The following is a 72,089-nucleotide window of genomic DNA, read 5'->3' on the forward strand; positions in this document are numbered from 1 at the left end:
AAAAGTGATGGTGAGAATAGGAACATTTTTACTTATTTGGATGGTTAAGTAGGTGAGAAAAACTCTCACCAAAGCTGTTTTTTGTTTCTCACCAAAAGTAATGAGATTTGGAAGAAATTCTATTTCCACATACTTACTTATTTTTGTGCACATTATTTCTCAGTACACACACTTACTAATTTTGTTTTGATTATTTTTCACATTTCACACATTTGATATTCCAATTATACCCTAACTCATGTCCTTTGTACACACCATCTAAATCCTTCTTCTACACACTTTTACCCCTTTTACCCATCCTCCTCCTCCGCTTCCTCCTCCTCATCCTTCTTCTCAATAATCTCAACTTGTTTACTACCAGAGGGTTCTCAAACTAATTAATGCCTTCAATGGGTATGCCAAACAGCCCCTAAACTTCTCCACCATCAAGAATCTTTGTTTCACCATGAGCTCTTTCACCGCCAAGACCGATCTCTATTAATATGAGAATAACCAATACCTACCATTCAATAAATTAATATGAGAATTGGTTATTGGATATTGGATGTTGGATATTGGCTATATATATATATATATATATTTAGGAGGTGGTTGCTGGCAATGGGAGGTAATGGCCGAAAGTGGTTGTCGCCGGTAAGAGGCGGTTGGCAGCGACTAGAGGTGGTTATTGGCCACAAAAAAGTGTTGGTCGAAACTGATTGTCAACGATCGGATATGATGGTCGATCAACCGCCTAAAATGTTATTTGAAAGTGATTTTTATAAAAAGTGGTGCCCAAAGAAGGTTAGCGCCAATAAGAGGTCGTTGGTGGCAATGGAAGGTGGTTGGCGGTTGAGGGATGTGGTGGCCGAATGTGGTTGATGGATAAGGTCATAGTTGGTGATGTTAGCCGATAGCGATAAGATGGAATGGCAATGAGGCGAGTTTGAAGCAGATTTTTGGTACTCCAGCCCCATCCCTATATCATAACATCAAGGGCAGGCATAGGTTAGTTTTTTAGCTTTAAACATAAAGGGTAATGGTATGATAAATAAATGAGTGAAAATGAATATCAAGTATAATATTTTAATATTTTAGTTTTATTATATTAAAAAATTAAATTACAAATATTATATATATATAAGTATATTTAACAAATAAAATTGAGGCAGGACAGGGTATATTGGTATGAGAGAGCAATGGGTGGTAGTTGGAAAGAGTGGGAGAAAGAAAAAGAAATGAAAAAAAAAAAATTAACAGAAAATGAAACCAATTTTTTTCTATTAAACAGTTTACCACTTTTTAAAAACAAAAACAAATATCAAACGAGATTTTGTTTAAAATTTTCACAAAATTTATAAGTATAAACAGAAGATAGTAAACATAAATATTATCAAATAGACCTTAAATGAACGTGTAGACAAATAAGTATGCATATCTTTTAAGCTATTATCAACTTTATAAATTAAAAATATAGAATTTAAGGCAATTATTCTAAAAATTTCAAATTTAGAGGATTGGCCCTATATTATGTTCGAAACAAGATCTTTGACCATTGACCATTGACCATTGACCATTGACCAAGGAGAGATTATGGGTGATGACAGTGGGTTGTATGGTTGGAAAAAACAAACTGTGGAAGAAAGAACATCTACCCCACCCCCATAAAAATAAGATAAAAAAGGTAACCTGTAGCTCAAGCACGCCAGCCAGGGGCGGAGGCAGCATGTGACCAGGGGTCACGTGCCCCTGAATTTTGGAATTTTTTATTTTTTTTTATTTTTGTAAACATAAAAAAAAAATTTAAATAAAAAATTACAAAAATATTATTAGAGTGAAATTTCAATGATATTTTAAAAATTATAAAAATAATAATGATTGTTTTGATTGAAAATGAAAAGACTATTATAAATAAACTATATTAGTTATGAAATTTTTTGAATGTAACGACGATATCATTATTAGTGATATGCAAGTATAAGTAATTTCACTATAAAGATATGAAGTTTATTAGATTGTTAGTTACATTTGATATGTGAGGTTCATTTTTTATGCATTTATTTACTATTAGTGGGTGATATTACATACCAATGATGACATGGTATTACCATTATATTGAATTTTTAATTAAATTTTGTATCAAAAAATAATTTATCATTATATAATTTATTTTAAGGCTTACATCCGTATTTTTTTTTTTGTATTGTCCATGATACACTAGTAATAAATAATATTTTTTTTGATGCTTCTTGAAATCAATCGTAAAAAATTTACGTGAAATATTTTTTATAAAAATTATTATAATTAGTAAGTGCTCTCTCTAAATTAAATTTCTGGCTCCGCCAGTGACGCCAGCCCTCCCACTCTAATCACGTTTTAGATTTGGAGGACCTTCAATTATCTACTCCACTTTCAATTACTTTACTTCCCTTTTCAGCTTCATGTTTTTTCTATGGTAAAGATCAAAACAGTTTTGTTAAAATTATTTTTAGGGGCTTATTATAATGCACAATTTTTATTTATTTTTTTTAAGAAAAAGATTAAAAAAAATAAAATTGGCAACTATATCACTTAGTTTACATGCTGTTTTGACACAACCAATAAATTCTCATATTAATTTTTGGCTACTGGATATATATATTTATGGCAATAACCAATACCTACCATTCAATAATTTTTTTTGTTTTTTGTTTTTTTGGGGGGACACATTCAATGTGCTGGTTTAAGATAGAGAAATTATTGATGTTTGTCGGTCTGATATGTCACTATTTTGTGGAAAAAGATAACCCCAAATATCATGAAATTTTAACTGAAAATGGAATTTGTATGTATCCATGTTTTGAATATATATATATATATATATATATATATATATTTTTTTTTTAATATATAGCACTGTTGCTATTTTATTTTCTATAATTATGTCAATTATATAAGTTAGATATGTTCGTGGCATTTTTTTTTTTTTTTTTTGTTATAATGCATGTCAATTACAATAATGCAGCATACTTGGAAAGACTTATCATACCATATTAAAATCATATAATAACCCTCCGTTTGGCAACAGCTATAAAAGACATAATGGCTTTATTTAGTTACAATTCTTAGAAACTATTTTTAAATAGATTTTGGTTTATTTTTATTGATTTTTTTTTTATTTTGGTAAAAAAAAAATATTTTGTAAATATATCAAAATTAGATACATCTAAAGAGTAAAAAATCTAGCTAAAATATTTGTAAAAAATATCATTAAAATAAACAAAAATCCGAACAAAAATGCACACAGATTTTTGTTCAAAATTTCATCAATTTTAACTGATTTTTAAAAATATTTTAGTCTTTTTTTTTTTTTTTTTTTTACTTTTTCGATACATCTTCATTAGATACATCTAAAAAGTATAAGGAATTTATTAAAATATAAAAAATTACTAAAAATAAACGGAAATTCATTTTAAAATAATTTTTGAAAAATCAAATCAAACTTATTTTGAACTTTTTTGTCTGCAATGTCCCCCCCCCCCCCCCAAAGGATCTACAAAGTATATGTATATATATAATAAATAAATAAATAAAAAGTTTGCTAAAACAAAAAAAATTAAGCTAAAAAAAACTACTCTCTGAGGTTATTTTTAGTGGATTTTTTTTCAACTTTTATTGTCAATTTTTATTTTTATTTGTCAGGTCTGACTAATCTATTAAAATACAAAAATGTAAAGTACTATAATTTTATTTTATTTTTAGTTTTTTTTTCAAATAGTTCAATAACAAAGAAAAAGGGTAAATTATAAATACGCCTCATGAGCCTTACTTAAAATACAAATTGCTCTTTGTGGTTTAGAAAAGTATAAACACCTCACTGTTAGAATTTTTCATTCAACAGAATTAGTTAAAAAAATAAAATTCATAATTGTTCTCATATGCAATAACAAAATTATATAAATTATTAATTGAAACATATATCTAATCTCATTAAAAATTGTTAACTGACTTGATGATTTGTTAATGAAATGGACGATTTGTTTTGAAATTAGAAATCGCAGGGGGTGGAATGTAATTTTCAAAATCACAGAGGACAATTTGTTTTTTAATCAAATCTCAAGAATATATATGTAATTTATCCAAGAAAAAAAGTTTCACAAAAACTTCTAAAAGTGCAATTGCCAAACCCCTCAGTAAGAGATCTTGATAAACAAAAATACTACAAATCCAAATTTAGGGTAAATAATTAAAAGATCTTAATAGTTTGACTTATTCCTATCAAGTCTGATTGAAAATAAATCCAAGTAAAATCGTTGCTAAAAATAATTTTTTATAATGATTTTTTTGCATATGTCGCTAAAAATTGATAATTAATGATTTTTTTGGTCACAATTTTTATAAATTATAGCTAAAACTCACAATTATTGATTTTTTCTGTGATAATTTTTTCAAACTATCACTAAAAGTTAAAAATTAGTGACGTTTTTTATGACGATTTTTTAAACAGTCACTAAAACTTATAATTAGTGACATTTTTAGTGACAATTTTTAAACTGTCATTAAAAATTAACAATTAATTATATTTTTTAATAGTGTTTGATGAAAAACGCTATTAATTATCATAGGATCTATTGGATACTAAGTCTACCTATTAGAACCTACACGTAAGTCTTCTCAAATTTAACTACACAATAATTACTCAGAATTATTATCTTACGACATAAATTTATTCTACACATAAACTCTACACTGTACAAATTCAATCTCAACCACACATCATCATTTGGAGTAAATTTCGAGTAGATAAGTGTTGGTCTATATACTTGTTCTTCGTCCAAATTATGTGCTAATCAATTATTCAAAAGTTTAATAAAGGCTGAAATTTTTAAAATTAAAAGCACAGCTAGCAAGAAACTGACTAAAGTGATGTGGCATGTATGGTCATACAATTTTTGAATCAAAGGGATAGGCAAAGCAAAAGCAAAGGCAAAGGCAAATGTAAATGCAAAAATCGAGATGGACTCAGAATCGCGTGAATTTAGTGGGTCAATGAAAAGCGTGATTTTAAAAAGGATCCATGGTTATGGCCCCAACGGATTTTGGGCAAATTCAATCCTTTCGGAGGTCAACTTCACAAATTTGTCATTTTCGAAAAGATTTGAAACGTCAATTACTCTTAGCACAGGTCTCAGAATCCGATTCTGAAAAATTTGCCATAATCGTGGAAGCATATATTAGTAGTTTTTTCTATTTTATTTTATTGTAATATTTTCATTTTTGATAATTTTTGTTATATTTCCTTATTTCTGTATTGTATTATGATTTTTGCAAATACCAATTGTTTCCTAATTAAGTTAAGTCTGTCTTTTACTTATAAATAATGGATGTAAGCCTTAGGGCTCTTCAGTTTTGAGAATTAATATATTTTGATTTTTATACTCGTTTGTTCCAACTTTGGGTATTCTTTATGAATCAACCATTGTTGAGCCTTTATTATCGGCATTCTTTGTGAATCAACGAGTTTAAAGAAAAATCTTATTTATGGTATTCTTATTGAATTAACAAATTTTAAGATTGTTACTATTTTTCGTTTTGTGCTCCATTTGTACACGGCAAAAATTGAATGGAAAAACGACGCCAAATAAGATAAACACACTGCATCATCCAAGAGTGTAAATCATAAAGCATTATAAATTAACGCAACGGATAAAAATATTTCGGATCATACCTTAATGACACAACCTCGTGGATGAATCACGTGCTTCCAAAATCTGATCAGTCAACGAACCCAGCAGTGGAGTGATACTACAAAATGAGTATCACTCACACAAGTCACAGTGCAAAAATGGCTTGATCGTTATTTTCTGGGAGAGAGTCAGAGAGAGAGTCTGGGAAAAAAGGTTATGGGTAAAAACCACATAACGTATATCTGATATACGTATATCTTTAAATTAACCATATAATCTGATATATAACCAATATCTATCTATCCATCTATCCATATCTATTGATGATAGATATAGATATCTTGAATGGTTATCCAAATAAGTTTGAATTCAAATTCAAACTTACATGGATAAAGTTCAAAAGGTTCAGGTTCAAAAGGTTCTAAGGGTCATGCCACATGGGCGCCCAATTTCTAACAAAGAGGAATCTTCTTCTTTCATAAAATCCTCAGCTCCTCAATGTGAAAGAAAATCATCGATGGAGAACCAAGTAAAGTTTCAATTTTACTTACACCAATGAGAAAAATTACTTCAACTGTTTGTGTTCCAACAAGGCAGAAACATGATGTCGATTGAAAATTGCATCATCCCTTGTAAGCTGTAGATTCTAACAAACACATGCAAACTAGCCTTAGTTCTTATTAATGTCCTCTTTCATTAAATACTCAATTTTGTTTTTAAAAAACTAAACCCATCCAGACCCGGAGCCTTATGACTTGCGTGACTCCATATGGCATTCTTAATTTCAACTTGGGTAGAAACAGATTCCAACCTTAACACTCCATTTAAATGGATAAATTTGTGAGAAAAGAAAAGTAATGGTGAGAATATGAACATTTTTACTTATTTGGATGGTTAAGTAGGTGAGAAAAACTCTGACCAAAGCTGTTTTTTGTTTCTCACCAAAAGTAATGAGATTTGGTGACAAAAGAAATGGGTTTAATGAAACTTTTCTTAAATACGAAAATTACCCTATGGTGAAGGAAACTAGAAAAATAGCTTATTGATATGGAATGTTATTTGGTAAAATGAAATAAAATGTTTTTTTTTCCTCTCTTATTTACTCTATCCAAACAAAATATGTGAGAAATTACATTCTCTTATCTTTAATTCATCCAAACACAATGGTAAAAAATCATAATCATTTTCTTTATTTTCTCACCTAGGTGAGAAAATACAATAATTTCTTCTTCTTTTTTTCTTACCTTACAATCCAAACAGAAGTAAAAATTGAGTGTAATGGTGATACTAATGACGTGGTATCACTAACAAACAATAAATCCTAAATGGGAGAGAGAATCCATACTTTCTAAGTACCACAGATACATTGGATAGTGAATGATGTGATAAGATACCTAGCATAAACTCTAACATCAGTTGTAGCTCCAGCAACCCATCTAGCAGTTCATCCTCATTATCCGTCCTGCAGTTGCGATCACAGAATCAGCTCCAGGCTATAGTTAGTTAGGAATCTGTTATAGTGTTTGTTAGTGTATACATGTAGCAGATTAGTTATGGATTAGTTGTAACTATGTTGTAACTGTCTTAGAGCTATATAACCATTATGTACTCAACAGAAAATATTATGGAAGTAATGAATTGAATATTTCTTCATGGTATCAGAGCTTTGAGCTCCTACGAGCACAGAGATCCATGGCTTCTCTATCCACCATTGTTACACCTCTACATTTTTCCATTCCTTTTGCTTATCTCCAATTTATCCTCATTTGTTACAGTTAAACTTGATGCATCCAATTTTGTCATTTGGAAAACTCAATAGTAGAACATTCTGAGAGCTACAAATCTTCTTGATTATGTTGAAGATACAATCTCTTGTCCACCATTAACAGTAAGTGATGATTCGGGAAAGACTGTTCCCAATCCTGATCGACTACAATGGAATCTTATTGATGTACACCTGTTGAGTTGTATGACCGCAACTCTTTCTCCTTCTATCTACTCTACTGTATTACATTTTCTTCATTGCTCTAAAGTGTGGTCTGCTTTACACAAGCAGTACACTTGCTTCTCTCGATCTCACGTTCATCAGTTGAAGAATCAATTGAACAGTGTTTCTAAGAAAACTGATTCCATGACTGAATATCTTGCTAAGATCAGAGGAATTGTTGGTTAATTAGCTCTTCTTTCAGTGTTGATTGAAGACGAGGATTTTGTGTTAATCACTCTAAATGGATTACCAGACGAATATGATGCATTTGCTACCTCCATTCGCGCTTGGTCAGGGTTTGTCACTATGGAAGAAGTTTTATCTCTTCTTTGTTCCAAAGAAATCCATATGGAGTCTAAACTCAAGAAGTCCTTTTCTGATCCTACAGTTGCTTTTGCTTCTATTGAAGGAAATTCTCAGTCTCGAGGGTCTAATCATGGCCATATCAGGGGCAGAAAATCGAGGTACTAGATGAGGCAGATTTCAGTTTAGAGGGTATTATAACAATAGTAGAGGTGCTTTCAGAGGTAGAGGCAAATCTTCTTCTTCCCCACCTCAATGCCAAATCTGTGGTGGTTTTGGTCACCTAGCTCTTAATTGTTGGTATCGAATGGACACTCAGTTTTAATCTTCATCTAGTGCTTCTTCACAGTCTCCTCAACACTCCAAAGCATTTGTGGCATCTTCTGGTTCTGCTATCTTTGGTTCATCTTCATCACCAGTGCCTTGGTATCTTGACTCTAGCTATAGATCATCTCACCAATGACATAAGTGATTTAAGTTGTTATCAACCATATCAAGGTACTGATCAAATCACTATTGGCAATGGTAATTCTATACCAATTCAACACACTGGTAAGGGAATATTACCTACTCTTCATCGCTCTTTCAAATTATACAATCTTCTTCATACTTCATCCATTTCTTCCAATCTACTTTCTGTTCACAAATTAGCAAGAGATAACAATTGTTTCATAACATTTGATGATGCTAATTTTGTTATCCAGGACAAGCATGCGAAGAGAGTGATTCACAAAGGAACTAATGTCAATGGACTTTACCATTTACTTCCATCTTCATCTGCTAAATTCTTCCCATAATCACAAGCACATCTTAGTGCTAAGATTGGTACTTCTTCAGCCTCTGTATTTGAAGACATCTGGCACAATAGGCTTTGGTCATTCAAGTTTATTAAAGTTTTCTCATCTTAAGAAACATTTGTCTTTTGTTTCTAGTAAATCAGCATCTCCAACTTGTATTGATTATTGTGTTGCTAAAAGCCATAGGCTTCCATTTCACTTGTCTAATTCTACTAGCAATCAACCACTTTCTCATAATTCATAGTGATGTATGGGGCCCTTTTCAGTCTACTTCTTCTTACAAATTTTATGTTCTTTTTATGGATGATTTTACTAAATTCACTTGGCTTTATCCTTTGTCATACAAAAGTGAAGTTTGCATCAAATTTATTGAGTTTAAAGCATATGTGGAAAAACAATTTCAAACTTCTTTAAATGGTGGTACTGAGTTTTTTAATAATAAAATGATTCAATTTCTTGCTTCTGGGGGCATTGTTCATCAGCATTCTTGTCCTTTTATACCCTCTCAAAGTGGTGTTGCCAAACAAAAGCATAGGCACATAGTTGACACAACTATTGCTTTATTGCATCATACTTCTGTTCCTATCAAGTATTGGTTTGATGCTATTGTTGTGGCTACCTTTTTGATCAATAGACTGCCCTCTTCTCAATTAGCTCATAAGTCTCCTTATGAATTATTGTTCAAATCTATTCCTAATTACTCTCAGCTAAGGGTTTTTGGCTGTCAGTGTTTTCCTTGGTTAAAGCCTTATGTTTCTCATAAACTTCAAACCAGATCTCTCCCTTGTGTGTTTTTAGGCTATCATCCATTTGCCAAAGGGTACAGGTGTTTAGACCCTCTTACAGGTATGGTGTATTTGTCTAGGCATGTTCATTTCAATGAAACTTGTTTTCCATTTCACACTCCTTCTGCACCTCCCGCTGTCTCTTCTTCTAATCTATCTTCTTTACATAATTTTTTCTGGTCCACTCCTACTCTCTTTTCTAGACAATCTACTCATATATCTCTGTCGCATACTGCTTCTTTACAGCCTAGCTGTGCTCAGATCAGTCCTCCTTCTATACAGCCCAGTCATGCTCCTCTGCAACCTAGTTTTGCAGCCCTGCAGCCTAGCCCTGTTGTTCCTAGTTCTGCCTCTCTGCCTTGTCCTACAGTTCATAGTTCTGTTCTACTGCACCTTGGTCCTTTTTTGCAGTCTAGTTCTGTCCCTCTACAGTCTCCTTCTGATCTTGCTGTCTCCTCTCCTATTCCTATCCAGTCTATTTCCATACAGCTTCCTGTGTTACCTCCTCCTCTTCCTATTAACACTCATCTTATGCTCACTCGATCTGAAACTTGTTTATCTGCTGCTAAGTCTTCCTCTCCTTAGATGTTTGCTGACTCTGAACCTCCCTCTTATAAGGAAGTTCTTTTGTCTCCTATTTTGCTCCAAGTTATGCAAGAGGAGATTAATGCATTACATGCTCAACACACTTGGACTCTTGTCTCTCTTCCTCCTCAGAAACAGGCCATCGATTGCAAATGGGTGTTCAAAGTTAAAAGAAATTCCAATGGTAGTATTGCAAGACACAAAGCCAAATTGGTGGCTAAGGGTTATCCTCAATAACATGGGATTGATTTTCAAGAAACATTCAATCCAATAGCCAAACAACTTACTATTCGCATCCTTTTGTGTCTTGCTCTTCACTACCAATGGCCCTTGAAACAGTTGGATATTTCAAATGCTTTTCTTCATGGTTTGCTTGAAGAAGAGGTCTTTATTGTTGGGATCTGGGATCCCGCCCAAGACCTTATAGAAATCATTGCAAGCAGAAAAACACACCCACACACAAGGAGACACAATATTTTACGTGGTTCGGCCCAATGCCTACGTCCACGGGAGAGTAACCGGTTATCACTATACCAATGAGGAGATTACAGAAAGATTACAATAGAGGAGGAGCTCACACTCTCCTCACTCAGCCACTCACCCGTCTCCCTCGCTCACACCGAGGGAGACGGTCTCTCCGCCTCACATCTCTCGCACTCTTTGGTTCACGGTTTTCTTCCTCTCTTACTTACTCACACTTTGCTCTCTCCTCTCAACCTCCATTTATAGGTGAGGGAGTAGGTGGGAGAGCCTTTGGGCAGCCTCCATCCTTGACTCTTCAAGATGGTTGGTGGCCGCCAAGGTGGACTTTGGTTGGTTGTCTTCCCATTGTTGCCAACCAAACTTGACTTGGATGATCACCCCTTTCACACATGGGTGAATTCAACATTTATGCTCTAGCCACCAGGCTTTATGTCTTCCTCTTCTACTCAGGTGTGTAAGCTTCACAAGGCCTTATATGGCTTAAAACAGGCCCCTCGTGCTTGGTATTCCACGTTCTCCGCCTTCCTCTTCTCTCAAGGGTTTATCAATAGTAAATGTGACTCTTCCTTATTCATTCAACGGATTGCCATTAATATCACTATTCTTCTAGTCTATGTATATGATATCTTGCTCACGGGCAATAACTCTACTCATCTTTAGCATTTGATTACAAAGATGCACCTGTTTTTTCCATGAAAGAATTGAGCGATATCTCCTATTTCCTTGGGATTTCTATCAAGGGCACCCATGCTTCAGGCTATTTTTTGTCTCAACATAAATATGCTCAGGATATTCTTACTAAGGTTGGCTTGTTTGATTGCAAACCTTGTTCTTCCCCTATAGTTGTTGAACCTTCTTCTGTTCCTCATTCTAATGAACCTCATCCACATCCCACTCTATATTGCAATTTAGTGGGTGTTTCGCAGTATCTTACTATTACTCACTCGGATGTATCTCTTGTTGTCAATCAATGTTGTCAGCACATGCATGCTCCCACCCTTGGCCATTTCTCTGCTGTTAAGTGGCTTCCTCACTTGTCAAGTGTACTCTTCATCATGGTCTTCAATTTTCTCCCAGTACCTTTGATATTCATGCTTTTTTAGACTCCAATTGGGCAGGAGATGTTCTTGACCGGAAGTCCACTTTTAGTTATTGTATTTTCTTAGGTTCCAATCTTATTTCTTGGTCCGCCAAGAAACAGGCTATGGTTTCTCGTAGTTCTACTGAAGTTGAATATTGAGCTCTTGCTCACACTACTGCTGAACTCTCTTGGCTTCTTATGCTTCTTCATGATCTTGGCATTTCTCCTCCTACTCTTCTTATTCTTTGGTGTGATCATGTCTTCGTCATTGCTCTTGCTTCCAATCTTGTTTTCCACTCTCAGTCTAAGCATATCGAAGTGGGTTGTCACTTTATTCATGACAAAGTCCTTGCTAAGCAATTCAGTTTGCAATACATCCTACAATGGACCAGTTGGCTGATATCTTTACTAAACGTTTATCTGTTGGTTGTTTTTTTTATCTCAAGTCTAAGCTTATGGAGTTCAATCACCCCATCAGCTTGTAGGGGCCTTCTAAGATACCTAGCATAAACTCTAACATCAGCTGTAGCTCCAACAACCCATAGTTCATCCTCATTATCTGTCCTACAGTTGCAGTTAAAGAATTAGCTCCAGGCTATAGTTAGTTAGGAATCTATTACAGTGTTTGTTAGTGTATACGTGTAGCAGATTAGTTATGGATTAGTTGTAACTGTGTTGCAACTGCCTTAGAGTTATATAACCATTACGTACTCAACATAAAATATTATGGAAGTAATGAATTGAATATTTCTTCAGAAACTATTGGATGGTAATACCAATGATGTGCTATCACTATTGCATTAAAGATTTTTTCATCCAAACCGAGTGTAAGCACTAGACTCTTGCAACTTAAGAAAGACTTCGATATCGATTCGATAATAGATAAGTTCTAAAATTTTCCATGTATTTAGTTTAATAGTTACTGAAAATTCTATTCTAATGTCTACCACTGATGGAAGAATTATTTAGGCTATCTTCTAAGGGGTTGTTTGGCATGATGGGTATAAGTGCACTTATTTGGGTCATATCACATCTCTACTTTTTTGTACATCTTTTCGTAAAAAGTCAAAAGTATACTTATTTTGAATTAGTCATAATTAATTAATTAAATATTTAATTACGTAAAAGAGTCTAATAAAACATAAATATAAAAGTAATACTATAATGATCATATTTATATAATATATTTAATTTATCCTACAATGTGTCATTATTATATTAATTACAGATATGAGTATTAAGGCCCATTCAATTAATATAATTATGAAAAATGAAATGGATTACTCCACATACAAATATGACAAGAAAAACAAAAAATATCAAAATCTCCTTTATGGCTATGGGACACCCTTTGCCTTGGAAAGATGGGTATTCAACAAGTTGATGCTTTTTGTCTACATTCTATCTGTTAATGAATTCTATAATTTATGGATGAAAACAAATAAATAAATTGACTACAATAAGCACAAGAATTTTCAATGATAGTTGTGAACCAATTCAAATGGCTAACAAAAGATGACACATCAATGACAACTAAGGGTGTCCGTGGTTCGGATTGGGACGGTTTGTTGTTCGATTTTGACCCGCCCGCATCTATGCGGTTTGGAAAAAAGTCAACCCGCAACCGCCTGCAGTGCGATTTGCGATTTGTGCAGATAGGGTTCGCGGATGTGCGAGCGATTTGCGGATTGGACTTTTTTTAAAAAATTTATTTTAGAGTCTTTATTTTCCCATTTTGTCAATAACAGATTTAATTCCAATAACATAGATTCAATTCCAACTCTCACATTTAACACAGATTCAATCACAGATTGAATAACAGATTTAATTCCAATAACAAATTCAATTAATGTCCAATATATTCAATAAACAGAATCTGATTGCATAAAAAAAATTCGAATTGCTTACAAAAAAAAAAAAAAAAAAAAAAACAGAATCTGATTGAAAAAAAAAATTACAAAAATATATATATATATAAATCACTATTGAAACAGAATCTTAGTCACACAAACAGAAATAAACAAATAAACTCAGAGATCTATTGCTACACATCTGATTGCATAAAAAAAAATCAGAGACTGGAGTGAGAGAGAGATAGACAGATTTGATTGCCTTTAAAAAAAAAAAAAGATCGGGGAGAGAAAGAGACAAAGACAGAGAGGTTTACTTGTGAGTTGCAGAGCAGAGTCGATCTTGCGAAGGTCAATCGGTCTCTTCGCCGATCGACACACACAGAGAGAGAGAGAGAGAGAGAGAGAGAGAGAGAGAGAGAGATGGAAGAACACAGAGAGACACAAAGGTTGCACACAGAAGAGAGACATAGATCTGAATGCCCACAAAAAAATCAGAGATCGGGAAGAGAGACAGAGACAGAGAGACACTTACCTAAGAGTTGCCGGAAAGAGAGTCGATCTTGCGAGGTCAATTGGTGTGATAAGAAGAGAATTGTGAGTAGATGAAAAACGAGAGACTGATGAGATGAGAGGAAAGAACGCAGCTACGCAAATGTGTTTGTGAGAGATTAGGGTTTTTTTTTTACTTTTATTTGTTTGGGTATAGATGAAGATGAACGGTCCAGATTTTACATATATATATAAATAAATAAATAATTGTTAATGCGGGCGGGTTAGACGGGTGCGGTTCAAACCCGCAACCTGCCTGCAACTCGAAAATCAGCCAGAATCCAAACCTCACCTGACAAATGATACAAATTCCAAATTCCAAATGATCCAACCTGCCTGCAACTCGAAAATCAGCCTGCAACTAGAACAAATGATACAAATTCCAAATTTCCATGAAAGTTATTGAACAAAATGCCACTGTTTAACACTACATTCAAATGCATATGTAAAAATTTGTGGGACAATTACTATTCAGTTTAATTTTTTTAAAGGTATACATTAAAAATTAAAGTCTATTTTTCATAAATTTGTAATTATTTTGTAAACATTGAGTTGTAATTTCTCCTAACTTTATATCCGAAAACAGTAATAATATGATAATCTTCTATATTTTACATATAGTAATGATATGTATAGTTATATTTTACTTGTTATTGATGTTGGCCGAAAGGTACCATATTGAGACTACTTAAGTTGTAATTTATAGTTCTTGAAGTACGGTTATTTGGTAGAGATGATATGTATCGTGTACTTATGCAGGTTTGGTGAATATACAATTTCCGGCAAAAAAGTGGCACACCAACAGGTTCTCCGCTCAAGCAATATTGGAAATTTGCCACCTGCTAGCCTATTGCATGTGCGGCCAAATGACACCACATGTGTGTCCCACTACTGCTCGAGCGGCCAACTTGGGCCCCCAAGCTGCAGCCAACCTTGGGAAACATGTGTAGAAATTTCAGTGCAATTTTTTTAGAATAAAAGGAAGAAAAATAAACTTTCCTAGGATTCTAAATTTTTGGAGACTGCACTAGAGAAGCTACAAAACTAAGGTAAGCAACTTTTGATCATCCATAGAGGCTACCATAGCTACCATCATCATCTCATCTCCTCCCACCTACATGAGTGGCTGAGCATCTCTTTTAGGGTTTCTATGAAACCCTAGCCAAGTAACTAGAATTGTAGTATTTGATTTTGTAATGTTTTAAGTGAGATTTTTTGTAAAACTTTTGAATTTTAATTCAATATTATTCTATCTTTATTTTTCATTCAATTTCTATGATTGAGAATGAATGTTTTACTTTGTTTTCATTGTGTTGTATTTGAAACCCAAGACGAGCTTTACTATGACCATACGGATTGTGCCACGAACCCTAGTTTAGAGTGGACAATCTGTGCAGTGCGTGCTCGCGCTTCGAACACAACTTTATCTTTCTCTCCAATTTTCAACCTATAGTTGAGGAATTGACTCATTTCACTCATTCATTGCATAAATCAAGTTTACAATTCCAGGTACAAAACTAGTGATGGATGCGAACCCTTAAGTTCCCAATCTTAATTAATTCATTATCATATTATTGTTTTGGGCAAATTACACTAACAGTCCCTATAGTTTGGGAGTCGTGTCACTTTGGTCCCTGACTTTTCAATTGTGACACATTTGACCCTGAATTTTGAATCTTGTTCTAAATAAGGACAATTGAAGATACCATTGTCTAATTTCAAGGGCAAAATCGTCAATTTAATAAAATATAAACTAATTTGACAAAAATAAATGTCAAAAAAATATTTTTAATTTTTTAAAAATTATTTTTATCTACCGACGATAAAAATTATGTAAAATTGATAAAAATTAATAAAAATTACATGATTAATTTTTAAAAATTAATTTTACATGATCATCATCCCCACACATAATAAAAATTAATTTGGTAAAAAAATAAATAAATGTCTAAAAGATTTATCAATTTTATATAATTTTATTTTTAGTGGGTAGAAATAACTTTTAAAAATTCAAAAATATTTGTTTGAAATTTATTTTTGTCAAATTAGTTTATATTTTATCAAATTGACAATTTTACCCTTGAAAAATCTAATGATATCTTTAATTGTCCTTATTTGGAACAAGATTTAAAATTCAGGATCAAATGTGTCACAATTGAAAAGTCAGGGATCAAAGTGACACAAGCCCCAAGCTATAGGGACTATTAGTGTAATTCACCTTATTATTTTTTCAATTAGGGTTTTATAATTACTTTTTGAGAACAAAAATCAACTATCAACTAAACTAATTGAGAAATTAATAATTAAAATAGTTTTTAAATACACATTAGTTCATGTGGATACGATACCCATACTTGCTATCTATACTAATTTAATAGAGTTTGGGAAGATTGGTTCACGACATATCAGATATTTTTTGTTTATAATCTTATAAATTTTATCGATCATATTTATTATCAATAAAGTGCTAATACTTTGGATGGAAAACAAAATATGAGCACTTGTAAATTATTGATTAGAAAATGAGATACAAACAAAAAAATTGTATAAAATTTCATACCAAAATGATGTGACAATGGTCTATTTCTAAAAATATAAATTATTTTTATAGGTTTTTACTTTTAAAATGATAAAATCCAAGACAACCACATCATTTTGGACAAAAATTATTAGGACAAATTTTATTTTACCCTTATAGGCACATTGTTTGGCCGACTTGGATACCTTTACGGTGCTCCCAATAACTAGATAAAAAATTATCATCTTTCTATGTCCGAAAAAAGATGGCTTTGCTTGAAGGAGATTACCCCTTTTCAACCTATTTTTGCCTCCCCAAAATCTCAAAACCCCACTTTCAAGTTTTCACCCATAAAAACTCAAAAAAAAAAAAAAACAAAAAACAAAAAACAAAAAACAAAAAACAAAAAACAAATAGATCATTATCCCCGCAATCAATCACTGTGCATTCTGCGGTATTGATAACGAATCTGCTTTGCATTTGCTCTTGCATTGTAATTTCGCTTGGAAGGTTTGGGCTGAAATTATTTGTTGGTGGGGCTCCCAATGGGTTTCCCCTAGTTCCTTACAAGACTTGCTTTTATGGTGGTATGGTCAAAAGTACAAAAACCTGGGTAAACTCATCTGGGAAGTAATTCCATTGGCTGTGGTTTGGAGTTTATGGATTGCAAGAAACAACATGGTTTTTAACTCTAAAGTTCCTGTTTGGAGAAATATTGTGGATAGTATCAAGATCAAAGTGGCCACATGGGTGAAGCTTTCTAGTCATTTGCCTAATTACACAATCCATGATTTCATGCACTGTTTGGATGGATTGAAGGGCCATAAATTGTAGCTTCTAGCAGGATGTAGTCCTCTGTTGTTTTATTTTTTCATTTCCAGATTTGGTTGAGGTCTCATCAACCTTTGTATCGGCCTTGGCTTGCATATGATTGGGCTCAATTATAGGTGCCAACCTAGTTGGGATGTATTTTTGAGCTATGATGCAATTCAGTCAAGTCCTTCTTTTCTATCTATTTTTCAATAATATTCTTTCTTTGCTGATCAAAAAAAAAAAAAAAACAAATAGATCGTGGTGCATTTTTGTGTGATAACATAAAACAAATAGATTCATAGGGAACAAACAATTGGAATTTCATAAACAAGAACATGGTAGAATTTACAGAAATTCATAAAAAAATAAAACTACAAAACTGAAGCAAACTGAAGCCTGCACTAGACAGTGTCCTTGAAATAGATCCGTCGCCTCTCTGGTTGGCTATTGGAGGTTGTTCGACGTCTGTCTCCCAAGATACGACGGTTGGACCAGCTACGCAATGCACCGACTGAATAACTTTTGCGAACAGAACATTGCAGCACTTTCTCATAAGAAGAATATAATATAAAACTAAAGTAAACTTTTGACAAGAAGAGTAACCAATTTTCTGGTGTTGAAAAATGAAGGAGGGGGTCTCCTTTTATACACATAGAAGGAGAGAGGAAAAGGCTCTTGCAACAAATGTAAGAGTTTAATTTTGCAAAACTCTTAGTTGATGGCAATTCCATCGATCATCATTATATTTTCCAAAACTCTCAATTGATGGCAATTCAATCCATCATCATTATAGAGGAGTTACACCCATTTTATACACGTGTAATGTGTATAATTCTGCAGTCACCTTTTCCAACACCTCTTTCATGAGGCCAACTTAATAGGTCAATTTCTCATTCAAATCTTAATGGTTTTTGGTCATTCTTTTTGTGGTGTAAAGATTTCATTACAAAGAATCTAAACCCACTTTACTCCACCTTAATTAAGGATTGGCACCCACTTTAATATTGCATTAAAGTCACCAAAAAATTATTATTTTTCCAACAATCCCCAACATGAATAAAAATTGACCGAATAACGACAAACAGACAACGCTTAACAACAAAGACTCAGAGAGAGTGTAACTAAATAACCCCATCATCGGAAAAGGTAGCTTTTGGCTTTGAACCCCTCCTAGTGAAGTCTATCGGATTTAATGGCTGTCCAGTGAACACGAAGTCTTGAACTGTTCCGCCGTTTATGTAAACCAAGACAATAGACCTCACAGAGGAATTACTCCAACCATCGTTCTGTTCTCACTGTTGTGTCCAGTTTGGCCTTGGAATACTAGCCTGGTTCAGTGATTGTTTTAAAGAATTAATCATTGTCAATTCTTATAGAAACGACCCCACTTCACACTCACATAGGTGACTCTACTTGAGTATCTTGCTATACTCAGCTCAACAGCTTAACACACTAGAGTCATTAAAAGCTCAGCTTAACCTCTATACTTGCAGGTATCACTGATAAAAGGAATGGTTGGAGATTTACCCTCCTTAGTGACATACCACTGTTACACCTAATTAGGTTGTCCCATTAAATATAGATCTTAGGATCTCCAATCAACTAGGTTGGGTTTCCATTCCGGTAATACCTTACACTAAAGGCCTTAATCCCATTCCTTCTAACGACTTCTCTACTAACACTCGATTTAACTCTTTGGTTAGCAGATCCGAAATGTTGTCCTGAGACTTTACCTAGTCTAAAGTGACAACTCCATTCAAGAGTAGTTGTCGTATGGAATTATGTTTACAACGAATATGTCTAGACTTTCCATTATACATATTACTATGTGCCCGTCTAATCGCCGATTGGCTGTCCTAATGAATATAGATGGTTGGCACAGGTCTCGACCAACGTGGAATATCCTCAATCAACTGGTGAAGCTATTTAGTTTCTTCAGTTGCTTTATCCAAAGCAATAAACTCATATTTCATCGTTGATGTCAATATACACGTTTATTTGGAAGATTTCCAAAACACGGCTACCCCTCAAAGGGTAAACACATAACCACAAGTGGATTTGGAGTCTTTTATATCAGATATCCAATTAGCATCACTATACCCTTCTAGTACCGCTGGGTACCTAGTATAATGCAGCCTATAATCCCCGGGTGTAGTGTAGATAACCGAACACCCGCATAAGGCCCTTCCAACGAGTAGCATTCGGATTACTCGTGTATTTACTAAGCCTGCTAATAGAGTAGGCTATATCCGGCCTTGTACAGCTCATCAGATATATCAAACTTCCAATGACCCTAGAATATTCTAGCTGAGAGACACTCTTACCATTATTCTTTGTCAAGTGTAGACTCAAGTCTACTGGTGTCGTAGACACATTTGTATCTGATTTATCAAATTTTTTAAGTATTTTCTCAACATAGTGAAATTGAGAAAGTACAATACCATCAGATGTTCTGGTAATCTTAATACCTAGAATCACATCTGTAAGGCCCGTATCTTTCATGTCAAACTTAGAGTTTACCAATCTCTTGGTAGTTCTAATCATCTCATCATTACTACAAACAATGAGTATGTCATCGATTTATAGACACAAAATGACATAACCTCTATCAGTGTCTTTGACATATACACATTTGTCACACTCATTAATTTTGAACCCATTTGACAACATAGCATTGTCAAACTTCTTATGCCATTGTTTAAGAGCTTGTTTCAAACCATACAATGATTTAACAAGTTTACAGACTTTCTTATTTTGTCCTGGAGCTGAAAACCCCTCGGGTTGCTCCATGTAGATTTCTTCATTCAAATCTTCATTTACGAAAGCTATCTCTACATCCATCTGATGTATCTCCAAACCACGTAAAGCTGTTATCGCAATCACCATGTGAATGGATGTAACCCTTGTCACAGGTGAATACGTATCAAAGTAATCCAAGCCTTCTCACTACCTATGTCCTTTGATAACTAGCCTAGCTTTATACTCATCAATTGATCCATCTACTTTCATATTTCTTCTAAAAAACCACTTGCTCCCAAGGCCTTACTGCTTAGGGGTAGATCAACTAACTCCCAAGTATGGTTCTGTAAGATGGAGTCAATCTCACTCAGGTGAAGTCACAGCTTCATGGAAAGTTCGAGGTTCTCCTTCTAACATATAAGTCAAGAAGTCCGGAACAAAGGACTTTGCAGTCCTAGCCCTCTTACTTTCCTTCTTGGCTCATCTACATCCTCAGCTTAATCATCAACTTGATCATCTAAGTGATCATTTGTTTGATCAGCTATGTGATCATTGTCACCTTTAACCTCTTTCATGGAACTCAGAACCCTTTCTTGGATATGACAAAGGTAATACATTTTCAAATAAAGATACATTTCTGGATTCCATGATAGTATTCTTGTGTATATCTGGAATAGCATATTTAAACACAAGAAATCGATATACACTGCTATATTGTGCACAACCGTTGAATACAAAGTCAATGGATTTTTAGGCTTATCCTAACTCTCTTGGGTTTAGGTATTACCATCTTTCGCATGGCACCCCCACATTTGTAGAATTTATACAAAGGCTTTTGGCCTTTTCCGAAAATTCATACAGGTTCTTTAAACAATTCCTTGTGTCACAATGATTAAGAGACTCTCATAATCATATCACAGAAAATATATTCCCAGACCATCATTAACCGAATTAGGTCTTTCTCGAATTCAAGGCACCAAAACAAGTTTGGTCCAACATGTCACTTTAAAGTCAATAGCCTTACTATTTGGAATCACAAACCTAGTGATCAATAATCTACTATTCGGAGCTTGATAACATGCAAGTAGTCTTATCACTAGAAATCACTCATTTCTCATTATGTGATCAGTAGACTCTCCACTACTAGGAATCACAATATTTTGACATGTGATCAGTAGTCACTCCACTACTAGGAATCACAATGTCTTGACATACGATCAGTAGACCATGTCATTACTAGGAATCATTATGTCTTGATAAATGATCAGTAGACTCTTTTACTACTAGGAACCATCATGTCTTAACATATGATCAGTAATCTATTTACTACTAAGAACCACAATCTCATAACAGTGTAGTTAGTGGTCTAACACCTCCTAGGAATTATCAGTTTTCTATTTCTGTGATCAGTGATCTTGTACTCACTAGGAGCCACCAATATGTTTGGAATTTAAAAATTCAAAAATATATTCACTCACCCTAACAGGTTGTCTCATCTTTGCTTTCAAGCAAAGTCACATAGCAATTATGTATGCTATAATTGACACAAGGATAACATACTAATTGCCTTTGATTAATTTAGAGATATTATCATACAATCTTATGATTTCCTTTAATCGCAAGGCTTTAAGGTTGGCAGGTGGAACAACGTTTATGTTGTCACTTCTTGAAGCCATTTTTGAAAAATCACATCAGAATTTCACTATTTTGTTTTTCCAAAAACTAAACTTAACACTTAAAAATCCCAAAGTCTGAAATTTAATTCAAAACTGATCTCACCACTTACCCTAGAATCGAACATGGTCAGGAAAGTTTCCAGGAAGACTGGAGGGGTCACACTGGTCCCACTTAAGACCCAGTTAACCTTAGACAAAACTTTCAAGAGCATGTTGACTCCTAATCCATGAGAACAAATTTAGAATTAAGTTTTTTAGGGAATAAACTAGGTTAAAACAACCCAATTCCCAAGCAAATAAAATTTGCTACCAGAATTAGACCACTCATAAAAGTTAACTGATACTCCCGGAACTGAGCCCATTATTTCTGAACAAAATCAGAAATATTTTAGCTAATGCTAAAACTTAGTTTATTTTCTCAAACCAAAACACTTTGGAAAAAATCAGATTATAACCAAAGACTTTCTCCAAACTTAGTTTTCCAACACTTTGGAAATAAAAATGATTAAACCCAAAGACTTCCTCAAAACCCAAAGGTTTGAAACCAAATCCGTCTTAGTTGTCATTTATGAACAAATAAGAAATACACTTTAGCCAAGGCTAAACACTTTGGTTTCTATTATAAAAAACCAAACCAACTTCCAACCTTACAAGCAATTTAAAAACTGCTAACCAAATTACAAACAATGTAAAAAATTGCTACAACAATGATTAAGCAAATAAAATATTTCTAACAATACAAGCAAATAAAACTTACTTTTACACAATTGATAAAAACCGACTAAACCAGAGCAAAAAATTGCTTCACTAAACAAATGTAAACCAATCTAAATAGGATTATCCATTTTCTAAACTCCTCTCCTCGCTTAGGTATTTCTGTTCAAAAAACAATTAGTCGCCCATAATTTTATTTTACAGTCCCAAATCCTATTCATTTGGATTTGTATTTTTGTTTCCATTCCATTGAACATAGGTATTCATGTAAAGAATGTTAGTAGAAAAACACAACAAAATACAAAACAAATAATCTAAAGAAACTGTGTAATCAATAAATTAATTAAAAAGCAAAATTAAATAAAATTAAAATGCTAGACAAGTTAATTAAACTTATAACTCCCAAATAAATTACAAACCTTATAACTCTAAAAATTAAATAAAATTAATTGACAAGAGTTACATGAAATTATAAGACAATAATCATGTAAATAAATATACAATTAACACTTTTAATTGGCAAGAGTTACAAAATAAAACTAAAATTCCAAAATTAAATTCATAATTTAATTTATACATTAACCATGTGCATAAGTATAGACAAGTTGCACAATTAAAATTTATAACTCCACAATTAAATTAATATATGAATAGGCAAGAGTTACAAAATAAACCTATAACTCTAAGCATTGAATTAAACATTAATAGTCATGAGCTATGTATGAACTTATCACACAATAAATTTGTAAATAATGCTAACAATTAAATATGTAACCTACACCAAAATTTAGAAAATAAAGAACATACAAATTATATTTAAAAAGTAACATCTAATTAGCATATCCATTTAGCATGTAATACTGCACATGGACTTCAACTCTATAGCCATCAACATAAAATTCTAATTTTTCGAAAACAGTACAGAAATATAGTTAGTATTATATCTACAGATGCACTTTCATAAAATAGCCAATAAGTCCACACATCCTAATCATGAAGTTCATAGATACAACAAATACCATTACATGTGCCCCAGTAAACAATAACACTGAAATATATATATATATATATATATTATTAAACATTCACACAAGCAGCAACAAAGGGACACTGCCCAGGACAATTAGATACAGAAGGCTAAATTACATACAAAAGCAAACCAGTGTATATTCTGAGAAACAGAATTATGAATCTATTTGTCTAATTTTATGAAAAATATATCTAATCTGTTTTAAGCTTGATGTATAAATTGTGTGATAACATAAAACAAATAGATTCATATGGAACAAACAATTGGAATTTCATAAATAATAACATGGTGGAATTTATAGAAATTCATAAAAAAATAAAACTAGCAAAAGGAGGCATACCGAAACCTGCACTAAACAGTATCCTTAAAACAGATTCGTCGCCTTATTGGTTGGGTGCTCGAGGTTGTTCAACGTCTATCTCCCAGGATGCGACGGTTGGACCAGCTACGCAATGCACCGACTAAATAGTTTTAGCGAACAGAACTTTGCGGACTGCAGCCACATTTTCCAATACCTCTTTCATGAGGCCAACTTAATGAGTCAATTTCTCATTCAAATCTTAATAGTTTTTTGTCATTCTTTTTGTGGTGTAAAAATTTCATTACAAAGAATCTAAACCCACTTTACTCCACCTCAATTGAGGATTGTCACCCACTTTAATATTATATTAAAGTCAACAAAAAATCATTATTTTTTCAACATTATCTCTAAAGGCATATAAGTGAAGTCTAAATGTATTTTGAAATTTGTTAAATTTTCAAACCAAGCATACAAGCCTATTATTAGTGGTTACGGTACTGGTGATGTGGGTGGTGACATAGCAAGAGTAGTAAATGATATTAGCAGTGTCAATGGTGATCATTGACGTGAATAGATGGTTTTCATTTTGACGAAAAGCAATGAGAAACTTTTAAAATTTTGTATACAAATATCTCGATTTATTTTGTTTCTTTCTTACCATCTGAAATACAGCAATGCTAGGGATCACCCAAAAAATAATAATAATAATAATAAAAATGACGAAATCCATCATGAAGCCATATAGCTGACTGGCACAACTTAGGATTGGTCAACGGAGTACAGCGTCACGGCAGATTTTGTTTAGTCAAAGCTAGATTTATTGTTTGAAATACGAAAAAAAATTTCACGCAAATGGCAGTGGAACAAGCATGTCACTCATGTAAATAATAACAGTCCATCCATTGACAAATTAAACTTCATTCTAAAACAACACACTTCAAATTTGCAAAGCATAAATGTTACAGACAATCTCATCAACGTCCAAGGGGCATCACGATCTCAGAGAACTCAATTCCAGGAGTTGCATCTGAGTTGTTCCCTGTGCCCATTGTGGCGATGTGAAAATCCATGTTGTTTAGTACTTCAACCTTACCTGTTTCGACACCAGTTTGAAGTTTCAAAGACAACTCTAGGTTCCAGAGAACCTCACCCATAGTCGGCCTCTCTACACTATGTTTGGCCAAGCAACTCATGGCAATTTCCAAAAACTTCACAAATGACTCTCTTGATATTGTTCCTTTCATACTTGTGTCTACAATCTGGTCCGCGGTACTATTATGGAGGTGAGATGATACCCACTCTACTAAGTTTACATCTTCCTCTTCTGCTACGGGATTCATTACCGACTTCGCAGAAAGCACTTCTAGCAGTACCACACCAAATGAGTAAACATCTGACTTTTCTGACAATTTATAGCATTGGTAATACTCGGGGTCTAAATATCCTAAAGTACCCTTCACTTCAGTGGTGACATGAGAGCAAGAAGATGCCATATTCCCCAATTTCGATATCCCAAAATCTGAAACCTTGGCATCCCAATTCTCATCTAATAGTATGTTGGTTGGTTTGATGTCCCGATGAATGATCTTGTGTTTTGAACCACTGTGTATGTAGTGTAGTCCCCTTGCAGCTCCAATGCAAATGTTCAACCGTTGTTCCCAAGTGAGAGGGGATTTCGGGCCATGAAGATGATCATAAAGGGTGCCATTTTCCATGTACTCGTACACGAGGATCATTTCATCCTCTTCCAGGCAGTAACCAAGTAGAGCGACAAGGTTGTTATGTCGAAGCTGAGAGACCATTATGATCTCTGTCTGGAATTCATGTAGATTTCTTTCTTCCATCTGATTTCCCCGTTTTACCGCTATCATTTTTGTTCCGCCATTGATGCAACCCTTGTAGACATTACCAAATCCACCTGTGCCAAGGACACGTGCCTCATCAAAGTTACTAGTAGCAGCTTTGATCTCCTTAATGGAAAAGCGATGGCAAAGCGGTGATACATGTATTGTTATGTTTAGAGCAGACTTGGAATGGTCTAATTGCAATGAAAAACATGAAAACATTCGCTTTCTAATTATCATATAAAGGAGGAAAGAGAAAATAAGAAAAACTAGCAGCCCGCCAAGAATACATCCAACCATAATCAAGGTAATCTTCTTTGATGATTTTGGGTTATGTTTCTTCGGTGGCAAACTAGCCACAATCTTTTTTGGGGGATTAGGCCCCGCAAGGTTTCCATCATAGTTGCTTAATTTGAAGATCTCAGCTCCATTTAAAATGACGTTATAGTACTGAGATTTTGTTTTCGTGTTTGGGTGTAGCTCTAGCCACAGGTCTTGCTTCTCCCCATTGTTTACTTTTGGAACCAAAACAACATAGTCTCGGTACACTGGAACCGCGTACCCGTTGCTCCAAGCAATAACATCAGCTTTAACTTCGGCTGTTTCATTGTTGATGAATATGTCAAACACCCTCTGGTTTACATTTTTCATCCACCGATTCACCTCGCAAAAATGCAGCCGAACAAGGTAGAAGAAACCAGAATCAATGGGGAAAAACCAGCTCAGATTGTAAAGCACATTAACGTTGGAATACAGCCCCATGGCTCTAGCTGTCTTGTAGACCATCTCAGGTGCAGTGTATGGTGGTACGTTGGGTGGGTACCTCAACGTAACATTAAAATCGAAAAGCAAATCCCCAACAGCAGCTCCGAATATGTAATCGTCATCTCTGGTCCAACTACGGAACATTCCTGTGTCCTGCTTGGGTGGTATCTCATTGCCTCCCACATTCAGTCTGTAACATGTCTCCATAGAATAATTGTAATCGACGGAGAACAAGGCTTTCTGCCCAACCAAATGGAGATCACGCGCATCCCTCTCTGGAAGATAGAGATTCAGAGGCATTGAAACAACCTCAATTCCATTCACAAAGCCATAATAAGATTCTTCTGATGAATTTGATGAAGAAGAGGCAAATTTTATATCCAACACTGGTCCATTTACGCAGACAATAAATTCCTTCATGAAAAATGGTACCTGATCCCGCAAGAAACACCAAATGGTATAGGTCTTAGAATTCATTAATTCAAACAAGAATACTGGAAGCAAAATCTTTCTAATTCATGATTAATACCAAGAATAAAAGTTTAACAATAGTTGATTCTCCAAAGAATACCCTATGTTGAAGGAAATTAGTTTATCAACTCACAATTCATTAATCATCAAAAATTGTTTTGTCCTAAAGCTTACAACCATTATTTATAATAAATTTAAGATTATTGCTATTCAGGCCAAAAAAAGTACCCATATTTTCTATACCCAATGATGTATTACTCTATTAAAATATCTAAGTTAACTCTCTCTCTTTCTCATATATTTTTTAATTATTAATCAATCATCTTATTAACATATCACTGGGTCTAAAAAATGAGTCTAAAAAGTGGATTTGTATATGATTTTCCTAAATTTAATTCTTGTAAAACAATAAACTAATAAAACAAGAAATAAAATCAAAACTAATAAAACAAGAAAATCAAACAATCTCAAATCAAGAAACTAAATAATTCTAATACTATTACATACTAGGCTAAAATATTCCTAATCAAATATTAATTTCAAATTAATAAAAATAAAAATATTTTACTTTCTAAATTTGGTTTGCATCAGTACCTTGGAGTAATCCGCATTGAGCGAAGCACTGAAGTTGCAGAGGAGAGTGTAGCAGCGGCCAGAGCAAGCAGTAACGGTGACAAAAGACTTAGATGTGTCCTCTAGACCAATATAAGATGACGGGTAAAAATGAAGGCGGACGAATTTTGAACCTGGAGTGACTTTGAAATTGTATGTGAATTCGGTGTGAAAGATACGTGCAGACAAGTAAGGAATTTCTGGGACAGAGGGATCCATGAAAGAGGCTTTGGACGCGGTAGAGTTGGTGGTGGCTGCAGGATTGTTAGAAGATATGAATTTGGAACCAATATCACCGGTCCAGTTTCGACCATCGTATTGGGGAGTGATTGAAGAGGAAGAGCCACAATTGAGAGCTATGTTATCTGAGGGAATATACGGTGAGTTTTCAGACAAGGTAATTGTCAGATAGAAGATGGAATAATAATAATAGAGGTGTACAAAAATGAGAATGTATTGGAAATGAAAAGAGCAAGTCATGGGTGTTTTTAATTTTTGATCTGAGAAAGAGAGGTATGGAAGAAAGTCTCAGAATCTCAAGTAAGCACCAAAAGAACCATTCATTTGAATCCGGAATGAAGAAATCTTCTTGAGTTCCTATGTGTAGTTCATATCATAGCAGGCTATACAGTAGAATTAATTGACTTTATATCAAGCAGTCCAGTTCACTTTTCGGACTAATTTTGGTTGTGGGACTCACCAAGCCAGCCAATCCCGGAGGGAATCCTCCTCCAATCATAAAATGACAACTTAACTTTTCTCAGTACGAAAGTAAAATTTTTTGGGTAAATTATTCTCCGTCCCTTTTATGTTTTGGCCATTTTTTTTCTTTGATCATTGTTTTTTTTTTTTTTTTTTTTCACTTTTGCTCTTGATATTTCAAAATTTTCTCAAGTTAATCTTAAAATTGATTTTTATCCAAAATTAGATTTTAAAATATTTATATATATATCACGTTAATTGTCATATGATATAATAATATTTTATTACATTGGAATTTGTGTTTGTGATAGATGTGTGAGTTATATATAATAAAATATGTTTATGTCACATATTTGTTAATATATTATTTTCTGTCTAATTTTGGACAAAATTAACTTATAAATTGAAAAAATTTTAAATATAAAAAGCAAAAGTGAAAAGATTTGGCAAGGATCGAGCAAAGGAAGAATCAGCAAGGCAGGTGAGTCTTTTGAGTGCTTGGGGTTTGCTGGAGTTTTCTTATCATCAATTATGCATATTTTGTCCTGGAATATTAGAGATTTGGGGAGGGAGGTCAAAAGGAGGAAAATTAGGAAAGTTCTTAAAGATGAGAAGATAGACATGGTGTTTTTTCAAGAAACTAAGAGAGAAGTTATCAATTCTGATATGGTGAGATCCATTTGGCCTTTCGATGGCTTTGACTTTCTGGAAGTAGGTGCGATTGGCTCTGCTACTGGTCTTTTGTGTGTGAAAGACAAATTATGGAAGACAAATTGAGAGAGTAATATTGAAAGAGAATTTGTAATATAAACTCTGTATTGAATCAAGATTGAGGCTCCATTATATAGGAGTCTGTTATACAAACATTATGATGATACAATTGAATATAATAAGAAAAAGTGGCCGAAAGCTGGTGGCGCACCGAAAGCCTTTCTGACAAAGGGAATCCTATGCTATAATTGGTGTTGTCTATACTATAATATATTAACAACAGATATAGTATTATAGTATATTCAATTAATATTCAATTATATATTAACAGCCCCCCTCAAACTCAAGGAGGACAAACATCAACCAACTGGAGTTTGGAGACAAGTTCAACGAAGCGGCCTGGAGAATGGGCTTTGGTGAAGATATCAGCAGGTTGATCAGCAGAGGAGATGGGATGGAGATGGACAGTACCATGAGTGACGTGTTGACGAATAAAATGACAGTCAATCTCAATGTGTTTGGTGCGATCATGAAAAACATCATTGTGAGCAATTTGAAGAGCACTTTGATTGTCACAAAAGAGAGCAGTAGCGCCAGAGGGGGAAACACCCATGTCAGCAAGAAGCCAACGAAGCCAGAGAAGTTCCTGAGTAGTATCAGCAAGAGCACGATATTCAGCCTCAGTACTGGAGCGAGCAGTAAGAGATTGTTTCTTGCTGCGCCAAGAGATAAGAGAATCACCCAAGAAAAAGCAGAACCCGGTAGTAGAGCGCCGGTCAGTAGGATCCCCAGCCCAATCAGCATCAGAAAAAGCACGAAGCTGGAGAGAGGAGCGGGCGGAATAATGAAGTTCATGAAACAAGGTACCTTTGAGATAACGAAGGATACGAACTAATGCAGCATAATGAGGTGTACGAGGAGCGGACATAAATTGGCTGACAATATGAACGGCATAGGCAATATCAGGACGAGTAACAGTGAGATAGACAAGGCTGCCAACCAGCTGACGATATAGGGTAGCATCAGAGAGAAGAGTGCCATCAAGAGGTGTAAGACGACTCTGAGGCTCCAGGGGAGTGGAGGCAGTCTTGCAATCCGTAAGACCAGCGCGGGTGAGAAGATCAGAGGTATACTTAGCCTGAGAGAGAAAAGACCCCGTGGAATCATGGAGGATTTCAAGACCCAGGAAATAGCTGAGAGGACCAAGGTCTTTCATCTCGAAATGATGGCTAAGAAATTGTTTAAGGCATACAATACCATCAAGATCGTCACCGGTGATAATCATATCATCCACATAAAGGAGAAGCAAGGTGGTCCCTTGAGCAGTTTTCCGGATAAAAAGAGCAGTATCATAAGAACTGGAGGTGAAACCACAGTCATGAATAGTAGAGCTGAACTTGGCAAACCAAGCGCGCGGAGCTTGTTTGAGACCATATAGAGCACGCTGAAGTTTGCAGACTTTATGAGGTGGACAAGTAGACCCAGGGGGAGGTTGCATGTAGACTTCCTCAAGAAGAACACCATTAAGGAAAGCATTTTTCACGTCCATTTGATAAAGATCCCAGTGTCGGGTGGTAGCAACCGCAATCAGGCTGCGAACAGAGGTGAGACGAGCAACAGGAGCAAATGTCTCCTCATAGTCAATACCATATTCTTGGTTGAAGCCTTTTGCAACAAGGCGGGCTTTGTAGCGCTCAATAGTACCATCAGAACAAGTTTTGATTTTGTAGACCCATTTGCAACCAATGGCAGTCTTGCCAGGAGGAAGATCAACAATGTCCCAAGTGTGAGTTTTGTCTAAAGCCTGCAATTCATCAGTCATAGCTTGCTGCCAAAGAGGATTAGAGCGAGCCTCACGATAGGAGGTCGGTTCATAAGTAGAAAAAACAGTAGAACCAACAATAAAGTCACGAAGACGAGTGGAAGGTTGTATTACCCGGTGTGGTCGAGTAGAGGCAGGAGGAGCCAGAGGGAGAGACTCACCAGGAGGGGAGGATCCCGAGGGAGCAAGAGCAGGACCATCAGAGGGAGCAGGTGCATGGGACAGACCAGAAGGCAAGGCAGTCTCGAGAGGTAGTGGAGGAAGCTCATCAGAGGACTCGAGAGGGGTCGGCAAGGGCGGTGAAGTAAGCTCATCCGAGAACAGATCCGTGGAAGGGTCAGTAAAAAACAGAGAGGGTGAGGGAACAGACAAACGAAAGAGAGAGAGAGAGGAAAACATTTTGTGTTCCCAAAAGATGACATGACGAGAGATACGGAGTCGTTGGGAGAGAGGATTCCAACAACGATACCCCTTGTGTTCAATACCATACCCTAAGAAGCAACAAAGGCAAGAACGTGGTTCAAGTTTGGTACGTTCATGAGGTTGAAGAAGAACAAAACAGGCAGATCCAAAGACCCTAAGGTTGGTGTAAGGGGGACGGGTGCCATGCAGACGTTCATAAGGAGTGTGATTATGAATGACAGGTGTAGGGATACAATTGATAGTGTAAGCAGCAGTGAGAGCTGCCTCTCCCCAAAAATGTTCCGGACAAGAGGAAGATAAAAGGAGAGCTCGAGTAGTGTCAAGAATATGTCGATGTTTCCGTTCAGCACGTCCATTTTGTTGAGACGTACCGGGACAGGAACGATGAGGTTGAGTACCATGACTCTGAAGAAAGGAAAGAAAGTCAAAATCTTTATATTCCATGGCATTGTCGGAGCGAAAAAGCTTAATAGTTTTAGAAAATTGTGTTTTAACCATTGTAGCAAAATTGTAATAAAGTTGTTTGAGCTCAGAGCGATTTTTCATAAGAAACAACCAGGTAAAACGGGAAAAATCATCTATAAAAACAACAAAATAGCGTGCACCTCCCATAGTAGGAGTAGGAGAAATATCAGAATGAATGAGATCAAATGGTGCAAGAGAAACAGAGTCACTTTTATTAAACGACAAAGCAGGTTGTTTGGCAAGTTGACAGGACACACAATCTAAAACATCAGAACTTACATGACCTAAATGACCACTGGAAATTAGAGATTTTAAACGACCAACAGAAAGATGGCCTAAACGACAATGCCAAAGCTGAAAAAGAGATAATGGAGGAGCAGTGGTAGCAGTGGTAGCAGTGGTAGGAGCTGTGATCTGAGAGGAATCTGGAACATGAAGATGGATGAGTTCGTAGAGACGTCCATGCTTACGGCCTATCCCAAGAGTTTGCCCCGTCCGAGGGTCCTGCACCAAACAACCAGTACGGGAAAAGGTAACAGTTAGACCATGCTCACATAATTGACTAATGGAGATAAGATTTAAAGTAAGAGCAGGCATAAGATAGACATGGGATAAAGATAAGTGAGAGGTTGAAACAGAACCAACATGACTTACAGACAGAAAAGACCCATCAGCAGTATGAATAGAAGGAACATGAGGAGTAGAAGAGAGAGGAGTAAAAATAGTAGGGTCAAAGGTCATGTGATTACAACAAGCGGAGTCAAAATACCAAGAAGTGTTACCTGCGGTGACAGATAAAGCAGTAGATGGAGGAGTACCGGAATTCTGCCAAAAATGTTGAAACATGGCTGCGACGTCAGTTTGAGAGAAAACTGGAGTGGAAGGGTCTATAGGGTCAGAGGAGGGTAAATCCTCTGAGGCAGCAGCAGCAGTTCGTTGGGCAGGCATTGGTTTAAACGGAGTCCCAGAACGGTGAGAGTGGTTGCGAGAAAAATTCCCGGTGGAAGGACCATTGCGAGAGGCACGGGCTGGATTGCGGAAGCAATCTTGCTGGAGATGACCAGGGCCAGTCTTGTTGCAAAACCGACAAAGACGAACTGGACAATTGACCAGAAGATGAGTCGACGGAAGATGGCGGTTGTGACAGTAATTGCAGGCATTGGACCTCTGTGGTGATGGTGAGGAGGGAGAACTTCGAATCTGGGGAGTGGCAAGAACAGAGTCCACAGGGTGTGGATGGAGAGTACCAAATCTGGTTTCCTCGGACAAGATTTCAGAAATTGCTTGCTCAAGAGTGGGTAAAGGAGTGCGATGAAGGAGAGATGCGCGGACTGGCTCAAATCGGGGAGTGAGAGCCATGAGAAACTGAACTAAGCGCTGTTGGTCACGGTAGGCAGTAAATAAGGTAGCATCCTTAGTACAATCCCACGGAGGTTCAGAAAGAGCGAGCTGATCCCAAGCATAATACATTTGGGAGAGAAAATCATTGATGGTTTGAGTTGTTTCTTGACGTATACCGTGAAGATGACTCAGAAGCTGATATTGGTGAGCAAGGCCAGTAGTCCGATAGCGTTCTTGTAAAAATTCCCAGATTGCTTTGGCAGGAGAGGAAGCAGAGTCAAGTTGGAATCGACCAAACTGAAGGCTGATAGATGTAATAGAAGTATTGCGAAACCAAGTGATGATCTGATAGTTTTTACTATCCCAATCTTCCAGTCGATCGACATATTTGGCAGCGGAGTCCGTGGTAGCGGAATCTGTGGTCCCTTGAACGGGTTTGCACACATCCCCAGTGATGATGCGCCAAAGTTTCTTTCCTTTGAGGAAGCCAGACATAGCTTGTGCCCATAAGACATAATTAGTCCCGTCAAGAATAACAGAAATAGGTTGGGAAGAGGAGTCCAAGCGATCCATGAGCGAAAAATAGCACAAATGAGGGAGAATCGGAAAAAACCGAGAGTACCAGTGAATTCAGATGGTCAAAATTAGTCAGAAAAGGAGTAAACAGACCAAAAATATGACCAGAAAGGCTGAAAATGGAGTAGTCAACGCTGCTGGTCAAACAGGATGGCGCGGCGCACGTTAGCAGAGAGTGGCGCGGTGTAACAACCCTCATACTGTTTACCGATTACTAACTGATTGATTACCGATAAACACCGATTACCGTTAAACTGAATTGATTATGACTGATAATTGGACTGATTAAAGTACTGAACCGACTGATTGAAATTGGAAACCGAATTGATTGAGTATATGTTAGTTAAATTGCATTTTATCTGTTTGACCGTATGATTATCTGTTCATGCTTATATGTTTAAACTGCTAATTGAAGGCCATATCGGCGGCCGAATTAGAAATTGATTGATGTTTTATGATCCACATAATTAATGTGATTTTATGGTATATTTATCTGAAAACTGATTAGGTATGATTAAATTAGATAAAATAAGCTAATTAAAGAGTTTGGTTTATTTACCATATTGCCACCCTTAGTGGCCCACTCAACATACATGTTTGAGCCTCATTACACCTTGTATCAAAACACATTTCCATCAGCCATTTCTCCTGAGCTTAGCCGACCATGAGAGGAGAGTTAGAGAGAGAGAGAATTGTTCTTGTTGATTTGGCTTGAATTGCTTGGAATTGAAGTGTAGATTGCTATATTGAACCTCTAGACTTGCATTCGAGGAACCTAGGTATGAATTTCATCTTTTGATTTTGTCTTTAAGTTGATTCACGCATGGTTCATGTTAATTTGTAGAGCTAAGTCATGATTTGGTTCATTAATGGTAGATTGAAGCTCATCTCTTGCATGCATGTTAGTATTGTTGCATTTTGAGGTTGATTACATGGACATTAGTACATGCATGCTCATATTGTTGTTACAGACCATGTTTTCATCTGGTTTTGAAAAGAAATGAGCTCATTTGAGCAAGCTTTAGAACTTTAATTTGGTTTAAAACTCATCCATGCATGTTTGAATGTTGTTCTTGAAAATGGGTTTGATTATGGTTTTAATTGACTCACCTTGGGCTTTGATTTCTTAAAATTGAGCTTTGAAACATGATATTCTATGTGTTTATAAGAGTTTTCCAGAAAATGAGCCCAAGGGGATCGGTTTTGAGTTGTTAACAACTTGGTTTTGAACTTGGAGGTGCAATCTGGGTTTTCCAGATTTTGCACTTCCGCTCGAGCGGAGGAAGTGCCGCTCGAGCGTAGAATTCGAGCATCCAGTATCTCTGCACTGTTTTACCTTACGCTCGAGCGGAGGATTGGGCGCTCGAGCGGAGTCAGGTCTCACGCTCGAGCGGGCATCAAGCGGAGATTTCACCCATCCAGTACTTTTACAGTACGCTCGAGCGGGAAAGTTTACGCTCGAGCGTGTACCTTTGTTGCATGACCGCTCGAGCGGGGAAACGTGCGCTCGAGCGGGACTCTGTTTTTCTGAAAATGCTTTTAAATGTGCATCTTTGCATCCTCATCCCGTCTCTAGGCATTCTTAGGCCTAGTTTAAGGCATCTTGTTGAGGATATAGATGTAGAACACACCGAGGCATTAGGGATTAAGTTATGAGATTTCCCAACTGTGTAGCTTAGTGTGTTCAACCTGTTAACTGTGTAGGGTTGGCAACTGGGGAGACGCGCTCTAGCATACTGTAGCCCAGAACTCTGTGAGTAACAATTGTGTAAAGATATGTTTAACTAATATCTTTTGAATACTGAACTGAACTGTTTACTGAACTGGTATTATTTACTGAATGAATGTATGTCCTTTATTTCTGAACTGTACTGTGGCATCCTTAGTACCTACTGTTTACTGTTACTGTTACTGCGACAGAATTCTCTGTCGGTTCCCTCGTGGAACCACTACTGTTTACTGACTGATGGCCATCATTACTGTTCGGTCTTTTAAGACCTACTGTTACTGTTATGCTAATGGATGTACCACATATGACTGTTTACTGTACTGAACAACTGAAATACTGATTGAATTGAACTGTTTTCATTACTGTAAGGACATTCATTCTAAACCCCTTTACGCATTATGTTATTCACTGGGCTTTAGCTCACTGCTCATATATATATGTAGGTGTACAGGCACCAGATCGGAGCTAGGAGCGTCAGGGTTAGACTCTAGTTTTGTCAAGCCAGCCTTTGTGCCTCACTGCGAGGTTCCGAGTTGCCATGCTATGGCTTGGGGGTGTTTTGTTTGTTTTTCCCCCTTCTGTACTGTTTTACTGTTCTGTATAGACCGAGTGTTACTGTACTGTTATCTAGGGTCGAGTCCCTAGTCTGAATGATTGTAAATATTGTGTATACTGTTCTGTACTGTTTATGTATAAATATATGAAAAGCCTTTTTGCATACAGAATGTCACAGCTCAATGGACACTATTTATTTACTGTATTGGCTTCCGCCAGGCCCTGTACTCTGCTTTACTGTATTACTGTTCTGCAGGCCTTCGGTAATCTCGGATTACTGGCCGGTTACGGTGCTAAACCCATAGGGCCGGGTTTGGGTCGTGACACGCGGCGCACGTTAGTAGGCGAAGACACACGGCGCACGGAAGCAGTCAGGGCTGACGTCAGCTGACGTTAGAAACACGCGGCTCACGTTAGCAGATGAGGCCGCAGCGCACAATAGCACAGGATAGTGTAGGAAGCGCGTGGAGCGCGTCTGGAACGATCAAGCGCGTGGCCGAATGTTCTGGCGGCGCGTGGAGGCGCGTGGGACGTCAGATGAGGATGAATCTGGTGGCGTTGGCTTCGTCGTGGAGAGACGAAGGTGGTGGTACTGTCCAATCTGTGTATTAGGTAAGAGAGAGGTACGCAGCAATCTGCCAAGAAAAATGTGATGTAGAGACTTAGGTAAAATACCTGTGCTCTGATACCATGAAAGACAAATTATGGAAGACAAATTGAGAGAGTAATATTGAAAGAGAATTTGTAATATAAACTCTGTATTGAATCAAGATTGAGGCTCCATTATATAGGAGTCTGTTATACAAACATTATGATGATACAATTGAATATAATAAGAAAAAGTGGCCGAAAGCTGGTGGCGCACCGAAAGCCTTTCTGACAAAGGGAATCCTATGCTATAATTGGTGTTGTCTATACTATAATATATTAACAACAGATATAGTATTATAGTATATTCAATTAATATTCAATTATATATTAACAGTGTGTTTGGAATCCTAGAGTCTTTTTGCTTCAGGATAGTTGTTGTTCCAAGAAATTTATTGTGGTAGCTAGTAAAATTAAATCTGATTTTGATGGTGTGCTAGTCAATCTTTATGCTCCTAATGATGTTGTCAAGAGAAGAGAATTATGGGATTTGATTGTTAGGATCAAACCATTGTTTCCCGAGCCGTGGTGCATTGGGGGTGATTTTAATGAGATTAGGTGTACAAGTGAAAGAGCAGGTTGCTCCAGGAGAAGTGTGTGTATGCACGATTTTAATGAGTTCATTGATAATCTTGAGGAGGTGGAGCCGCCAATGTTAGGGAGAAAGTTCACATGGAGCAATTCCGGGGAAAATGGTATATGGAGTCGCATTGATAGGTTCATATTTGATTCTGAGTGGCTTGATGTTTTCAATTTTAAATGTTGGGGGTTACCTAGGACTATGTCTGATCATTGTCCTATTATTTTGAAGGAGGACAATAGGGATTGAGGTCCTAAACCCTTCCGGTTTATGAACTGTTGGGTTCTCCATTCTGACTTTCTACCTATGGCTGAAAAGGTTTGGCTTGAAGAAGGGTTTGAACAGTGGGGCTGGTTATAAGTTGTTTAAAAAATTGGGTCGTTTAAAGAAGCATCTTAAGGAGTGGAATGTAACTGTGTTTGGTAACCTTTCATCCCAGCTAAGACTTACTGAGGAGGAGTTCCATCAGCTGGACTTGCTAGCTGAGTCTAGAGAGTTATTGGTTGTTGAGAGATCCAGAAGAGCTGAGTTGAAGGAGTTAATTTGGAAATTAAGTAAGAGGGTTGAGTGGTTTTGGCTCCAAAAATCCAGACAAGATTGGGCTCTTAGAGGTGATAAGAACACAAGGTTTTTCCATTTGATGGTTAAGTGCAGACAGAATATTAACCTCATTAACTCAGTGGTAGCTAATGGGGTGGTGGTTAATGAACCAACAGCAGTAAAAATAGAGGTCTGGAATCACTTCAAGAGTGCTTTTTCAGAATCTTGGAAGGTCAGGCCTAGAATAGGGGGTGTCTTTCAGACCTTAGCTAGTTCCCAAGTTTCTAGTCTTGAGAAGGAGTTCACAGAGGCTAAGGTGTGGCATGTTTTGAAGGCCTGTGATGGGAATAAGGCCCCTAGGTCAGATGGTTTTAATCTTTTGGCTATTAGGAAGTGTTGGAATTTTAAGAAAGGGGATATCATGTTATTTTTCAAACAGTTTTTTGCTAATGGAAAGCTGGCCTCCGGTCTTATTTCTTCTTTTATTGCTCTTATTCCTAAGAGTGATAATCCAAGTAGCCTCAATGATTACAGACCTATTAGTCTTATTGGCTCCATGTACAAGATTCTAGCCAAAGTGCTTTCTAATAAGCTGAAGTTAGTTATTCCTTCTATTATTAGCCCTACCCAGTCAGTTTTTTTTTTTTTTTTTTTAGGGGGGGAGATTCATCCTTAATGGGGCGCTTGTAGCAAATGAGGTGTTAGATTGGTGGCGGTGTAAAAAGAAGAAAGGTGTAATTATTAAAATCGACTTTGAAAAAGCGTATGATTGTGTAAATTGGAGCTTCTTGCTTAATATGATGGAGAGTTTTGAATTTGGCCACAAATGGAGGAGTTAGATTCAAAGGTGTGTTACTAATGCTAGAATTTTTGTCTTAGTCAATAGCAGCCCTACAAATGAGTTTATTGCTGAACGTGGTTTAAGACAAGGGGATCCTCTCTCCCCTGTTCTATTTAATCTGGTTGTGGAAGGCCTTAATATTTTGATCTTGAGGGCTAGAGAGTTGGGACTCTTTAATGGGGCTGTTATTGGGAATGAATTGATTAAGGTATCACACCTTCAATTTGCGGATGACACCATCTTATTCTCTGAGGCCAATCAAGAGGAAATTCTTTGCATTAAGAGGTTGCTAAGATGTTTTGAAGTTGTGTCTGGTCTCAAGATTAACTATAGCAAAAGTGTGGTTATTGGAGTTGGTGTAGAAGAGGTCAGTCTAGACCAGTATGCTGATATTCTTAATTGTTCCAAAGGTGTGCTTCCTATTTCTTTTTTGGGCCTCCCTCTGGGTGTTAGTCCTAGACTCAAATCAACATGGGCTCCTGTCATTAGGAAGTTTAAAGTTAAGCTTGCCAGCTGGAAGAGAAGGCATCTATCTTTTGGTGGAAGATTATCTCTGATCAAATCTGTGTTGAGCAATCTTCCCGTCTATTATTTATCTTTGTTCAAGATACCTGAAGGAGTTGCTAAAGAACTTGATAGAATTCAGACTTCCTTTTTATGGGGGTTTCTGATCTTAAGAAGAAGGTTCATATGGTTAAGTGGCCTGAAGTTACTAAAGAATTGAGAGATGGTAGTCTTGGTATTAGAAGTATTAGGGATGTGAATCTGTGCCTTCTGGCTAAATGGTGGTGGAGGTTTGGGTGTGTTGAGAAGGCTCTTTGGAAAGAAATTGTCTGCACTAACTATAAGTATGATCCAAAATCTTGGTTGCCTTCAACTAATTCCCAGATCAGTGGTTCTAGAGTATGGACTGACATACTGTCAGTAGTTGTATCTAAGCCTATTTTCTTTGATATTTGCACTCTCATATTAGAATTGATTTAGGAGATGGGAATAGATGCACTTTTTGGAATGACTTATGCACTAGTGTTAGTCATTTAAAGTTGGCTTTCCCTAGACTGTTTATGCTCTCACAGGATAAAGAGGCCTCTGTCTTTGATATTTTGAGTAAAATGTCTTCCCCTTATGGGTGGGTGTTTAACTTCAGAAGAAGACTCTATTCCTAGGAATGTGTAGATCTCTCTAATCTTATTCAATTGCTTAATTCTGGCCCAGTGTTAAGATCTGGTGTTGAGGATAAATTGGTGTGGACTTTTGGTGCTCAGGGGTTTATTCAATGAAATTAGCTTATGAATGGATTTCTTGCACTGACAGATCAAGTGTATCGGTGCCTAGTTTGCAATGGAAGGGCATCTCTCCTCTTAAAATCCAATTCATCTGTTGGTTGGCATGGAGAGGCAGACTCAAAACTTCTGTGTTTCTTCAAAATATTGGAGCTCTTGATCCTAGTGGTCCCTCTTTATGTTGCTTTTGTAATTCCAGTGCTAAAGATGTGAGTCATGTTCTCGTTCATTGCCATTTTGCTTGGTGTATCTGGTCTGACTTGGTAAAATGGTGGAGTTTGGTGTGGGTTGTGCCTAAAAATGTAACTCAGCTTTTGGATTGGTGGAGTGGTTTTAAATTTAAGAAAATGCTCCAGAGTATGTGAGATGCCTTGCCATCTGTGGTTATGTAGTTTGTGTGGAAGGCTAGGAATGAAATTAGATTTGTTGGTTCAGGGGCTAATTGGTGTGAAGTTTGTGAGTCCATCAAGTTGCACATTGCCTTTTTGGTGAAGTATCACACGAAAGGGATGGATTGTTTAATCAATGATCAGCTGTATAATGTGGAATCCAACAGGGGCTTTGAGTTGTAGCTGCTGTTGTATACCTTTTTGATTCAGGTATAGTGGTTTTGTTGTGTCTGCTGTTGGTGTGTTGCTCTGCTAGTGGGTGCTGGTGTTGATGTATTTCTCTTTGCTTCGGGTATAATGGTTTGCTGTGTCTGCTTCTGTTTTGTTGCTGCTGCTGTGTTGGTATGCTGGGGTGTGCTAGGGTGATCATTTGTGTGTCCATTAGTTGCATATTGCTTCCTTGGTGAAGTTCCATTCTCAGGGGTGGCTTTTCAATCATTGTACTGTCTGCTGTTGGGTTGTTGCTGCTAAGAGCTGTTATGTGTTGTTCTGCTGCTGTTGTGTTGTTCTGAGGATGTGTGCTTCTGTGATTCTTTGTCTTGGTTTCTCTTTTTGCTGGTTGAGCTCTTATCAACTAGCTCTTGGTATGTCATAGTACATGATTGGGTGGCTTTCTTGTGCCAACATAGTTGGAATGAGTAAGGTTCACTATGATGCTATTAGCACTGCTTTTTTTTATCTTTATTGATGTAAGATGTAAGGTTTTCTCTTTGGTTCTTATTCAATAAAGTTTATTTTTGCTAATAAAAAAAAAGTGAAAATTTTCTTGAAGAAATAGAGTGAGAAAATACATAAATAAATATAAAAGACACGGAGTATAATTTATCCATAACATTTTACTCACCTTAAAAAATAAAATTTAAAATATTTCTAAAAAAAAAATTGATTAATCCACATAATTTATTTCCCCAACATCCTGAATGACATGACAAATAAAATTTAAAAAGTTGATCTACACTCCAATATTCTCTTAAAATTCTCCTTACATTGATTGTCTTGCAACCTTATTCAAAGAATTTAAATATATAAAAATAAATAAATAAATAAAAAGACTTACGTGTAGGTCTTAATAAGTGGACTTATTATCCAATAGGTCCTATGATAATAATAGTGTTTTTCATTAAATACTATTAAAAAAGTCACTAATTGTTAATTTTCAATAACAGTTTGAAAATTTAATCACAAAAAATGTCACTAGTTATAAGTTTTAGTAATAGTTTAAAAAAATTGTCACAAAAAAATATCAATAATTATAAGTTTCATCAATAATTTATAATCATGACCCAAAAAAAAAAAAGTCAGTAATTATCAATTTTTAACGACATACAAAAAAATCGTCACAAAAATTATTTTTAGCTACAATTTTATTATGACTTATTTTCAATAGAATTTGATGGTAATTAAGTTTAACTATTAACATCTATCGATAATTTATCAAAAATAAATATATATATATTTATATATATATATGAATGAAATATTGCTGATTTATAAAATAATAATCGGAGTCCTAACTAAAAAGTTTTGCGACAGTGCTACTTTCATAATTAACTAAGAACATGAAGCCGCCAATTGATTGAAAAAATAAATAAATAAATAAACCGCGTCGGTTAGTTTTTTATTAAAAGAAGTTCACTGGAATTGAAACTATCTCATTTTATACTTGAAAAAAAAAAAAAAAAAAAAAATTGTTGAAAAATTCAATTTACATAAGGTATAAGGCATTAGGTCTTTTGAATTATTTTTTTATTTTTTTATTTTATTTTGTTTTTTTATTTTTTGATGAGAAGTATACTCTTTGTAAAATATTTTAGTAAGAAATATATTTTATTATTTTAAAGTATATTTTGTTTCCTATTAATTCACTTTAGATCAAGTAGTCCAGTTCACTTTTTAGACTTAAAAAATAAATAAATAAATAAAATAAAAATAAAAACAGTAAGCCATTCTTATTATTTGAGATGTTTATTATGGATGGGATTATGACAACTTATGGTAGGCTTCATGAGATTTATTATGAGTCTTATTTCGATAAGTTTTTTTTTTTAATTTTTTTTAATTTTTTATTTTGAACTGGGACATATTTCCAAAATTTTATTTATTAGGTTTTTGTAATTGGCAATCTCATAGGATAAAAACGCCATTCAATTGTAATTGGTTTGTTGTTGTTGTTGTTTTTTTTTTTTTTTTTTTTTTGTATCTGTAAGGATATGAGATTAAATATGAATCCAACCCGTATTGTGTCTGAGTAGAGGAGTTTGTACTGATGTTCCAGATCTTAACTTGAACAGTCCTTGTTTTGCCTCTTCGCTGGCAGGTCCAAGGGGCAGCACCCTCGAAACCAAGTTGTCAAAGTTAATGAATCACTCAAGCGGGGAAATAGTTCATTCAGTATCTCAACTTGCGTTCTGGACTTCTGGAAAGCATATTTTACCGCTTAAGCAGTGAATGTTACGCTCGAGCAATTGGCTAATATTTGAGCACCACCTTCAGTCTCACCTCTCGAGCGGTTTTCGCTACTCTGTTTAGTATAAGGTACGTCGTTTGCACGTTTTAGGGTTAAACTCGTCCAGATTCTCAAAGATGAGTAAAAAAATAGTGTGTTCTATATTAAAGGGTATTTATATATGAGTTTTCTTGATGTATAGAAGGTGATCGATTGATCAGCGAACTACATATTGACAAAAATTAAAGATTGTTTTTGTTTTTTTATTCACAAAAAGAGAGAGATATTCATCGATGGATTCCGGGAAACTTGAGCTTGAAGCTTTGGTGGATTCCGAAGTAGCTAATCGTTCCGGATTCGACATAGGCATTGTGGATTCAACGTTGGGCAAAGCAATTCTAAGGTAGAGATAGTGATAGAAGAAACACATCAGGTTCAGTTCAATTCGGGCATAGATTTGCTAGGTAATTGAGGATTCTCATGTATAATTCCTTTTTGTTTTTCTATTAAATTGTTTTGTGGTTTTAGCCCGTGTGTTTTTGTCAAAATTGGAGGAGTTCAATTGTGATTTTTTCCACGTTGAATCATTGTGTTGATTTGTTGTTGATTGTTTGATTGTGATTGTTATTCATTGTTTAAAATTGAATCATAATCACAAATTAATATCTCGGGGACATTTAAAATTTTCAATTGGTATCAGAGCGGATCGCTCAATCATTGTTTTTCAAAGCTATAAGGAGCAAGATCTTGTTTGATTTTTTATAATGGATTCAATTCGTAAGGGGAATTCTGCGGTACGACCACCTCTACTTGACGGATCCAATTATTCTTTTTGAAAAGCTCGGATAAGAACATTTCTAAAAGCTATTGATCAAAAAGTTTGGCAATCCATCATGTCTAGGTGGGCCAAACCTACAATTATCATTGATGGAATAACGTTCCCCAAACTAATTGACAAATGAAACAAAACCAATTACCAAAATACTAGCTGTAGACACCCCATTTTTTACGGCCTTTACGACTTGGATGCCATCGCATGCAAACCCGATGATAAGTCTGTTTGCTTGTCAAGTGCTCGAAGTCCTCAGCGGAATGCCACAACTTTGAGCCTTTCAAACCCTATACGCCCGTTGCCTCATTATTGGACCAACCCTTGGTTTTCAAGCCTGCAGCCTCTGGTGGCCTGCCGGCCACCCCTTTTGGGCTGTCGGCCATCACTTCTTGGTTGCCGGCCACCAGTTTGGTTTGCAAATTTTTTATGCCAGCTGTGCCAGTTGTTTGCCCAGACGCATGCATTTGTCCCCACGTGTAGGGCTAGATATCCTTGTGGGAGATTCATGTTTTCTATATATAGGAGACCCCTTTCTCATGTTTTAAGATCAGAAAATTTTGAGCTAAAAAATTTTCCTCTCTCTCTCGAGCAAATCTCTACACTTTAGCTTCCAAATCCTTAACCTTTGCCTATACACCCTTAACCAAATCTTCTCATCTCTAAGTTGAGGTGTTCTTTAGCCTTGTTGGAGCTCTAGAGGGTGTGTTTGTTTGGTTTTGTTGCTTGAATTTCTTCTTCTCTTCAAGAGGTATAAGGCTTTGCCTCTTTGCTTGCTTTCTCTACTATTATTTTTGCTGCTTTCCAACTATTTTTGGACTATAAAAACTCTGTGTTTTTTGGCTGAAGCTTAGGTCTAAGGGCCATTTAAGGTTGAGGGGTTGATAACCCTTCTTTATACCTTGTTTTGGAGGCATTTGTCCTTGTGTTTTCCACCCTTTTTACTATCTTTTTCTGAGCTTTTAAACACTGATTTTCAAAGCTTTTTCAGTGGCCAAAATCATGTTTTGAAGTCCAAATTTAAAGGGGTTAACATCCCCTCCTTGTGTCTTGTTTACTAGCCTAGTTTGTGCCATGTTTTAGCATGTTAATCTAGACTTTTTTAGCTCAATTCCAGCATGTTTTAGGGCTGTATTAAACCTGTTTTAGGACTAGTTTTGGTTGATAGTGTAGACACTCCATTTTTTATTGTCCCCAAGACTTGGATGTCATTGATTGTGCACTCGATGATTATGATTGTATGTGTTTATTTTGGTGCCCAAAGTCCTCGACGGAATGCCCTGTCTTTGAGCCTTCAAACCCTATCCATTTTGTGCCCTGTTTTGGACTAAAACCTTCAAGCCTGCAACCCCCGGTAGCTGTCGGCCACCCAAGTGGCTTGCCGGCCATCATTAGTGGCCTGCTGGCCACATTAATGGCCTGTCGGCCACCAGTGCCTTTTTTACAAATATTTTGTTGACAGTTGTTCCAGCTATTGGCACAATGGGCATCATTTCCATACACGTGTATGGATGGATATTTCGCAGCCAAATGCATGTTTTTCTATATATATGGGGTCTCCTCCCCCATTTTTTAGGGTTAGAAATTTTGGAACAAAATCCCTCTCTCTCTCTCTCTCTCTCTCTCTTGCAAATTCGTGCACATTAGCTTAGATACACTACACTTTTGCCTACACCTCCTTAACCAAAGTTGATCATCTTTGAGCTGAGGTTACTTGAGGCCTCCTTGGAGCTCTTGAAGGTAATTTTGGCTTGAATTGTTGCCTGAAATTGTTCTTTGCTTCAAGAGGTATACTACTTCCCTTTTAAGCTTGCTTTGTATATTTGTTTTTCTATCTATTCCTACTGTTTTTGCGCCATAAAAAACTCTACTTTTGTGGGCTGAAATTGGTGTTTTAGGCCATTTAAGGTTAGGGGATATCTCATCCTTCTTTGTTCCTTACTTGTAAGGCTTTTCCACCTTTGTTTCCCACCTTCAAACTATCTTTTCTTGGGCTTTTGAGAACTGAATTTTAGAGTATTTTTAGTGGTAAAAATCATGTTTTGAAGTCCAAAATTTGAGGGGTTAGCCTCCCCTCCTTGTGTCTTGTTTACTAACCTAGTTAGCTCTATGTGTTAATTTATTTTTCTAGCCATTTGTAGCTTTATTCCAGCATTCTTTAGGCTCTATTTTGGACTATTTTAACTTTGTTTTGGGTTGGTTATTGCATTTGAGTCTTGTATTGCATAGTTGTAGTGTAATAGTCCTCACAAGCTTGTTGTTTTAGGCCTTTAGGCACCACTTGTTTCAATTGATAGCATGTTTTTAGTGCTTTTCTTACTTAATTTTAGCACCTACTAATCTTTGCAACCTCCCTCATTTCTCTACTTTTCATTTTCTTTGAGGGTTGTTTCAAACTTAGGATAGTTTAAGCTTGAGATTGAGGTTCATTACTTAATGGTTTAAGCCTTGTTTCCAATTGATTTTCAAGAAACACTTTGAATTCTTGAAACTGAGAGAAAACTTCACTCTTATAAATCCAAATGGACTTTAGTCATCTATGAAGAGAACATAGTATTTAAACCAAAACTAAATGAAGAAAATGGTCCCCAAACATCAGTACAAATGAGGGACAACGGTTTATTTTCTATAGAATCAGACAAATTGAAAGGAAGCTTATGGCTTTTGGCCATGGCACAATGAGTGCACAGATGCATATTACTAGTAGTAGAAGTAGGTAAATGAAAATTCTTCAAGAAAAGTTGTAACCCCTGTATTAAGGGATGACCTAGCTTGTGTGCAATGTGTTAGTAGGAATGGGTATGGAAAGTTCTGCAGTTGGAGAAGTCAAAAAGGACTACTTAGTTGGTTTATTAGAACATAAGGCTGAAGGTCATTGGTAGAGACCTTGACTATGAACACCTTTATAAAAAGGTGTCTAGGTACTCTTGTCCTAGATAACAAAACACTTATCATCAAATGTGATAGTACAATTATTATCAGAGGCTAGTTGATGAACATAAAGTAGATTGGAAGAAATAAAAGGCACATGAAGAATGTTGTTAAGCTTGAAAGGAAAAGAAGTAGGAAGAATACCTTTCGCATGTGTGTTGAATAAGAATTGAACTACCATTACCAACAATTACCTGGTCATTACCATGATATGGATAAAACTACTGCAGATAGTTCCGATCATGAGTAACATGTGTGCTAGCAGCTGAATCAGCACAGCAATTGGCGAGTACAAAGGAAGAAGTAGAAGCAACAAAGGCTGTTTTGGATTGTGAAAATGAAGGTTGATAAGAAGAATCCATCCTATACCAATAATCCAGGGCAGTGTGATTAGGTTTTCCACAAATCTGACAGAATAGAGATGAAGATGAAGATGAAGATGGAGAATGTTGTTGTTGTCTTCCTCCTCCACCTCATCTACGATTAAAAGAACCTTTATGAAAGTATTTTCCTTCTATGTTGGAAGTGCCTCATCTATGATATTAAGATTGAAACCCTCAAAAACCATATTGACGTTGACATTTGTTGGAACTTTGATCTTTTTTAGTTGTATAAGCAACTGTAAGTTCTGATGAAGAAGACGACTTGTTCTCAGATTCAACGTGCAATGCTTCAAAATAGAGAAAAGATGAGAGATCCTCCATAGTACTAGGCTCAGATCGTGCCCTTATAGTGGTCTTCAAAGCATTATATTCTGTTGGAAGATCATTTAAGGCAACAAGAACAAGATCTTCTACATCAATAAGAGAGGCTGCAAGAGCCAACTGATCTGTAATAGTCTTGATCTAATGCAAGTACTCATCCATTGAAGAAGATTTCTTTGAAATGCTGTTAAGCCTGTTCTTAAGTTGATGAATGTGAGATCTTGAAATAGAGGTGAACCATTTGGCTAGAAGAGACCATACTTCACTACAAATTGAACAACAAAAAACTGATGTAAACACAGATGGTGTTAAAGTTGTTGTGATGCAACTTAACAGATGAGAGTCGATTTGCTTCCAATTGAAGAAATCAAGATTATCTACATCATTTCCACTTGAATCTCTAACTGTTGCAAATGGACAAACAGAGGATCCATCAACATAACACAACAAATTTGTAGCTCTGAATATGTTTTAAAACTAATTTTCTTATACAATATAGTCAGTTGGATTTAACTTGACTATAACAAATGAGTTTGATTAGAGATTAGAATAGTGAGATTAGATGGAAGAGTTGAGGAAGAAACCACCATTAACGCCATTGAAGAACCTTTAAAGAACCTTGACTCATTGGAGCAAATTGTCATGGCCTTGGTTGTTTCCAAGCTATCTATGTGGCACTTAGACAATCTTAAGTCTTACTTGATGATGCTAAGTCAGCCTTACTCACAAACTTGTAGGAAAGAGAAGTTAGAAGAACACAAGAGAGTTTGAGAGAATGACTTGTATTCACTTGTGAGAAAGCTTTTACAATTTTTGGATGGTTTGGAGCAAATGAGCTCCTCACCTATTTATAGGCTCCCTAGGAGCCTTCTAGAATTTTCAAGAATACATCATGTAGAAGCTTCCCATGGAAGTCTTCTTTACAGGCTACAAGAATGTTCTAGAATGCCTTCCAGAACTATCTATACAAATATCTAATTATATGTACAAGTGTATAGGTTCTTGAATTTCCTAGGTCCTTCTAGAATTATCCATAGTCTTTATATGTGCTAGGGTTTCTAGGGAGTTCTAGATTCTTCCGTTAACCTCACTCCTTTGCATGAGGATTCTAGATATTTTTGGAGAATTTTGTAAGGATATGACATTTCTCCCCCACTTATGCTAGCGACGTCCTCGTCACGTCCTCCTCACAGAGCTGTTGTATTTGCTCCTTGAACTGCCATAAAGCATCGACTGGTTCCCAGCTAGCCTTGCTTTCAGGTAATCCCTTCCATTTAACTAAGTATTCAGTGCAAGGAGGTACTCCACATCTTCTAATGACCCGGTCAGCCATCATGTATTCAGCTTCTTTGTCATATGAGGTTACAATCGCCGTTGGTGCCCTTGATGACTCTCAGCGGCTTGGATCCTCTGTGTCAGCATGATAGGGATTTAAGTAGCTTACATGGAAGACGGGATGAATCTTAAGTTTTGGGGGTACTTGAACTTGGTAGGAAACTTTGCCTACCTTTTTCGTAATAGGGAAAGGTCCTTCATACTTCCTTACTAGCCCTTTGTGCACCCTTCTTAGAGACTTGAATTGTTGTGGTAGCAGCTTGACAAGTACCAAGTCCCCTGCTTGGAATTCCACCGCTCATCTTTTTTTATCAGCCCACTTCTTCATTTTCTTAGACACCTTGTCCAAGTAGGTTTGTGCCACATCGGCTTGCTCTTGCCATCCTTTAGCAAACTTGAATGCTGCAGGACTCCTTCCCGTATAGCCAGACATCACCGTGTGTGGCGTTAGTGGTTGTTGCCCAATAGCTAGCTCGAATAGGCTATGATTGGTGGATTCACTTCGTTACAAATTGTAAGAGAATTGAGCTATATCCACCAACTTAGCCCAATTTTGCTGATTGGCACTGGCAAAGTGCCTTAAGTATAGCTCCAGCAAGGCATTCACCCGTTCCATTTGGCCATCAGTTTGCGGGTGAAAGCTTGTAGAGAAGTGTAAGTCTGACCCCAGCATCTTGAATAGCTCGGTCCAAAATCTTCCTGTAAAGTGAGGGTCCCGGTCACTAATGATGGACCTAGGCACACCCCAATACTTCACCACATGTTTTGTGAATAACCGAGCCACTTCCTCTACTATGCAGTCTGTTGGGGCTGCTATGAATGTGGCATACTTAGAAAACCTATCAACTATCACCATAATAGAGCCGCATCCCGCTTACTTAGGCAGGGCTGAGATAAAGTCCATGGTGACACTCTCCCAAGGCTTCTCAGCTATAGACAGTGGCTCTAGCAAACCTCCGGGTGTTTGCTGCTCGATCTTGTCTTGTTGACACACAAGACAAGTCTTCATGTATGCCTCTATATCATCTCGCATCCTTGGCCAATAGTAAGCGGATTCCAACAATGCTCTTGTACGCCTTTGTCCTGGGTGGCCTGCCCATTTTGTATCATGGCATTCCTTCATTAGATTCCTCTGTAGGTTACCCCACTTTGGAACATAAAGTCGTTTCCCCTTTGTGTAGAGTAGGCCATCCTCTATCCAAAAACGTTTAGTTTTCCCACTGTAGGCTAATGCAATGATGCCTTTGGTGAGGGGATCATGTTGCAGCCCTTCTTTGATGAGTTCAACCAACTCTCCTTGGGGTTTGCTACCCAAAGCTGCCAATTTCGCCTTGCGACTTAATGCATCAGCCACGAGGTTTGCCTTTCCTGGCTTGTACTCCAGAACATAATCAAATTCTGCCAAAAAGTCTTGCCATCTAGCTTGTTTTGGGCTTAACTTCTTCTGGGACTGGAAATAGCTAGTGGCAACATTATCTATCTTGAATATGAATTTGGAGCCCAATAGGTAGTGCCTCCATGTGTGCAAGCAATGGATGATAGCCGTCATCTCTTTTTCTTGCACCATGTACCTCCGCTCGGTGTCATTAAGCTTACGATTTTCATAGGCAAGATGCCTATCTTACATGAGCACACCTCCAATGGCAAACTCAGAAGCATCCATGTATACCTCATAAGGCTTGGTGTGGTCTGGTAGCCCTAATACTGGCTATTCTGTCACTGCCTTCTTCAAGTCTTCAAAGGCATCTTGGCATTCCTTTGACCATTCACATGTCTTGTTCTTCTTTAAGAGGTCTGTGAGTGTTGCTGCCCTGGCTAAATATCCCTTGATGAACCGTCGATAATAATTGACAAGGCCAAAGAATGACCTTAGCTCTGTCATTTTGGTAGGAGCCTTCTATTCTTGCATGGCCCGCACCTTGTCCTCTTCCATCATAAGCATCCCATCCTTGATCTTGTGCCCCAAGAACGACACCTCATTCGTTGCAAAGGAGCACTTCTCCTTCTTCGCATAGAGCTCATTATCTTTTAGCACTTTAAACATCGTTCGTAGATGATCTGTATTGTCTTCCAAAGTGTTGCTATAGACCACGATATCATCCAAGTAGACCACTACGAATTGGTCCAAGTAAGGATGAAAGATCTTGTTCATGAGAGTACGAAATGTGGCTGGGGCATTGGTGAGGCCAAATGGCATCACTAAGAACTCAAATAAGCCATATCGAGTAGTGCAAGTAGTCTTTGGCTTATCCCCAGCTGCTATCCTTACTTGGTAGTGGCCAGATCTTAAGTCTAGCTTAGAGAAATATTGAGCTCTACCAAGTTGATCAAACAAATCAACAATTAAAGGGATAGGATACTTGTTCTTGATGGTTACCTTGTTAAGTGCCCGATAGTCAATGCATAGACGAAGAAAACCGTCCTTCTTCTTTTGGAATAGCACCGGAGCACCATAGGGAGCTTTGGATGGTTGAATGTAGCCAGCATCCAACAAGTCCTTTAGTTGCCTCCTTAGTTCCTCCAACTCTGGTGGTGCCATCCTGTAAGGCGCTTTGGCGGGTGGTGTTGTGCCTGGCTCCAACTCGATCTTATGATCCACCTCTCTTCTAGGTAGCAGTTTCTTCGGTAACTCGAGCGGCATCACTTCTTTATACTCATGGAGTACCTTCTCAATTTCCTTGGGTATAGACCCCTTAGGCACATCCTCTTTTCCCTCTACCATGGTTGCAAGGTTAGTTTTTTCTCCTTTCTTAAACCCTTTCTTTACTTGCATGGATGAGAGTATTGGGGTCTTGAACCCTTTTCCAGTTGTAGTCTGTACTACGCATGGTGCTTTCTCTTCTAAAATGGCCATAGAGTGTAGAAATGGTAGCGGGACTACCTTAACCTTCCCCAAGAAGTCCATGTCGATGACAACTTTGAAGTCATCCATGGGTGCCACTGTAAGATCAATCTTGCCACTCCATGCTCCAATGGCTATGTCCACTCCGCATGCCACTCCATGCAGGGGCCTAGCTTCTGAATTGACAGCTATAAGCCAACCAGATTCATTGGTGGCTTTGAGTTCTAGACTTTTTGCCTCATCCACAGAGACAAAGTTATGTATAGCTCCAGTGTCCACCATAGCATCAGTGGGCTTCCCATTGAGGCACACTTCTACGTACATTAGACCCTTGCCCCCTTGGGTTGATGTAGCTGGTTTGGACTTGATGGCATTGAGAAGTTGTAGGGATCCCATGTGGGGAGTCTCCTCTTTTTGCCGCTATTCTATCATGGCATTGAGGGCTTGTCTCCTAGGACAGTCTCTTGCCCAATGTGGTCCGTCACATAAGAAACAGTTGGTCTTGGGCTTGAACTTGCCTTTGTCCTTGAATTGATACTTGGCTTTGTCTTTTCCCATTTTGCCAGTAGGGGGTTTGTTGTGCCCCTCTTTACGTTGGAACCCCTTGTCCTTGTCTCCCCCACCTTTATGATGGCTATCTTTGGATGTCTTCTCTTTTGGGGGGTTCGTTACCAACGGCATCATATCTCTCTCTTGCCTTAAACTACCCCTTATTTAACCCTTCCTTCTCTTTAGAAGACTTCTCACCAATGGACTTAATTGGTTAAAGAATGGGTTGGTAAATTAAAATGGGTAAACAAGTTAAAACTAAAATTGTGTAAGATAAGAATTTGGTTGTGTTTTGATGTGTTCAATCAGACATTAATTGAACACAAGGAAAATTGGGGCATCTCATGCTCAAAGTGATGAAATGTGCCAAGTTTCCTAGGTCTCCATTGCCCTTGATCATGCATGATAAGGTGATGGTCTTTTTGGTCTTATTTGTGCATTTATTAACTTGTACATCATGGTTCCTTAGCCATCATGCAATGAAATTGCTTGATTGATGGTTTGAGGACCAAGTGTATCACTCATTTGAGATATTTTGATGATAAGGAGGGATACACAGTACAAACAACCTGTGAGAATACCCTCTCTTTGCCCTATTTTCTCTCTCTTGCAGAAAAAAATGGTGTGTCATTAGTGGCCTACTGACCACCAGTGTTGGACGACAACCCCTCAATGGTGGCCTGTCAGCCACCACTTGTAACGCCCCACCTTTTATTACTCAAAACCATTACCAGATTCATTAAGTTAATTCAATTTCAGAGATAACATGCAAAAAAATCTTTACATCAATGAGTAAGAATAAATAAAAATTCTCTCATCCGAATGCAAATTAAATGCAACATGTACATAACTAAATAAATTGCCTGTAGGCTTACATCTCTAAAGTAAAAGAAAGGGTTTAACCCTTTTACATCAATGGCATTCTGCCCACAAGTAAAAGGTCCCGTGGCCAACAGGTAAAGAAGATCCATTACCTTAAAACACTCCTCGATGTTCAACTGAAAAAGGATTAGCAACGTGGGATGAACAAAAAGTCCAGTAGGGATCTGAACATGATCCCAAACAATAACAACTTATAGATAGGTATGATCATGAATGCTTAGTCTCATACTGTATAAATAATGTGATGGTTTATACAGAAATATACATATAAAAGACCTTTCCTCATAATCATTCATTTCATTCTATGACTTAAGCATTTCACTTTTCTTTCTTCTTGTTAGCCTATTTCCAAATTCATATGACAATGACAATTTATTTAACACAATTCTATCAAACCCGTTATATTTTCTCCCACTTTTCGAACTTACACTTGATTTTCCTTTTTAAAACGTTTTCAAAAGTATCTGATGTCCTTCACATCCTTCACAATCTCAATACAGTACTTACGTCCATTTTCAACACATTCATGTCTATGCATGTATATCTTTAATACAAAAGGAAAACAACAAGCAACCAACAACTTTCTACTCAACAAATAAGGGAACTCGGCCCTCCAGAAACACAACCATCATAACCCATGACATACCCAAGTACATTGAGACAATAATAATAAACAAGTTCTGCTCTACCTGCCTTAAGCACGGTAAGCCAAGGATACACCTTTCCACAATGAAATGCCAATTTACCAGACATGAGTTGGAAGGTAATGGTAGCTCTGCCAAGTTCTCTAGGTGCTAGCTGGAAGGTAATGGTACCTCTAATTCTCAGCGCAGTGCACGTTACTAACCATCACAACATGATAAAGTACAACCAACAAGTGTAATGCATACACATAGACCATTCAACACAACAATGTCATCCTTCACCGATGACCAAGGACAAAGACTCTAAATGTATGTATTCGACTCACACATTAATAATAATATAACTCTCATGAGACTTTAGATCCAATTACAACAATAGTAAAATAAAATATTTGTGATCCAATCTCAAGTTAATTTTTGAAATTCACATAGTGTTATCATTTCATTCTTTCATTTCAAAATCAATTATTCTTATTTTCCAAGTTAACATTCTCCACAAAGTATAACCCCCCTTTTTAGCAATTTACAAGCTACTAATTTGTTATACTCAACTATGAACAACTCAACACAAAGTTAATACTAAATTTTCATGAGACCCGATTTTATCTCAAATAAATTACCAAATTATTAATCAAGTTCCATAATTCATAACATGATTATTTCATAATTTCAATCCTTCTTACTCATTAAGCAAATTACAAAATTTAGGGCTTTAACTCTCTCTAAACATGAATATGTTAAACCACTCCCCAATTTAACCCAACAACAATTAGTTTCCCCAATCTCAACCTCAAACATCAAATCTTAAATCCCCTCCCATGAATTTCGAAAATCCATAATGAACATGGTTTTTATGCAATAAAAACTTACCACATGTCTATCTATAGACGAAGTATTGGAAAAGATCAAAGAAATCCCTACCTCAAGAGAGAAGAGGAGAAAAGCCCAAAAATCAACATCACTAGAATTTGATCTCCATCAGTCAAGATGAAGCCCTCGATATGCTCATCATTTTGGTATAAGGAACTAGTACAAAATCTCAATGGATTCTTGGGATCAAAAGAAGATGTAAACATTTGAGGGTTTGGGTGGAGAGGGATGAGAGAAAAAGAGAGAAAAGATTATAGAGAGAGAGAGATAGATTCAGTAAATGAGAGAAAAAAAGGCACCAATGCTCAAAATATAGCTGAAAAGCACAAAAAAAAAAGGCATTCCATGCACTTGGCCGCACGTGCGGCGCCCTCTTCCACACATGTAGAGCGGCCTCCCGCACATGCGGCTCTCACCCCTGCACATACGGCTTCTCCCACACTTGCACTCCCACACCTGCATTTATTGCAGTGTGCACATAACGTTCCCCTGTTTCCCGTACGTGCAGCCTAACCTCCCGCACATGCGGCCCAAGGCTCCGCGGAGCCTAAAAAATCCTCGACTTCTCTCCCGACACCACGAAGTCGACTTCGCACCCTCCGAAACGAGTGAAAACTCATAATTGAAATGAATGCAACCAAAATTTTTGAGAAAGAGTTTTCAACAACAACTTACCCAACATAACTTAAATAGAAACGAGACGATTTTTGAACCGATCATCACACCACTTCTGGCCTGCCGGCCACCAGTGAATTTTGAGCAATGTGCTTGTGAAGAATGGTAGAGTTGATCTTGAGAATGAAATCAGTGCAAGGGTTGTGCAACAGAGACTTTTGAGAGCAAACAGCGGATGTTCTTTGGGTGGAAACCGAGCATGCATGGGCCTCCCTCGCTTCCTAGGACTAGTTAACTAGTTAATTAGTTTAATTAGCGATTAATCATTTATTTGTTGTAATTAGTTAAATGTAGCTAATTAATTTGTGTTGTAATATTTAATTAGTTTAATTAGTTGTAGCTAATTAGTTTACTTATTTAATTAGTTTTGATTAATTAAATTAGTTTGTGTTGTAATATTTAATTAGCTAAGCCTAGTTAAATTCCTAGCTTAGAGTTAGTTAATTAATTCAAGTGTTGTAATAATTAGTTAATTATTTTAGCTATTTATTCAGTTTGTAATAATTAGCTTAATTAGTTTAGCTTTAATTAGTTGCTAGTTAGCTTTTATTCATTCGAACTCTCCTTCGTGAGAGCATGATGTAATAACGTGTATGTCTTCTAACCCCACGTCTTTCTCCCTTTTATTTATCCGCTTTTGATGGTTAGATTAGGGATATGTTTTAATTAGCATACCTTATGCTTGCATCCATTCATCTTGTCTTGCATGCACTGAGGCTCGGCGCATCATTCATAATGCATTGTCATTTAAATACTTCTTTGATTACGTGCTTGGACCGTATGCTATTTAAATTGATTCATATGCCATATTAGTAGCCAAGCCTATTAATTACATTTTTTGTATGTGTTGCATTAGACATTTGGCATAGTTAGGAATCATGCATTTTTTTCTAACACTTTTTTGCTTATCTTAACTTGGAGTACTATGTGAGTTTTTAACGCGTTAGCATACTTGCCTGAGTGTAAGTGATTGCCATGTCTAGCATACTTGCCATGAGGCTAAGTGCTTACTTGATAAACTGCTTGAGTGCCTGTGAATGAAGGCTTATTGCTTGAATTGGAACGATTAGATAAATATACGTTTAAGCCCACTTTGTTGAGTGGCAAATTCGCAAACTTTAAGCCCACTTGAAGTGGCAAATTCAAACCCTTTTTCAAAAAAAAAAAAAAAAAAAAAACATGAAATTGAATTATTCTAATTTGAGCAAGCTAGTCTATACTTGTGTGTGTGCGCATCACATAGTAAACGCTAGCGTAATAAACCGGAACAAGAACATATAATGTACATAAAAATCATATCATGATTAGTAGAGGTGGATCTTTGATCGGGCGAGTAGGGGTGCTCAATTCATGACCTTCCCCTCTCATACCTAAGTTCCCGAGCCGAGGCAACTTTGGTGATGATAGATACGTGGCCTTTGGCATGAGTCATAGGTTTCCTAAATTTTTTCAAAATAAAATATTTATGTGGTGACTCTGTATCTAGCAAAGCAGTCTAATTTTAGCATTTTTTATTCTAAAAATTGACTTTTCAAAAAGGTTTGCCGGATTTGGACTCTTTAGTATTTATCAATTTCACATTGCACTTGTGAGATTAGATTCAGAATCACAGGAGTCCGAACTATAGGGCTTCTTTCGAGTTTCTGAAAGGGGGCACGAAAAAGTTGAGCTACAGATAGTTGCATTTGAGCTTTGCTTTGCATGCTTGTAGTATAATAGTCCTCATGAGCTTGGTGTTCTAGGCCTTAGACACCTTCTTATTTGAGTTGATAGCATTTATTTATGCTTTTCTTACTTATTTTCAGCACTAATCATCTCTGCAACCTCCCTCCTTTCTTGGCTTTTGTTTTGCTTTAAAAGTGGTTCAAACTACTTGTTTGTTTAAAGCATGAGATTAAGATGTCATGCTTAATGGTTTAATCCCTTTGGAGTTCATTACCAACGGTATGATGTCTCTTTCATGCCTAAAACACCTCTTGGTTTGAGCCTTCTTTCCATTTAGAGGACTTAAACTCAACATTGGACTTAATTGATTAAGGATGGTTGGTAATTTAAAATGAAGTAATTAAAACTTGGAATTAAAAATGGTGCAAGATAATAACTTGTTGTGTTCAATCAGACGTTAATTGAACACATGGAAACTTGGGTCATTTCATACTCACTAGTGATGAAATGATCCAAGTCTCCAAGGTCAACCACTTCCCTTGATCTTTTATGAAAGGGAAGAGGTTAGAGTCCTATTTTGTTGCATTTATTGAAATTGCACACTTTGATTCACAAGTCATCATGCAATGAAATTGCTTGAGTTAGTGGTTTATGGCTTAAGTTCACTACTCTTTTGATTTGTTCATGAAAAGGAGATGTGAGTTGTGCAGACAACCCTTGAAAATACCCTGTATATGCTCTATTTGTTCTCTGTTGTAGCAAGATGAACTGGGCAGCAGTGACCGGCAAGCCACTTTCCATGGCCGGCAGGTGGCCAGCAGGCCACCATTGATGGCCAGCTAGCCGGCTATCACTAGAGGCCGGTAAGCCTCATCACTGGCCAGCTAGCCACTGATGAAAAATTTGGCAGTGTGTTCCTGAAACAAAGCAGAGTTATTCTGGAAGTGGGCAACAGTGTATGTGTTCTATTGTGCAACAGAGGCTTTCCGGAAGAAAAACAGTGGCTTTTCGGGTGGTAACCGAGCATGTGCATGAGCATTCCTCGCGTGCCGAGCATATTTAGTTTAAATTATTATAATTGATTAGTTGTAGCTAGTTAATTTTGTAAAATGTTGTAACTAATTAGTTAGTCAATTTCGTGTTGTAATTTAATTAGTTAGCTAGAATAGTTAGTTAATTCATTTGTTGTTGTAATAATTAGTTAAGTAGTTTAGCTATCTATTCGTTTTGGTTTGCAATAGCTTAATTAGCTTAGCTTTCATTAGTTAGTTAATTAGCTTAGTTCATTCGGACACTCCTTCGTGAGAGCGCAATGTAATAACGTGTATGTCTTCCAACCCCACGTCTTTCTCCCTTTTATTTACTAGCTTACAATGGTTAGTTTAGGGACATCATGTTTCAATTAGCATACTTCATATTTGCATCCATTTGTATTGCATGCACCGAGGCTTGGCGTATCATTCTAACTGCATTGTTAGTTTAATACTTCTTTGAATACATGCTTAGACCGCATGCTATTTAATGGATTCATATGTCATATTAGTAGCCGAGCCTATTAGTTACATTTTTACATGTGTTGCATTAGTCATGTTGCATAGTTAGGAATCATGCATTTTTTCTAACTCTTTTGTTTTGTTTTGGCTTGGAGTACTAGGTGAGCCTTTACTCTCTTTAGCATATTGCACGAATGTGGTTGTTGCCATGTCTAGCATGCTTGCCATGAGGTTAATTGCTTAAGTGCTATAATTGTTTGAATGCCTGTGGATGAAGGCTAGTTGCTTGAATTGGAATAATTTGAGTAATGTTTATATGCAATCACTTTTTCAAGTGGTACATATTCAAAACAAGCATGAATCAAAATGTTCCAATTCTTGTAAATTAGTCTGTACTTTTGTGTGTGTGCATCACATAGTAATGCTAGCCTAATAAATCGGAACAAGAGCATATAATGTAAATAAGATTCATATCATGATTAGAAGAAGCCAATATTTGATCAAGCAAGCAAGGGTGCTCAAATGTATTCATGACCTTCCCCTCTCGTACCTAAGTTCCCAAGCCGAGACAATCTTGGTGATGACGGACACGTGGCCTTTGGCACGAGTCATGGGTTTCCTAAATTTCCCCAAAAAATATTTAGGTGGCGACTCTGTATCTAGCAAAGCAGTCCATTTTTGGCATTTTTGAATCAAAATCGATTTTCCAAAAAGATTTGCCGGATTGGGACTCTTTGGTGTTTATCAGTTTCACATTGCACTTGTGAGATTAGATTCAAAACCACGGGAGTCCGAACTGTAAAGCTTATTTCGACTTCTAAAAGGGGGGTGCGAAAAAGTCAAGCTACACTATGTGAAATAGTAAAGCTATCAATTCCTTATTTTTCGCCATCACACCTAAAGAGTTTAGTCGTATTTGTAATTGTGAAGTTGCAAAAGAGGCATGGGATATCTTAGAAACTATTCATGAGGGCACTCCTTCGATTAAATGCTCAAAATTTCAGAAGTTCACTTCCAGTTTTGTAACCTGTCCATGAAAAATAGTGAGACCTTTGATGAATTTTGTGTCAAATTGAGTGACATTGTGAATTCCAACTTCAATTTAGGTGAAAAAAATACCGAAATTCAAGATTGTGGAAAAAATGTTGAGGTCGTTGCCCGATCGGTTTCAACCAAAAGTTACAGCTATTAAGGAAGCTCAAGATATTGACAACCTCAAACGTGGATCATTTGGTTGGAAATCTCCAAACCTATGAGGCTCATATGAATTTCAAAAAGAAACAAAAGATGATGTTGTTTTTAATAGTGTTTATAGAGTTGGAAATGATTTCACTGAGGATTGTGAGTTTGATTCCGAGATGACAAATGCTTTTATAAAACGCTTCAAAAAGTCATTTTTGAAAAAGAAGCCTAATCTTTTGGAATCAACTAACAATCCAAAGGCAAAGATAAGCTCAAAATTGACTCTACAACCAAGAAGAAGAAATGAAAAATACAAGGGAATTCTCAAAAAGTTCAATGCTATGAATGCCAAGGATTTTGCCACTTTGCTCAAGAATGTCCTAATTGATTAAGGAAGAAGAAAGTCTTCGTTATCACTTGGGATGGTGAATCAAAGTCTGACAAGGATGAAAGTGATAACAAAGCTCAAGGAAAAGAAGCGCATGAACAATTTCTTATTTTCATGGTGGTTTTCGTAGCCAAGGGACGAATGGATTATGCCAAGGGGCATGCTGAGTATGCTTATGGCCTGAATGTTTCCACCCCTCCTTACTTTGAAGGATCTGAATACTCGTACTAGAGTGCTCAAATGAGGGTGTATTTATTGGCGTTTAATGCAAGCCTATGGAGGATCATAAAGGAAGGGTTTGCGATGTCATATGAACTTGATTTGGTAACTAATTTGAGAAGCTTGAAACCTCAAGAGCAATGGAGTGAACTTGAGTTGCAACACTTTGAATACAACTCAAGAGCATTATAGGAAATACAAGGTGTTACCTCGGAAGGTGGGAGAACTCATATTTCTCATTGTGAGACGACCAAGGAAGCATGAGATTTGTTGAAATTTATCTATAAGGAAGCAAGTTCTAATGTTGAGTCTTAAAGCAATTCCACTCCTCATGCATCAAGTGTTGACTCTTCAGATGAAGATTCATCTATTGATAAGAGTGAGAATGAAAGCTCTACTTATGGGTCTTCAAATGGTGGTAGAAAGTCTTTAAGCACAGAAGAAGAAATAGATGGTGTAACTCTTCATGAAGTGTATGAGATATTGTATAAATGGAGTTTCACCTTGACAAAGATGAACATCAAATTGTCCACCAAGCTCAAGCTAAGTAGAGAAGGGAAAGAGAAAGTAGAGCAAGATCTCATAGAAACTCAAGTGGAAGTTCATGTTCTCTCAAAAGAGTTGGAATCGTTGATTGCCAAGTTCTCCACATGTGAAATGGAGAGAAATCAATTGTTTCATACTCATGATGAGGTGAAAGGGAAGAATTGTGCTCTTGAAAGTGAGTTGGAGACTTGTTCAAAGTCCGAGAAAGTGTCTGAAGCAAAGATTACCACTTTGAAGTTGGAACTTGAAAATGTCACAGCTATTTTGAAATCAAGAAATACAAGTTCACAAAATGTGGATGTGGGTCTTAGTGCTCAACGAATGATCAATGATAAAGGAGAAGTTAGCGTCAAATGACATGTCTCACCATCCAAAGCCTCAACTTCCAAAGATGAAAGCATTCAAGATTTCATGGCTAGGGGTAATATCACTTCATCTTCTTTTTTGTCTCATAATTGTGTAGCTAAGAGTAAATTCATTACTATTTGTTATCATTGTGAGATTCAAGGTCACATTAGACCTCATTGTTTTGATTTGCTTGAGACCAAACATGAAGCGAGGTTGAGTTTTCCTAGACCTTGGAACAGGAGGTTGGAAACCAAGTCGAGGCGGGTTCCCATTGAAGGGAAAGGAACCACAACATCAAGACACCACCCAAGAACCATAATTCGCATAACTTTGTCCATACTAAAGCGGTTTGGGTGAGAAAAACTGACTTGGGTTAACTTGTTAATTTTTCATTTTTTTTTCTTGTTTTTTGTTCTTTTGTGTTTATGTTGCTTTTCATTTTCTTGCTTTGTTTATCAAAAATCCAAAAAGATTTTCCTAATGTGGTTTTGCAAGCTTGAAATTTTTGAGAAATTTTTGGTGTATATTGAAATTAATGAGAATATGCATTACTTGTTAATGAGTGTGTGCTATCTGTGGTTATTACTCATTACTGATTGTGTGAACATTGATTAGTATGTCTCATTCTGTACACACTCTTGGATTAGCTAATACCGGACTCTTCTGCATAAGTGATCAAAGTTCTCTAGGGACTTCTAGCAGCGTTTATTGTGTTTTTTGTGAGGACTTCTAGCATATCTTGGGTGATGTTGAGTCTTTTACCACCCTTCTATCTTTTTGCACCTTCACTACTTACTTATCTGTTTTTCTCTCTCATGGCATGAAAAAAATGCTACCTCAGAGTCACCAACCAAGCTTCACTATTTTTTCCATTCTTCTCTGGTTTAGTTTCCATACCCATGAGCATGAAAGTCGCTAGTGAGAGCGCAAGAATATGTTGCATTGTTTAAGGGGGAGCATTCGCGTTTACTCAACAAATGCCCCTTGATCACTAGAGGTTTGACTTTTCTCAATCATTCGCAGATTCTCTAGTCAAAGGTCCAACCATCAGATCACTATCAGGATTTGAATCTAGTGTTTGTCGCACTCTAAGAGACACACACACACTTTCTCACGACATCTATGTGTTTCACATATTGCACCACATTCTTTCATGAGGAATCTTCTAGAGATGGTGCACATTGTGTTTTCAAGTAATTGTATTTCTTGGATATTCTTGTGTGTTATTGATATACTGATCTGAAATTCCTTATTTGCTCTACCATATAGCTTTTATCATTTTTTATTTTATTTTATTCTTTGTTTTCTAGAGCTTGTTCTTCTTTGATAAGGAGGTTATTTGTTGATAGGGAGTTTGTTAAGCATGGAATTTCATTGATTTTTTTGAGAGGTAGTTAGATATTTGTTGAATTGCATATTGCTATGTGCTGCTTATTTATTGCATGCTATTGGTTATTAAATTATATTGTCCTTGCTTGTGTGGTTTTTGTCTTTACTTTTGTTAATTGAGTTTCCTTTGACAATTCATGACAAAAAGTGAGAGATTTTTGAAGTGATGTTGTTGCTTGATAGCATGATATTCTTTTCAGTTTTTCATACTGTCATATGTTTCATGCTATCATATACTATTATGGCACTTTAATAGTTGTTTTGCAAATCATGACCATGAGAAAGTTGTCGTTATTGGGTGTAATTGATTGAGGTGATTAGGATTTTCTTTGTTAGATATGTTTTGTCACGGAATAGCCAAAGGAAGAGATTGTTAGGTTTTTGTAATTGACAATCCCGTTGGATAAAAATACCATTCAATTGTAATTGCTTTCGTTTTTTGTATCTGTGAGGATATGAGAGTTTAGATGCAAATCCAAACCGTATTGTGCCTGAGTACAGGAGTTTGTGCTGACGTTTCGTATCTTGACTTAAGTAGTCCTTATTTGCTTCTTCAATAGTGGGTCTAGGGCAGCGCCCAAATGGGGTCGAGGGACAGTGCCCCCGAAACCAAGTTGTCAAAGTTGATGAACCGCTCGAGTAGTCTTTTGTGCGCTCAAGTAGTGAAATAGTTCATTTAGTATCTTAGCCAGTGTTCTGAGCTTCTAAAATAGTTCATTTAATAAGTTTTACCGCTTGAACGGCAGATGTTGCACTCGAGCGGTTGGCCAATATGTGAGCATCGCCTTCAGCCTTACTGCTCGAGCTGTAAAGTGAGTGCTCGATCAGTCTTCGTGGCTCTGTTTAGTATAAGGTTGAACCCATCTAGATTTAAGGTTGAACCCATCTAGATTCTCAGAGAGGAGTTAAAAAACAAAGTGTTCTATATTGGAGGGTGTTTATATATCAGTTTCTTTGATATATAGAAGGTGATCAATTGATAAACAAATTATATATTGACAAAAATCAATGGATATTTTTGTTCTTTCATTCACAAAAAGAGAAGTGTTCATCGATGGGTTTCGGGAAACTTAGACTTAAAACTTTGGTGGATTCCGGAGTGATTCATTATCGTGGATTCGACATCGGTATTGTAGATTTAATGTTTGGCAAAGCAATTCCGAAGTGAAGACGGTGGTGGAAGAGGCACATCGGGTTCGGTTTAATTCGATCATGGATTCACTAGGTAATTAAGGGCTCTCGTGTGTAATTCATTTTTGTCTTCGTAGTTGATTATTTTGTGACTTTGGCCCATGGTTTTTTTATCACAATTGAAGGAGTCCAATTATGATTTTTTCTACGTTAAATCGTTGTGTCGATTTGTTATTGATTGTTTGATTGGGATTGCTATTCATTGTTTAAAATTGAATCATAATTACAAATAAATATTAGGGGGTTTTAGATTTTTGACTATAAAAAACGTTACACAATATTTAAAAGGATGTTGGTCCTATGTAGAGTGGGTTTCACACTCATGTGAGTATTGTATATAATTTTTTTATAAAAAAAAAAAAAAAAAAAATCGAATCTTAACATTACTCAAATTTGTAACATTAAACATAAAAATGGCATAACTTTTTTCTCAGCATAAAAAGATAACTTTCTCTCTGTCCAAAATAATAATAAAAATCACAACATTTATAAAATAAACATGAGTTGTAACTTCATAATTGGACTTGAATTACCTTCAGAGAGTGTTGTTTGGACTGTGAAGTCTACCATGGGTCCTATTATGATAATTTGAATCATTCATTTTATAAAGTCTTTTGTATATATCATCCAAACAAAAAATTAGGTCAATTTGATAATTGTTGTATATTCAATTTATTACGTTTGTCACCAAAATAGCAGATGGTCTATTTAAAAAATACCATCGTTGTCAATTTTTGGAAATAAATATGATAAATTGAATAGATTGTGATTATTGGATCCACCTAATTTTTTAGTGAAAATTTTGCACGAAAAGCCTTACAAAATGAACAATTCAGATTATCAAAGCGAAACCTATGATGAATCTCACAAGACCAAACAATACCTTCTAATTTAAATCTTAAGCTCGAAAGAAACACAACCGTTCATAATCAACTAACAACACCAATAAATTGAAAACTGACCAAATGAAGGTGACTTGCAAGCACTGTTGTTCAGGTGATGGGGGCTGATTTTGGGCCTCATGTCGATGATTTGAATCGTTCAATATTTAATTTTTTTCGAGTATAACATCTCTGTAAAAAATCAAATTGATTGGATATTGATAATACTATAATCAAATCAATTTTGTATTTAGTTTTGTACTCAAAATTACACCTATCATTTATTTTTATTGATACAAAATTGATTTGATCATAGTGTTACTGATATCCAATCAACTTGATTTTTTACAAAAATATTCGACTCGATATACTATAAAAAATGAATGATTTAAATTATCATGATAACTGTTATGGAAATGTCACAACAGCCACTCTTCATCTCGCCCATCTTGTACGCTTCAATACAATATGATTCACATATATGTATGGATGCTTCATTGCCGGACAGAGGAAACCAAAGCAGCATATGGATCCTTAATATGATCCACATATACATATAAGTCCCATATATTATTTATTTGATTTATACATATATTTAGAGTAGAGTAGTAGAGTTTAAAATCTATTAAGAAATTCAAGATGTGTCTGATTTAGTTTCTTAATTGTATGATATTAAATTTCTTTGGGTTTGCCTATAAATTACTCAACGGGAACTACGGATTTAGATGTGAGAATTAAGAGAGTGATAGAGAGATGAGGACCAAAAAAAAAAAAAAACATACAAACAAGCAAAGGTTTTGTGTTTGAGTATTTTTTATCTATCATATGTAATCACTCATATTATAGTAAAATTTTCGTACCCAAACCACATAAATACTAGTGTTTATACTTTTTAGTGTGTTTTTGGAGTTAATATCATTTTGTCCCTTAAATTTTCACATGTTTTTCAATTTAACCCTAAAATTTCAATTAAAATCAATAAGGAAAATATCATTTTGCCCCCCAAACTATAACGCGTTTTTCAATTTGACCCCCATACTTTGATTAATTTCAATTAATACCTGAATTTTCAAAAAATTGATTAATGCAACCACTGCCGTCACATTCCATCTACAATTAGACGAAATGTGATGAGCTATCCCCCTAAACTATCTTTTGGAGGGAATATAAGAGTCTTTCCCACCATATTCAACCTCTCCCTTCTGCTCTTTAACACAAGCAAGTTCAAAAAAAAAAAAAAAAAAAAAAAAAAAAAAAGCATCATTTCACTGAGTGAGAGAGAATGAGGAATAGAGGGTCAAGAAATCAGGGAAAATGGAGCTCAACTGAAGGAAGATGGAGCTCAAGTGACATGGAAGATGTGAGATACATCTACTGTGAAAGACGAAGGGTGATACAAACATCATGGACTGATACAAATTCTGGTAGGAGGTTCATCAGTTGTCCTAGTAATGGTTGTAATTAATTCACCTGGGTAGGCCCACATATGTGCTCACGGGTAGTGCAAATCATCCCTGGGTTGTTAAAGAAGGTCAATGAGCTAGAAGTAAGATTACAGACAAAGAATCGAAGAGAGAGAAAGTTATGGATATGCTTGGTTGTCTCATGGTACATCATTTTATCAATGTGGTTTGTAATGTAGTGTAAGAAAGAATGGAATAAGGGGGACTATTGCGAATGAATGAATGTAATAGGGGGAAATATTATGAATGAAATGTAATGAGGGAAGTATTTTGAATAAAAATTTCATATTTTGTGTTAAGGTTGTACTCTAAAAAAAACAAAAACAAAAACAGAGCATGACACCATTTGTTTATCCCTTAAAAAACAGTGTGTTCACCCTTACAAAAACAGAGCATTATCATTTAATATAAAAAAACAAAACTGTCACCATTAAGTCAAAAAATAATTGGTGGCATTTTAGAATGGCCCCTTGAAATGGCATACATCCATCAAATGGCAACCAATGAATAAAAAACCTATCACTGGCATTGTTTGTTACATTCAAAATTGCTCATTGAAATCTTCAAAACACACAACTGGCATCACTGATAAATTGCATCCATCCAATACTTACTGAATTGGCATGAAATGGCATCCATCCATCAAATGGCAACCAAAACCAAACAAGCAAAATTTACATACAAATCAAGAGCAGCATCCATAAAATAGAGCATCACGCACGAAACCAACATTCATAAATTTGTCATTCAAGTTTTCAAAACACACAATTATTTGTGACAACCAAAATACTACTTTTACATAGTTAAGAAGTTCAAGGCAACCATTCCAAACAAAAAACCATTAAATGTACAAAAACCCCCCAATGAAAAAGTGATGTGGATGCTTCCTTTTTTTATCCAAAAAAAAAAAAAAAACTTCAATCTTTTGTGCAGTGGATGCTTCCTACTTCCATGCAGTGGATTCAATCTCCAAGTTCTCCCTTTTTTCTGTCTAGTGGATGCTATTTTAAGGCCACTAGCATTGTACACTGGCTTGCCTCTCCACATTATTTAACCCTCCTTTCAGCATAGTCCACTTCATTGTTAGGTTACAATCAAAAAGGTAAAATTGCAGCTTTGAAAAAGCTTTATAATGACATCCAAAAAGAGAGGAAAAAGTCCAAGGAACAAAGAAACTCAAGTGAGACAGCTACTAAAGAAATGATTGTGTAATGCCACAAGAAGAAGTTGCTTCAAAATCCAATTCTCCAATTCAGCTCCACCTTCTCCGATCCTCTTCCTCATCTACTGGAGTATACCAGGATGGTCGCCGCTTTGAGTTGCTTAACCTGTAGTTCAAGAGCACCTCTTCATCACAAAGTGGCCTAGTGGCCACAAGGACAAGAGCCTTAAGAACCAGAACATCTGATTCACCGTTGCTAGATCCCCAAGATTTAAACCAAAAACTTCCAAACCTCTTCATCTTTGCTTCCTCTCCACTTCTAAACTTTATGTTTGGTATATAGGTTCTCATATCCTTCTCAGCTAACGGAAAATCATAAGGGCAAACCATTACATTTGGGACCATATCTTTTGCAGGGTGGTTCGCAAAATGGGCAAAAGCTAGTGGGTTTCTCCGCTCCAACACATCGCCACTACTGGCCACTCGTGTGGCTTGCAAAGGTTTATTGAGCATCTTCCAAATTTGGTCAGAACCTTTATTATTAGCATCATCTTTCACATTTGGCCTAGATTTAATAACACTAGAGAGGTCCCACACTTCACGGATTTCGCCCCCAACACCCCAAGGCTGTGCATTGATAACAGTTCCGTCATACCTTGTGATCAAGTACGGGTTGTGTGTATCAACTCTTGGATATCCAGGAATATAACGGTAATAAGCTGGAGAGTAAATTATTCCGGGGTAGAATGCTATTACAGTACCAACATCAGCTTGACCATCTATGAATAAACCTTGGCCAGCGTCCTTATGCGGAATTTGAGATGGTTTGAGCTCAAGAGTGTAGCCTATGATATTCTTCAGACTCTGAGACAACTCAGCAGGTTTTAACGGTATTGTATCAGGTACAACTGTGCTGAAAATTCACGATAATCAGGTTCCAGCATTAAAAGTTACTCAAAATCATTGGGAGTTCCACACCAAATAATATAGGTATAAATTAGCCAGATGACCAAGCTAGGTACTGACTACAGTGACTAAAATTTGCTACAGGCACACAAACAGATAAAATTATGTAATCTTCTGCTCTTTCCATTGAATGCAATCAAGATAAATTCAGCGAACCAAGTGGCAATATAGTTATTTTAGTACTAGAACATTCAAACCACAGATAAAATTTTGTCAGACAATTTTAGTGGGGGGAAAAACAAAGCATTGGTTGATCATCAATAGATGATAGATCTTAATAGCTTCAATGCTCCAAGAGGTCCTGGAAACCTCATTAAAAGAAAAAACAATATAACAATAATTTCATATAGATGGTTAATCATCAATAACATGTCACATAAAAGGACAGAACAACATCAGTAACATTAATTGGGAAAGAATCTGCGGTTCTGCATATCATATTGAAATGACTAAACCGCAATATAAAGAAATTAGCATATAATAAAACAACCAAGATATGCATAAAAGATGACTAAATGCTCATCTATGAAGCACGGATACTTCAAAAAGGGTGACGTATCCGTATCGGATACTTATCGGATACCGATACTCCTCGGATACTCGCGGATACGTATCAGATACTTCTTAAAAGTATCAGATACTTCTTAATTAATTTTTTATTAATTTTGAAGTATCGGATACTTAATTTTGAAGTATCGGATACTCGAAGTTATATATTACTTATAATATTTTGTTTAGTTCTTTGATAAGAGGAATATAGTGAGAGTTAAAGTAATAGAATTTGTCAAATTGATGTATCCTTGTTGTCTCTCTCACTTCTCTCTTGCTTTTTCACTCTCTCGCGTTTCTTCTCTCTGCTCTCATTCTTTTTTTGGTGTTGGCATGTAAGGATGATGTTTAATTTGCATTTGCATTTGCATTTGCTTTTGCTTTTAGTTTTGGATGTTTTATGAATGTTTGAGCACTTTTAGGTTAATAGGAATCCCTCTCCTTATTTATTAATTTACTTTAAGTTTTATTTTCATGCATATTACATTATTAAAATTATATATAAAAAAAAATTATGAATGTATCCCCGCTGTACCCGTATCGTACTTTTTCAAATTTTGACATATCGCCATATCCACATCCCCATATCACCATATTCGTATCCGTGCTTCCTAGGCTATCATTGATGACTTAAAAAAGTATATTTGCTGAAATTTTTATTTAAGAATGGTTTTTTGGCTTTAACTAAGGTCTTGTAATATTCAATGATGAAGGGAACAAGTTGAAGCTATTGACCTTGAAGACTCTTAGTTTTATAGGAATCTTTCTTCTTCATCAAGTTGTCTTTTGCTTTAGGTTTTATTTTTATGCATACTGCATTACTAAAAATTGTTAAAATAATATTTTTTACGAACGTATCCCCGCCGTACCCGTATCCTAATTTTTCAAATTTTGTCGTATCGCCGTATCCGTATCGTATCGTACCCGTATCCCGTATCCGTATCCGTATCCGTGCTTCCTGGATGCTCATTAAAAAAGAAAGTTTGTAAGATCATACAATGCTAACATCCCAACTATTTATTTCAGATGCACACGCGCACATACACACACAAACACACAAGGGGTCACATCAAATGAAAAAAGGAGTTTCGAGTCGCCTTATGAGGCACCTTGATACCCACTATCCTTCTTTCCTAGTTCCCACACACCTCTAATCATTTTTCACAATCAGTAACTTGTTCTCTTTTTTGTTTTCTTTCTTTTTTCCTTTGAAAATAGTCATGATTGATAGACAGAAAAATATAAGGAAAGAGATGTTATCTGAGATGTGTGATTGTTATAGTATTACTGGGAGCAGCAGAGGTGAAAGCCACATCGGAGGCCTTGCTTTTGATAGTGCCAAATGTCATGGTAATGGGGAAGTGAGATGGGACAAGGCATTAAGCACAAGTCAAAGATCTTTTGTCAACACGCTTCCTAGATTTCTAAGAATGATCTCATAGTTTTGCCATAGTTGACTACTAGGATTCACATACCTAGACCTGTCAAGCTCTTCTATATCAAGTTACTTATGCAACAAGACCATAGTTATTGTTCAAAATAACCATGTTATTATGCATTGTGTACTACCTTTATTGCCCATAATAAGATGATTTTTCAAGACCTGCCACTATATACTTTCGGCAAGGAGCACTTAAAGGAACCAATTTATTCACAGTTCACTCTCTTTTTTTTCCAGATGTCAAATAAATTCAATTTAAAACAATAACACAAAGCGATGAAAGAAAAATAACAAATAAAAGAAAAATAAACCAAAGTCTTAGATGGTTTCAGTAAAACTATCTACTCATTCTATAAGATAACAATAAATATTCTAAGATCAATTTTACAAATCAGGAAGTGGGTAAATTTAAGCAAACTCAGTGTTAGCTCAAATAGAATAAAAAGCTGTAGTAATTCCAAACACTAATAAAGTGAAATTAAAAATGTCCCAGAGTTGATAAAAACAAATTTCTGACAGTTTGAAATAAAGACGCAGATAAATACTCACCAGGACTTTTATTTTGTGGGCTCATCCTTCCAACAGCAAGGCCAAGGCCGCTACGGGTCACAGCAGGATTCCTTTGTGAAGTTGATTCAGATGATTCATTTATGCTCTTTGAATCAGGAAGAAGAATTTCATCCATTGATGCACAGAAGGTTTTAATTTGAGAATGGATGTTTTCTTGAACCTGTTTCTGTTGATCAGCAAGGGAGGCCTTACCAGCCATATCAATGATCGCCTCTGCATCTGATTCATTAGCATTCCTTCCTAAACGATTATAGCTGGATATGCAAGGTTTTCATAAGGAATTAAGACTAGCATGACAAAAAGAAAAGAAGGCAACTATATGGCGACAAAGGCTGCATCGTGTTCACATGAAGGCACATGGTAGATTAGAGCATCAATACATGACATGCAGAATATTAATCATGATGTTTGTCTCAATCTTCCAACACTATGAAAGTGAATTACCTCGTCAAAGCTCAACAACCATCTATGTTATATGGACTCGGGAGCGGGTGTGTATCTAAGGGTTGGACACTTCAAAACTAAAAATTAAGGATACGTGGATATAGATTCAAATTTGGATACGGGTACAAGGATACGTTAAATAGTTATTTTTTAAATATATTTATTATTTTTTATCTTATGTATTATTTTTGTTGATAATATTTTTAATTTTTTATATAAGTTTTTTATTTTTAATTGATATATATATATATATATATATATATTATAAATAAAAAAATATAACAAATAAAGAATAACAAATTATGTTAAAATAAATATAAAAAAAAATGGATGATTTTTTTTATAGATTTTTTTTAATTATATATGATTTAATTGAATTTCTTTTGAGAGAGACAAAAAAGAGATTGATATTCACCGACATAGAGAGGAGAAGAGAGAACAGAGAAGAGAAAAGAGATCGAGAGAGACGAAGACGAAGATGAAGATCGTCTATAGTTGTTCTCGTCAAAGACGAAGTCGAAGTCGAAGGGGCCATGCTTGTCAAAGTCAAAGGAGAAGTCGAAACCTGTGACACAAGAACGAAGGAGCCACGCTTGTCGAAGTCGTCGAACAGAGGATCAAAGCCAGCGCCAGGTTCTCTCCTTGCTCTCTCTTTCATTTTTTCTACATTTAGGGCAAAATAGAGCCGTATCCATTTGTAAAGAACTATATCCCGACCGTATCCCACATTCATACCCGTATCATGTCGTGTCGTGTCGTGTCGTATCAACATGGGTACCTCCCAAATTTCAAAGAGTCCGTGTAACATAGACAATCATAAATTATTGTAAACTTATGCCCAGTGTTATTAAAGGCGCGCCTAGACCCAAGTCCCATCCAGGCCCAAGATTTGTGCCTTGTAGTCTATGAAGCATGGACACGCCAAAATGGAAGCCGTGGGGGTGTCGGATACAGGGACACGCCGGGGACACGCCGGAGACACGCACGGGACACGGCATCTGGCGTGTCCCCTTAATTTAATTTATTTTTTTACAGGGGATACGGAAGAGACACTGCGGGGACACGCCATGGACACAGCGAGAAGAGTAAAATGAAAGGGAAAACGAGTACAAACCTGGTCAACAATGATCCAGAGCCCTTCGACTTCGACGATCCAGAGCCCCATTCGACTTCGACGAGCTCTGTCTCTCGCCTTTGCCTTCTCAGATCTCTCTCTCTCTTGCCCCTTTGCCGTCTCAGAGCTCTCTCTCTCGCGCCTTTTTTCTCTCCCTCGCAATCGTGATCCTCTCTCTCTCCCCTGCGATCGCGATCGTCTCCCTATCTCTCGCT

At 36.4% G+C, this 72,089-nt stretch overlaps 2 protein-coding genes and 2 long non-coding RNA genes across 5 annotated transcripts in view; 1 reads left to right on the forward strand and 3 right to left on the reverse strand.

The window, feature by feature from the left end:
• Nucleotides 1-5,363: 5,363 nt before the first annotated feature.
• On the reverse strand, nucleotides 5,364-14,165 carry LOC145801338 (uncharacterized). The gene is made up of 3 exons (XR_014342681.1): nucleotides 14,052-14,165; nucleotides 7,040-7,107; nucleotides 5,364-6,291 (listed from the first exon to the last, which is right to left on the reverse strand). It is a non-coding gene; the product is annotated as an uncharacterized LOC145801338 (long non-coding RNA).
• A 10,553-nt stretch (nucleotides 14,166-24,718) lies between these two features.
• On the reverse strand, nucleotides 24,719-28,200 carry LOC114309387 (receptor-like protein kinase FERONIA). Its single transcript, XM_082892452.1, has 2 exons — nucleotides 27,534-28,200; nucleotides 24,719-26,900 (listed from the first exon to the last, which is right to left on the reverse strand). The coding sequence occupies exons 1-2, from the start codon at nucleotides 28,029-28,031 to the stop codon at nucleotides 24,834-24,836; spliced, it is 2,565 nt and encodes an 854-aa protein (XP_082748578.1). The 5' UTR covers nucleotides 28,032-28,200; the 3' UTR covers nucleotides 24,719-24,833.
• A 493-nt stretch (nucleotides 28,201-28,693) lies between these two features.
• LOC145801337 (uncharacterized) lies at nucleotides 28,694-40,910 on the forward strand. Its single transcript, XR_014342680.1, has 2 exons — nucleotides 28,694-28,734; nucleotides 39,799-40,910. It is a non-coding gene; the product is annotated as an uncharacterized LOC145801337 (long non-coding RNA).
• A 25,431-nt stretch (nucleotides 40,911-66,341) lies between these two features.
• LOC114309386 (uncharacterized) overlaps nucleotides 66,342-72,089 on the reverse strand; it is an 11,473-nt gene continuing 5,725 nt past the window's right edge. For both annotated transcript variants that reach the window (XM_082892453.1, XM_028255103.2), the window contains 2 exons: nucleotides 70,296-70,570; nucleotides 66,342-67,698 (listed from right to left, as the gene is read on the reverse strand). In XM_082892453.1, coding sequence (XP_082748579.1) covers nucleotides 66,881-67,698; nucleotides 70,296-70,570 — 1,093 coding nt within the window. In that variant the 3' untranslated portion in view covers nucleotides 66,342-66,880. The remainder of the gene's footprint in view (nucleotides 67,699-70,295; nucleotides 70,571-72,089) is intronic.

The sequence above is a fragment of the Camellia sinensis genome, chromosome 10 (assembly GCF_055761805.1).
Source record: "Camellia sinensis isolate YWXY chromosome 10, ASM5576180v1, whole genome shotgun sequence".
Lineage (NCBI taxonomy): Eukaryota > Viridiplantae > Streptophyta > Magnoliopsida > Ericales > Theaceae > Camellia > Camellia sinensis.

Excerpts from the sequence above, each read along its gene's own strand:
- LOC114309387 (XM_082892452.1), bottom strand. The coding sequence starts at position 28,031 with ATGACTTGCTCTTTTCATTTCCAATACATTCTCATTTTTGTACACCTC. Across the intron at positions 26,901-27,533 it reads TCAATGCGGATTACTCCAAG|GTACCATTTTTCATGAAGGA; the intron begins GTACTGATGCAA and ends TTGCGGGATCAG.